Here is a 72089-nt window from a genome sequence, read left to right on the forward strand (position 1 = left end):
CTTTATCTCTGACCAAGATATTGATTTGTTATATTGATATGTGAGTTGGTTATCGGAACATATTTAATCATTCAATATTTCATGTTACGATCCAAAGGATTTGAGAGCAAAAGTCTTCACAACGGCCGAAGGAGCGAACTCTGTCTGGGGATTCATGTGTATAGACTAGATTGGTTGTAGGCGCAAGAATACTGAAAGAACTGAGAAACTAGCGGTAGGTTACTTGGTTTCAAGTATGCGAAGTTGTGGTAGTCAATTTGTACAACAACTCAGTTCTGAGTATTCAAAACTGGATTAGGTCCTAGGATTTTTATGCCAGGAAATTTTTCTCGTTAAAAAAGTCTTGTATGCCGTGTTGTTTACTTTATTTCCTCACTATTTTTTTATAGTGATAATAAAATAGAGCCAAAATATGTGCACCACTCTAAAACCAGGGTGCACGTTACGGCCCATTCCATTCATCCAAATTACTCTTATCTAGTTTTAGTTTACTCTTTCTTTCGTTATATTTTTTTTCTTCTAAAATTAGTCAATATTTACTAACCCTCGATTACCACTTCTTTCTTCTTTCTCTGGAAACACTCCATAAATTCATCAAGCATGGTCAGGTAATGGAAATCTGGTTTAGAAATTAGAATCAGAAGATAGGATAACAATTTCGAATTTGGTGTTAAAAGAGATTATGATTATTGATTTAGATCAGTGGTTATAAATCAAGATATATTCTCTCCAACTGTTTCAGTTTTGATGAAAAGAAACTGAAAGCAACTTATTCAAAAGGTTATGATCGATAACCAGAATTAAAGAACCATGCATAATTAAAGATTGGGATCAGTAAAAGGAAGATCTATCTTTCTCTGCTCTTTTTGAAATAGCTAACACTTAACTAAACTCTGTAGACAAAAAAAAATCAGAAATAATCCTTTTATTGTGTGAAACCAATGATTTGGAAGGGAAATATCAAATTAATGTAAATAACATGAGATATTCAGAAAATTTACTGAAGAATGCTAAGAAGGAATTAGAAAAACCAGCATAACAAAAACCGAATTCATCATCATAATTATCAGTAGTATAATATTATTACCATTATAAAAATTACGACAACTACAATTATGAGATTGATTTGGTTTTATTATGACTTTCGTCAATAAAAATACTGAACCATTTTTGCTAAACATATAGAATTCGGTTCCATGACTCCATTAAAGTTGCATTTATAGAAAAATATTTGTTACTTTTGTCATGATGATGATTTGAACCTATACTTCACTACTAGGTTTTCTAGTTCAGTCCTAACCGATGTCGTTGCCACTTCCTTTGATGCCGATGATGATTCTTTAGCTACTGTAGACAAGCAAATATACAAGAAGTTCCAGAAAAAATAGTTCCCTTTATATCTCCATCCCAAAAAAGAAAAGAAAAACAAAGAAAATTTTAAGTTACTGCGATTGAAGCTGGATTATCGTGTTTGATTGCACTATGTCGATATCCATAAGAATCGGAATGCAGAACACGGAAAACAAAAAACTGACAAAGATGATACAAGTATTAATGGAGATTTAGTTATTTGTGCGCCTTTGATATTTTTTACTTTTCAACGTAATTTCCGGAAAGAAGTGTTAGAGCACTGCTCGGTCGAGCTCGCAAGCGTTGATATCTCAAGCTTGTTGTCAAGTTTAGTTGCCAAAACTATAAGTATTGATTTCTAGTCTACTTATATCTAAGTCTCGGATTAGGATAGAAAGTGTATTTGAGCATTAGACTTCACGGCGTTCATCGATTGAAGACGAAGAACTACTAAGGGGAGCTTGTGGAACTTCATCAACAAAAGGTACGTGGAGACTTGAACTCATCTATCACTCAAAAGTCTATCTACTCTATCTCTTATTTGAGACAAAATTCATATGGTTATATAGACTCAATTATACACATTTGATATTTCGAGTTGAGTTTAACTCGCTTACATATTTCTCGAAATATATGTTGGTAAGCTTTCGCTTCAACCAAAGTTCATCTTATATTCTTGACGAAAGTCAAAAGATGATCATGTGAAAATCGCCTTGTAACATCTTACATGATTTGTGTGAGACAGTCATTTGATGTAGACTCATAATATTTCGTATTGATCATTCGATCACTTGAAAATTTCTTTGAAGCTAATAGTTTATGTGAGACAGCTATTGTCGTCTTCTAAGAATGTTTCAATGATTGAAATGGGAGCTTAGAACACTTAACCATAATTGGATTATAAGCACAGTATGCGTACTTGCATATGTGTTGGTCCAAGACCGGAATGTAGCACGCATACCCGTATGCGTACTGGCGAGGTCAGGTAAAGTCCGGGAGCTAGAGTATGCGTACTTGTACGCGTACTGGCGAAGTCAGTTGAAGTCTGAGTATTATAGTATGCGTACATGTATGCGTACTTGATGTATTGTGGATGTCCCATATCAATATTGAAGCACCATTTATAGTCCATCCTAGAATTACTTTGAATATGCCAAGTATGCCCTTGGTGCTAGTATAAATTAGAAGACATAAGGCTAAAGGAGAAAAGTTTTTGGTTTTAGAATATTGTGTGAAGAATTAGAGGTTCTCTTCTTTCAAACCTAATTGTTATCTCTAGGGGGAATTAGATCATCTAATTCTAGAGTATCAACTAGATGCCTCTCATAATCTTATAGTTTCCAATTTAATTGGGTAGAAATTGTAAGTTATTTGAGAAGAATCTCCATTTTTAGGTTCTTCCTTTATTCAAAGGGTAGAAAAAACAAAATTTGTTGATTAATTATCCTATTAAGTTATCAATTTCAATTTATTTTAATTGTAAGGTTCCGCTTCTCATCATTTGGTATCAAGAGCTTTGGTTTGATTCTCAAGGGGAAAAGGTGTGATTGGTGAAGATATTTGGTTTTGAGGTGAACACTACTAATCTCTTTCTCAAGTATTTTTGGTTTATTATTATGTTCTTTGATAGTGTTTTCAAATTGGGTTTTTGAATCTTATATTGATTTCACTATGGGTTATAAAAGAGAAGTTAATTTGGGTAGGATTCAAAGGATGTGTTAATATCACTACAAAACAGAAGGCCTCTTGGGACGGCCAAAAAACGTCCCAAGAGGACAAAAAACCGTCCCAAGAGGTATTAGGGACGGTTTATGTACCGTCCCCTGTTCCACCGTCACTAATACTATTTGGCCATGTTTTCTTTTTGGGACGGCCATATTTTAGCCTTGATTTAAATATTTTATGACTATTAGGGACGGACAGGCCATCACCGTCCCAAATATCCTTCTTTAGGGACGGTTTTTTCAAAACTGGTCGTCCCTAGAAGCTTTCTTTTTTGTAGTGTATATATTGTACATGAAGTGTTTGATGATATGTATCTAAGAATGGGAGAAATTTGTGAATAATATTATTGGAAACTTGTAAGTCTCCATAACCAAGAAAGGATTCTACTTAATGATTGTGATGATGTAAGTGAACTAGAAGTATCAATTTTGGTTGGTGGATATGAGGATGAACAAATTTCCCACAAAATGTTTGATGAAATGACTCCACCAAAATTTGATAGTTATTTGAGTCATGGGGAAAGTGAAATAGTGGGTAATCTTCCAATTTATAAAGATGGCATGAATGTGGATCAAATCTTTGATTATTTTACTATCATGGATCAAGTTCTATCATGTAAGAATCAAGAGAAAGAAGAATACAATCCTTTGGGTTCAATTTTTGATGAGGTATTTAATGGTAGTGAAGTAAAAGATTTTGGTGTACCAAGGTATGATATTGAATTGGAAAATGCTATGTTAGAAGCATCTCGAGAACAATTTCAAGTATGTGAACCGAAAATTACCGGAAGCAAACCTTCACTCAAGCTACAACAAAATGGAAAGTCAATATATATTATTCCAATTTGGGCTTTCATTAAAGACAAGTTCCATGTATTTTGTTACCGTGCAAGGTTGAGATAAATGCTTGGTGTTTCTTTACTACTTGGAGATGCTTTTAACCATGACCTCAAAATGCTACATTTGGTGAGTAACTATAATGGAAGGTGTAGAGGTAGAATTGTATTCAAGCAAGGAAGAAATTCAAGCACTAATGGAGAATATGCTTTGAAGAATTCGTGGACGAATTTGTTCAAACAAGGGGAGGATGATGTATTACAAACGAAGAAATACTTGGTATGTCATTACTACTTGGGGATGCTCTCTACTATGACAACAAAGTGCTACATTTGGTGAGTAAATACAATGGAAGGTTTAGAGGTAGAATTGTCTTCAAACAATGAAGAAGTTCAAGCACTAATGGAGAATATGATTTGGAGAATTCGTGGACGAATTTGTGTAAACAAGGGGAGGATGATGTATTTACAAATGAAGAAATACTTGATGTGTCTTTACTACTTGGAGATTCTCTCAACGATGACCACAAACGTGCTACATTTGGTGAGTAACTACAATGGAAGGTGTAGAGGTAGAATTGTCTTCAAGCAAGGAAAAAGTTCAAGCACAAATGGAGAATACGCTTTGAAGAATTCGAGGACGAATTTGTTTAAAGAAGGGGAGGATGATGTATTATGGATGTCCCATATCAATATTGAAGCACCATTTATAGTCCATCCTAGAATTACTTTGAATATGCCAAGTATGCCCTTGGTGCTAGTATAAATTAGAAGACATAAGGCTAAAAGAGAAAAAAATTTGGTTTTAGAATATTGTGTGAAGAATGAGAGGTTCTCTTCTTTCAAACCTAATTGTTATCTCTAGGGGGAATTAGATCATCTAATTCTAGAGTATCAACTAGATGTCTCTCATAATCTTATAGTTTTCAATTTAATTGGGTAGAAATTGTAAGTTATTTGAGAAGAATCTCCATTTTTACGTTCTTCCTTTATTCAAGGGCAGAAGAAACTAAATTTGTTGATTAATTATCCTATTAAGTTATCAATTTCAATTTATTTTCATTGTAAGCTTCCGCTTCTCATCATTACTGGATTCAACTGAAGATTGGAAGTGTACGACAATATGCTTGCCCGTTTGCATATTGGTGAACACAGTCCAAGTCGGGCTACTTAGGTATGCGTACCTGTTTGCATAGTTGAGTGGGTTATGTTCTCAAATCGGTTTGTTCATGAACTAATACATTTATATAATAAGGAATGTAATCTTTTGCATAACGTGGCTATAATGTTCATGAATTTATTCGAGTGAATCAAAATCGATTTTTGCTTCAATTGTGTCTTGTATACTTCTATGAGAATATAAACAATTGAACAAATCTAGAACTAGTTTTATTTGAGTCATTTGAACTAGTCATGGTTAAGATGAATAAGGTTGATATGAAAGTGTTCATATGGCTAACTTCGGTTAACTATTTTTGAGCCAACAAAGGTGTACACGTTTAGGTACGGTCACTCATATCTAAATGAAGTCACTTTTCATTTGTGTGTAACAATCTAAGTTCGATATAACGGTTGAAACATATTAGCTTGAGTCTAATCAGGTTTTCATCTAACGGTGAGTATTGAATGCTTTGTTACCACGGTAACATTGATTGCAAACCCTGATTTGAAGACTATATAAAGGAGAACTCTAGAAACTGGAAAAACTAATACCCACACCTCCTGTGTGATACTAGTTGCGACTAGAGTCAATTCTCCTTTAAACTTAGGTTTTTCTAAAACCCAGTAGGTTAACGACTTAAAGACTTCATTGGGATTGTGAAGCCAGACCCAACTATTTTCTCTGTAGTTGCGTGTTCTGATCTTGTTGTTTTTATATCGTGATTGAGTATTATCTTCTCTATGATTTGCTCGAGATTTAATCTCCGATAGGCAAGATAAGAAGTAGTCACAAACATCTCCATCTCATCGTTTGTGATTCCACAATATCTTGTTTCTCTACCATACGATTAAGATTATTGTGAGGTGATTGACATTTCTAGGTTATTCTTGGGAAATATGTAACCTGTGTATCAATTGGTTCATGTTCACCTTGATTTATCAAAAGACAGAACAAAACTCATAGGTATATCTGTGGGAAACAGATTTATCTATTCAATAGACTTTTTTGTGTGAGACAGATTGGTTTATCAAGACTTTGACTTTGGGTTGTATCAACTCTTAGTTGTGGGTGAGATCAGCTAAGGGAATCAAGTGCGCAGAATCCGGCGCGGTTCTAGAGGAGTAAGGAACGCGAGTGTACCTTGATCAGTGTGAGATTGTTTAGGGCTCAACTACATTCTAGTCCGAAGTTAACTTGGAGTAGGCTAGTGTCTGTAGCGGCTTAATACAGTGTGTTGTTCAAATATGAACTAGGTCCCGGGGTTTTTCTATATTTGTGGTTTCCTCGTTAACAAATTTTTTGGTGTCTGTGTTATTTCTTTTCCGCATCATATTTTCTATATAATTGGAATATCACAGGTTGTCCGTAAAATCTTTGAAAAATCTGTTTGAAGATTAAGATTAGCAACAATGTAGACATCAGTTTTTGATTTCTTTCAATTATTGTGTAAGGTCTATTATGAATAAAACTATTTGTTAGTTATGAATAAAATTATTATTTTATAATTTTTCTTGTGATAGTTTTTCGATTACGTATCATGTGCTTAAATGCTTTATATTATTGCTATGTGTATGGGATGTTTGAATTAGGTTTCATAACCCTAATATTCGATCTCATATGATGTGTGTACCCTTATGGTTTGTGTGGATTTTTGATTTAGCGGGATTAAGTTCTAGCCCATGTTGGTAGGCTTTATCAAAGGATCATAAGTTGTTCCGATTAAAACTCATATGTGAAAAAGTCACAATATGTTGAATCGATTTTGGTTTAGCATAAAAGCATATGTGTTTCGGGTTTTCAACTTTTGCTATGCATTAGTTAAAATCAATTCAACCTTTCTCTGGTAAAGGTTTCTTTTGTTGTTGTTCTTTTGTTCTTGCGAGAGGATGACAACATAATGGGGGGAGTTCTAACTTGAACTTGCGCTTAATGATATATCTTTCTGGGGGGAAGAGGATGGGGAATTTAAGGTAACAAATTTGTTAGTTAATCGTTTTCCTGTTTAAGAAAAGCTTGAGTTTGTTGCATGTATTTTCCTTTTGCTTAACGAAATTCGGTACAATTGATGTTTATTCCATTATGTGTGTATGTATGGATGTATGTGTGTGTGATTCAATTGTTTCCGGTTAAGAAAAACTGGTTTGATATCTTCCTTTATTGTTTGGTATCAATTATTTTAGACTTAACGAAATTGCGGTGCAATTGCGGTGCTTTAATGTCTATGTTTATTCCAATTGTTTCCGGTTAAGAATAATAATTGTGCAAGTCAATTTATTTGGTTTGTATGTATTGTTTATGGCTTAACAAATACGGGATGATTTGTTTAGTCCAATTCGATTCTGGATAAGAGAAACTAAATTAATTCTGATCTTAGTTAGACTTATCAAAAGAAAAGGATTCAGTTACTCAAGTCTAATCGAATGCCTTGACAAGAAATATTAGTTAACTAACCTAGTATTTGTCTTGTTCAAAGTAGAAGGTCTAAGTTATTATCTGAATAATTAGTTCCTGATGAGAAAAATAAAGTTAATTCTGATCTTTATTTTGGCCATATCGAAATAAGCGATTGTACTTGTGCAATCGGTTTAGCAAGGGAACTAAGTTTCTTAGTCAATTTGTTAAACTATTAGGGAAATTGCTTCAGGAAATTGTTTCCTTGATAACACATTAAAACCAAATTACTTGTAGTTTTGGTTTTGGTATTGATTATCTGAAGTGGTATGTGAAACCTTCGTGCTTAACTCTTATAGGTTATACGATTCTTTTAGATTGTAAGATCCTTTCGATTTTGGTATTTGCTCGGACCTTTGTCATTTTGTGAAAAAAGGGGGAGAAATATGAAAAAGCGGGGGTCTAACACCACCACCCAATATTTAGCTTAGCAATCTGTATGGACTAACTACGAAATACTTTGATAGAGAATGAACTAGACAGTCAGACTCAATTTAGATAAAAGTATCTCAAGGAGTTAATATCTCTCTCTTGTTTTTGATATTACTCAAGCTAATAGAAATCAGCGATCCCTAATCAAACACAAGGAATACTTGGACGGTACCAAAGACCAATGTCCAAGGATCAATCAGTATCAATCAACAACCAAAGGTTGGATTTCCAATTGATGATCACAAACGCACAACCTGTATTGTTTCAATTATATAACAAATATAATGCGGAAATAGAAATAACACAGACACCAGAATTTTGTTAACGAGGAAACCGCAAATGCAGAAAAACCCCGGGACCTAGTCCAGATTGAATACACATTGTATTAAGCCGCTACAGACACTAGCCTACTCCAGCTAACTTCGGACTGGACTATAGTTGAACCCCAATCAGTCTCACACTAATTCAAGGTACAGTTGTACTCCTACGCCTCTGATCCCAGCAGGACACTGCGCACTTGATTCCCTTAGCTGACTCACCCACAACTAAGAGTTGCTGCAACCCGAAATCGCAGAATTGATAATAAACAAATCTGTCTCACACAGAAAAGTCTATCAAAGGATAAATCTGTCTCCCGCAGAAGAACCCTAGGTTTTTGTTCCGTCTTATGATTTGAAATCAAGGTGAACAAGAACCAATTGATAATCCGGTCTTATATTCCCGAAGAACATCCTAGATTAATCAATCACCTCTCAACAGTCTTACTTGTATAAACAAGAGGACGTCGAGGAATCACAAACAGTGAGACGGAGATGTTTGTGACTTCTTTATCTTGCCTATCGGAGAAATCTCACGATCTCAATCCAATCAATAAGATTGTACTCGTACGATAGAAGATGCAAGATCAGATCACACAACTACGATAGAAGTAGTATCGGTCTGGCTTCACAATCCCAATGAAGTCTTTAAGTCGTTAACCTGGTTTTAGAGAAGAAAATCAAAGGTTAGAGGAGAATCGACTCTAGCGAGCGCAGTAGTATCACACAGATATGTGGGGATTAGTTTTGCCTAATGCTAGATGTCTCCTTTATATAGTCTTCAAATCAGGGTTTTGCCTTAGGTACAAAGCAATCAGTATTCACCGTTAAATGAAAACCTGATTTAGATTCAAGCTAATATTTCTCAACCGTTAGATAAAAAACTTAGCTTGTCACACACATTTGAGATATACGTTTACTGGGTTTATGAAAACCGTGCCGAAACGCGTACGTGTATGTTGGTTCAACATAGTAACCCAAAAGGTTAACCATATGACCATTTCATATTAACCTTGTTCTTCTTCACCATAACTAGTTCAATTAACTCAAATGAACTAGTTATAGAGTTGTTCAATTGCTATGAGATCTTATGTAACTACACAAGACACAATTGAAACAAAGATGATTCGATTTGAATCGGCTCATGAACTTTATAGCCACGGTTTGCATACTGCATTACTTAGTAATTTAAGTTTCATGTTCAGAGCACATCTTTAGATCATAACCCACTCAAGCACGCAAACAAGTTCGCGAACTTAAGGCAACCGGCAGAGTTTTCCAAACTCAACAGAAAATCTCGGCAAAGAGACTTTTGCCAGTTCACGGACTAGGTTCGCGGACTGAGTTCACGGACTAAACACGCAAACGAGTTTTTGGAAATACCAACAGAAATTCTCGGTAAGAGAACTTCCGTCAATTCGCGGACTGAGTTCGCGGATTTGGCAAAACCAATTCCTCCGGTTTCTCTCAATCAACAAAGTTCGCAAACTTCGGATTAAGGAATAGGACTTATGCACATATGTGTTACTACACAATGCTTACATCCATTATTGGTTATATTGACCTAAACTCTCATTCCAACAATTGAAACATTTTTAGAGGACGTTATATAGTTGTTACACTATTTCTCGTCAAAGCGGTTTTCAAAGTGATTGAAACAATATGACTTTCGTCATTAAGTGAAGATAAACCCGATCAAAGCGAAACGCTTTACCAACACATGATTTCGAGATATAGATAAGCGAGATATACTCGGCTCGAAATATCAAATGTGTATGATCCAGTCTATATAGCATACGACTTTTGTCTCATAAGAAGTAGGAGATAGAATAGATAGACTTTTGAGTGATAGATAAGTTCAAGTCTCCACATACATTTTTGTTGATGAAGTTCCACGGTTCCTTGAGTAGATATTCGTCGTTGTATGATGAATCACCATGAAGTCCTTGAGCACAACTACACTTTTCTATCCTAGTCCGAGACTTAGCTATGTAGACTAGAAATCAAAGACTCATAGTTTTGATCACTAACATTGACAAACATGCTTGATATAGCAACGCATGAGAGGTCGACCGAGCTATGCTCTAACAAAATATATGGTGACAAAAAGGGGGATAAATAGATGGAGTGATTTGTAATCACTAAGGAAAGGACAATTGTGCTTAAACGTTATATCTAACGAAAGAGTAAAGCATTGACTAAGGGGGAGAAACATATCTTATGATGATTGTAGTTGTTTGGACTACAAAGAGAAATAACAAAGATGTGCGGATTGAAAATCTCCCTATCTTACCTTTATGGGGAGTATTAACTTTGTTATTTAAATGTCAACAACGACATTTATGGATTGAATATATGCAGGGTATTTGTGTTGTTGAAACTTGGAATCAAGTGTATGTTAATGAATTTTTATAATCTGTTTATCCATATGATTGTAAGAGTATTGTCACTAAAATTGACAAAGGGGGAGATTGTTAGAGCATATCTAGGTTGAACCCACCAAGCGTTGGTATGTCAAGTTTGGTTGTCATATTTTAGTGAATCAAAACTCAATTTAAGAGTCGCTTGATTATGTACTAGATACAACTTTGTATAGGTTAGTCTAGAAAGATTATGATAATGAGACATACAAGTATTACTCGAAGACTTGAAAAATGCGAAGAAGTAACAAGCTACATCGACGACATCATCCTTCCTCTTGAGGTTAGTAATATTTTGACTTGAACTGTTTCATTTCCAACGTATCTTTCAAGTCGTGCTATATTGAAGACATAACTACGAAGTTGTGAATGATTATACTCTAGTAGACATAGTGTTAAGGAATTACAATACGAAGTATAACGACATAATCGTATGAATGGTATTTTGATTATGTGTATGGGTATGGGTGAAGATTTCTTCCTAGGAAACAATGTTTACATTCGTTTAAAGGAAGTACATTCATGAACTTGTTTTATGAATCGAAAGGGAAATCGCTAGGATTATTGGTATTATTATTCATTGGATACCTTTGGATTACCAATATGTGTGAGTTAGTAGAACCCACAACTTGTTATGTATCTTGGTAAAACTAGTCACAATGCCTGACTTATCTATTGGTATGACTTTTATAGTGTAACCGACCATAAGTAATCACCTAAGATGGTATGATCGATATTTGTAATTGGTGTGACCGATCCTAGTAATTGGTGTAACCGATCCTAGTAATTGGTGTAACCGATCACAAAAGAATGTGTAATCGATCCTCGTAATTGGTGTAACCAGTCCTGGTAATTGGTGTAATCAATTCTGGTAACTGGTGTGACCGATCACAAGTAATACCATGAAAATATGGTGACCAGTCCTGGTAATTGACGTGACCAATTTGGTAACTGATGTAACCGGATGAACCAGTTCTAAACTTGTTTGGAAGTGTGGTATAATCGGTTCCAAGATTGTAAATATGAAAGAGGATTTATAAAGAAATAAGATGTCGACATACTTTGAACATGTTCAGTAACTCTTATCTTTTATTGTTCAAAGATATTCCTTAATAACTCAAGGAAATCCCAGACCGAAATAAGTAGAGAATCTTTAAATAAGGTTGTTAATTTTATATGCTTTTAGTTACCACCAATTAAAATGCATATCTCTGGAAAATAAAAAAATTTAATGTGCATTTACTAATTGGAGATTTTCTAGTAGGATTTCAGTTAATATTGGACAGAGCATTTCTAGGAATTATGAAAACCGAATTTGGAAATATATTGCATATTCGGTTTTGGAAATTCCTTGGTGTCCAAAATTCTGTGGTCTATAACTACCCAAGTTTGCATTTCGAGCAAACCATCCTAAGAGCCAGCAAAACTACCTTGTTGTGTTGTTACTGGTGGAGCCGTCTATTCAGAGAGCAAAGTACCCTAATTAGGCGAAATCTCTTACGACCTCTCGTTCAAAGACTTATGTGGGATCAAGAAGCTCTACGAGTACCGTTGGTGGGAAACTAGATAGTTGCAGTATTATTAGTTTTCGATTTGATTTGATTGACTAACGGTTGTTGAACTTTGGTTGCACCTAGTTTGTTTATTCTTGAGAATCTTCTCTTCTGATATAAGATTCACTCAAACTAGGTCGAAGTGTCGACGAGTAGAACTGTTTGTAGATCTAAAGACGTCTTGTGATAATCCATTGTTAACATACTCCGTTCTGTGTGTGATTGATCACAAGAGATTCAAGTTGTGGTGTGCAGGTGTTTATTGAAGATTTAAGAAGATTTGAAGACGAGGAAGATTTCTGATTTGGGTTCATAATCTTTGGTGTGCACAAAACTTGATCATCTGGGATCCAACTATAATAGGTTTATCTTGATAGACTTGATTGATTAGTTGCGTAGATCGGCATCAGTATTTAGCATCTTGATAGATCCTATTACATGATTGCAAAATCTATAATCGGTTTATCTTGATAAACTTGATTGATTAGTTGCGTAGATCGGCATCGGTATTTAGCATCTTGATAGATCCTATTATTGACTGCAAAATCGAAACTCGACTACTTTGGTAGTTGTTGAATAGATAGATCTAAACCGACAAAGGAGTTTATTGGATTAAACAGAAGAGCCTTTGTCTAACTCATATCACTGAGATTGAATAGAGTTGTTACCGAATAGATTTGTTGTTCCTTTACTGTTTGGAATACGAACTAAAGGAATTGTTCCAGTGCGTGCACTTATTGAATGTCGGAAGCGTGGGGATACTGAAGAAACATGGTGAACTATAGATTTAGTTGCTTGGTCTCAACTATACGAAGTTGGTTTGATTTTGTTTAGCGGCCTAATTCTGAGAGTATTCAATTCTGGACTAGGTCCCGGGGTTTTTCTACATTTGCGGTTTCCTCGTTAACAAAATCTTACTATGCCATTTACTTTTGATTTCCTCATTATAATTGTCTTATTATAATTAAAGTAAATTGCACTTTGTACGTTAACAGGGCAATTGATATTGATCATATTGGTTTAGGTTATTACCGTACCTTTTATCAAGTGATCACTTTGTTGTTGTATTGTCTCGATTCCATATCCATAGACAATCACACAAAGTGTATTGATTTTCTCCACTTTCTTTTGATATTTAATTCACGAGTTAGGCCGGTTCGGACTAACCATATATCAAGTGGACACTGTGTTGAAATATTCCTTGAGTGATTGTTTCTCCAAGAGGTTTATACACAGTGGGTGTTGTATAGGTTGTGATCAAAGTAAAAGATTGTGGTATATTTGGGTAGCCTCGTCTTTTCAATTTCTTATATTCAATCGGGCTCGCAAATTCCTATTTGTTTGATTGCAGATTGAATTGAGAAATAGAGATATAACTCTTTGATATAATATTCGTAAGATTGAGTCTGATTGTCTAGCTGATTCTCTTGAAAATATATTGGAGTTAGTCCATACAGATTGCTAAGCGAAATATTGGGTGTGGGTAAAATAAAACCAAAATCACTACAATGATTTAGACGAATGGTATGGGACCGAATGTGCACCCCGATTTTAGAGGGATGCACAAATTTGGAATCAATAAAATAAATACATTTTTACGTTAATTAAGTTAAATATAATTGAAGTAATTTTATGGCCACTATTGTTTTGGTAGAATTACACAAAGTGTGTCTGTATAGGTTGATACGAAAATATTGTGGTGTACTCGGCATCCTCATCGTTTGAGTACTCCTTTCGATTACGCTCGTCGAGTTACTCCTCCAGCTCGCGCCTATTATTTGCCAATGACTAAATCATGATTGTCGTTCTGGTCTCACGATGATGTGATGCCTTTCGTAAAAGGCATTTTCCTTAGATCTTTCGTTGCTACAATACTTTCTTAAGCATCTTGCCTTTCCGATGATCCATATCTCCTATCGCGACAACCTCGTGATGTCGTTCCCTCCAACCTCATGTGAAAATCGTGCATGTCGGTCTGAAGTGACACTTTCTGAGTGTTGGGTATTACTCATTTGTGGTCTCTAATAAAGGGAGGCCCTCAGTATTCCATTTATGTTATTAAAATTATGAGGGTACCCATTTTTTTTGTTTCAACATATAAGTATGATACCAAGTGTGATCGTCTATGGACAAAGTCGAGACGATACAACAACAAAGGTATTCACTTAACAACATTTATGGTACAAGACCGATTGATTATAGGATCAATGTTAAGTGATTAGAGTTTGACGTACAAATGTTATATACTTTATTAGAATATTCCCTCCGTCCCACTATTAGTTGACCTATTTACTTTTAGATTTTGTCCTATAATAGATGACCTATGTCACTAAACAAGGAGATATTTCTAAAATTATCCTTTTAATTGATTATTGTTAGTATAAGAAATATGCATAATTTGATTGGCATGTTTATATTCGTTACATAGGTGTTTTAAAATGTTTTTCAATGGTATGAAGTTTGCGAAAATCCATAGTATAGTTGGAGAGATAAATCATTTTCAAATTTCACTAGTTATTATCCATAAAGGTATAACTGTAAAAAATACTTAAAACACTATTTTCCCTTCCTTACCTTAAGAATTGTACAAACTTGAACTAGGTCATTTAATAGTGTGGAGGGAGTAAAATATTATAATGCGGAAGTAAAGTTGTAGATGGTGGATTTTCAACAAAGGCTAAAATCGTAAACTCATAATTATACGAAGCTCTGATTCAGCAATCAGACGTGAGTATCGAGACACGGGTCTTTCATCGAATTCTCTACGGAGAGTATTTTCTCTTAGAGTACATGTAGATATGTAGTCTCACGACTGGACAACGGCATATCTCATGAATACTGAACACTTTCAGTGATTATTTCTATATAGTATCACGAGATGGACGGCTCCTAGACAGCTTGCTCTGCTAGTATAGAGCGATAACGTCTTCAGGAACAAACAACGAGTTTACCATGACTATATAAAGGATATGACTTACCAACAAGCTCATATCGGGATAATTAATGCTCCTAGACAGCTTGCTCTGCTAGTATAGAGCCACAAAGTTAATTATTCCTAATTACAATTATGTCGAATCCACGACTGGTCCCATGGAATGGCAATAACAATTTTTCTGATTCTATGATCGAATCCACGGATTGATCTCGTAGAATAGCAATAACTATATTATCTCATTACTCCTATTTCATGATCGAATCCACAACTGGTCTCATAAATGGTAATAGATAAATCTTAATTACTCCGATTCTATGTTCGAATCTACAATCCCATGGAATGGTAATGCTCACTTTATTATTCTGAATTCGTAGTCGAATCCTCAGCTGATCCTATGAATTAATAATAAACACCTTATTAGTCAGTTTGTGAATTATTCTCCATTGAATTCCACAATTAGTAATAAATAATCAACAACCGGGCGTCTGAGCTACCTCTAAGTAAGCCCCGATTCAAATGGTGAAAGTGTATTCAACGACGATACACTAACAGTCACCGAACGAACGAGTATTTCAAAATACAACGAAACGATGAACCTATGCAAAACAGGGAAGAAAATAATAAATAATTAAAAATATTGACCAAGGTGCTGGGAACACGGACACAAGACCGACCAACCGTGTCGTGGTCAATCCCACGCCAGTTTTATATATTTAATGCATTTTTATTATTTTCCATGATTTGATGAAAATTCTCTCATTTTATCAAATCTCCTTCGTTTCGAGGAAACTCCTCGATTTCATGGTATTTTCATAAATTCGTAAAAAATAATATAAAATTAAGGAAAGAAGTGTGGGGCGTGGCCGTTGGCCAACCGGCCATGCCTTGGTCATAGCGGGCCCTACACCTCACGGTTCCTCATAATTTTATTATTTTTCTAATTTCATGAAAAACTCATTGATTTCATGGTATTTTTTGCACAAATCATCATATAATAATAAAATAAAATAATTTAATGAAAACTTGTGGGACCGGGCCACTAGCCGGCCGGCCATATCCTATCCGGTCCCACACTCCCTTTGCTTTATTATTTATCCTATTTTTCCTTGAATTCATCAAATTCCTTGATTTTATGGTATTTCTCTCAAATTAGGAAAAATTCCCTCAAATCATCAAAAATACCTAAAAATATTTAAAAATTATGAAAAACTCGTGGGACCGGTCCATAGCCGGCCGGCCACGCCTCCATGGTCCCACACGCCCGTTTTTTTATTATTTTAATATTTTGCTTCCAAGAACTCATGAAAACTCCTTCAATTCATGGAAACTCCCTAAATTCATCAAATTTCTCAAAATTCATGAATTTTTCATAAAATCATCAAAATATTAAAAAATTAAGGAAAAGGCACCACGGGACCGTGGTCACGACCGGCCGACCATGCCTTGACCACGGCGGTCCCACACCTCCTCATTCCTTATTTTATAATTATTTTTCATCATCCCATGGTGTTTTCCTCAGGTTCGTCGAAACCCTAATTTTGGCATATTTTCTCGAATGGATGCTCAATTGCACGCCAGAAAATATCAAAATTCTCAGGACTAAGACGCGGACGCCTTGGGGACACGAGCACGCTATCTTGACTGACCAAGATTGGCTCTTTGGCTCATGGAAGCCGGTTCCATCAATTTTCACAGTTTTGACCTAATTTGCACGATTGCTCGTATTAGGTCCAAAACTCTTCCAAACACTTTGGATTTTCATGAAGTGATCGTCAGGCGGTCACGTGACAACCCAGGGCCGGTTTCATGACTCCATGGTTGGTCCCTCGCCTCGTCATAATTAATTAGGTTTTCTCACCTAAGGCTTAGACGAGCATTTTCGAATAAATGATTAAACCAGCATTTAATCATTCTTTCACCAACAAATCGTCAACTCTACAAGGAGTTCTTCGTATTTGCTCACGTGAGCATATGGACACTACATGGTTGATCCACGGTCCCATGTAGTCGCTCCCTCCTTCGTCCCATGGTTAAACTTCTGACGAACCGTGAATTGATCATCAATTGATCAAATTAGGGTTTCTGAATCCAAGGATCATCATTCCAGATTCCAACCTTAATAATTTTACGACGGCCTCATGGTCATTAATTTTATTAATTATGCTCGGTTCAGCGACCGGTATTCTAATTAATATTTTTGGTACGCTGCCAATAATCCATCAGATGAGCAACACATGCTCAGACGATCAAATATTCAACAATTCATCACATGGGAAACACTTTCTCAGATGATAAATATTTGATCAAACCAAGGAATATTGGTTCAACAATCAATATTCAACGATCCATTGAATGAGCAATACTTGCTCACTTCATCGTAAGAACTATACCTCTGTCTCATGACATGTTTAATTCATGAGTTTCAGAACATCATGTTTAATTTAGAAACTACATGGACTCATCGTCCCATCAAACCACGAAGTCATCAATTGACTAACAAACCACGAGACGTCAATCGTGTCACTTGGGGGATATCACTTAGGGTTTTGGTCTGGCGGTCTGCGGCACGTGTGTTCAAACACACGATGGAATGTGAGCAAGTCGTGCAATCAGTTGAAGGAATTCACGAGGTAGTGGGTGGAAAATTGACTAAGTCTCCACATGTTGAGCAACTGGTTTCAAACACGATCTCCACTTCCCCACTCCTTGATTCCATCAACTGTCACACTTCATGGAGTCATGGTGTCTAAAATTCCAGCAATATAAATAAGTCTCTGATTCATGATTGAATCATCAGCATCATCAGTATCATCAATCTCACGTCTCATCGACAACACGAGATTATCAACTCATCAATTGAGCAACTACTCTTAATTGAGCAATTTCAATCATTCAGAGCTTATCATATTCAGAATTCACACACCCACAATCTTTGATTACCATTGATTCCATGCATTTCTAAGCTTCCCTCCTACAGATCAACCCATCCTCTCTTGTGACCGAATTTACTCTGGAACGGTCATTGTCTTGATTTAGGCCGGAGTACTACAGATTGATCTCTCGAATTTAAAGCACCCCCTTTGCAGCGGTGCATCTGTGTGAGGTTTAACATTTCGCTCGGTTTGAGGAGTCTCCTCCATACGGTCGTCTCCTCAATTCCTTAAAAACCAGCAAATCGTTTTTCCCCATCTACAGATTGGCGACCACAGTGGGAGATTAATCTCTCGGTTGTAATCTAACAATCTCACAAGATGGTTGTTCTTAGGACAATTCAACTAATTCAGATCAGAATATTTCAAACGGCAACATTCCTCATGTTACAGCTGGCGGCATGGAAGGCAGAGGGATCCCGACTTTGGCAGAGTTGGATCAACTCCTAGAGGTCCATACCAGGAACATGGACCTGATGAAGGAGACGATAAACCACATCCTCGACTTTCTCATCAGATTAATATCCGAGTTAGGCGGTATCTCCGCTCCAGAAGCCTCAACACCGGGGACTGAAGCGTCATCTGACCCTCAAATCAACAGCTTCACCACATACGAGAAACCGGTGGAACAGGAGGTCACACATTTGATTGAAAATCTATGTGAACTCCTGCACTTCTCCAGGGATCAGCACACAAACACATTTTCAGCACTCAACAGATATCATCCAGCGTGCAAATAACGCCACCAACACCATCAGTTGAAGAAGTCTCCTTAGTTCCTGGGAATTCGATCGACAACATTTATTTTGGAGAAGAAGATCGCATGACGGATGAAGGACACAACCGAGCATTGTATGTCACTGGTTTCATCAAAGGCACCGAATTTAGAAGAGCTCTTGTCGACACCGGTGCTTCCACCTACATTGTCACTATGAAGACTCTCAGGATGGCCAGATTCCCACAAGGTAAAATCGTTCGCTATACCATCCTAATGACAGGATTTGAAGGAAGTCAAAGCCATACATATGGATATGCATACATAGATTTGAGGGTGGGGCCGATTCGATCGAAAGCAAAGTTTCATGTGATTGAGCAAGAACCTGACTACCACATAATACTGGGACGCCCATGGCTCCATGATAACAAGGTGGTTCCTTAAACATACCATCAATGCATGAAGGCCCTGCTCGACAACAAGATCGTTTTCATTCCGGCTTCATCATCTCCTTATGCTCCCGTCTATGATACTGAGTTCCTTGAATCTCAAAAGGGAGTCCCGGAACCTCCAAGCAGGATTCGCAGTTTCCACTTCCAAGCTGGAAGACTATCGAAAAGGCTGATAACGATCCATCATCCTCAGCTGCTAAAATGATCAAGTCACCTACTACACCGACTAAACGCCATAATGGTCAGGTCTCAACTCCAGGGTCAAACTTCACGACCGATGGAAATGTAGAAGGGAGAGTCATTTATCGCCGACGGAAAGATTAGCAATTAATCGGGGAGAACGATGAAAAGTTTCCCCACCATGAAGAATCGTGTCAGAGTGAGCTATCACTTGAATAAGAAGTCCAGGATGCCCCACGAAAACTACAGGACGGCACTGACTCTACCACTGACGATCTTGAAACAATCAACATTGGGACTGAAGACGATCCAAGCCAATCCTGATCAGTTCAGCACTATCACCAGAGGAGCGGACCGAGCTGATAAAATTGTTGAAAGAATATCAAGATGTCTTCGCCTGGATGTACGAAGAAATGCCGGGTCTAGATGACAAACTCGTCACCCGTCACCTGCACATCGTCCCTGGTTCCAAAGCTGTCAAACAACCTCCCATACAATTTAGACACGAAGTCGAGGAGAAAATCAAGGTCAAAATCCAGAAACTGTTAGCAGCAGGATTCATCAAGCCTATTCTTCATCCAACGTGGCTAGAAAATGTGGTACCTGTTAAGAAGAAAAATGGTCAAATCAGATGTTGTGTCGACTTCATGAACTTGAATAAATGTTGTCCAAAGGATGATTTTCCTCTACCCAACATTGACATGCTCGTTGATGCAACCAGTGGTCACGGTATGTTCTCATCCATGGATGGATATAGTGGGTACAACCAGATCAAGATGTATGAACATGACGCCAACAAGACTGCGTTCCGTACTCCCATTGGGAATTTTCACTACACTGTGATGCCCTTTTGGTTAAAGAATGCTGGTGCCACCTATCAACGAGCCATGACTGCCATCTTCCACGACATGATGCACAAGCAAGTAGAAGACTATGTTTATGATGTGGTGGTAAACTCGAAGACTCGAGCATTTCATCTCGAAGTTCTAAGACATGTGTTAGAAAGATGCAGAGAATACAAATTAAAAATGAATCCTTTAAAGTGCGCATTCGGAGTTTCTTCCGGAAAATTCTTAGGATTCCTGGTCACGGCTGAAGGGATCAAAGTCGACCCAGACAAGGAAAAAGCTATTACCACCATGCCTCCTCCACGAACCGTGAAGGAACTACAGAGGTTCATGGGCAAGGTAAATTATATTCGACGCTTCATTCCTGGATTAGCTCAACTCATTGTTTCGTTCACACCTCTGCTGAAAAAAGGAGCAAGCTTCACCTGGACAGTTGTTCAACAAGAAGATTTCCATAAAATACAACAGATATTATTGTCACCGGCCGTCATGAGGTCTCCAGTACAGGTACGACCTCTGATTATTTACACAGCCTCCAGTGACGTCGCCATCGGCGCACTCCTCGCTCAGGAAGACGACGAAGGCGTCGAACGACCGATTTACTACTTCAGCCGCACAATAAGAGACGCTCAACTCCGATATCCAAAGGCCGAAATGGCATGCCTGGCATTGGTACATGAAATCCAGAAGTTCAGACATTACTTACTATCTAACAGGGTCGTACTCATCTCCAAAGCTGATCCCATAAAGTTCTTGCTATCAAAGCCATCCTTGATAGGGAGACCAGCGAAGTGGCTACTCCAGATGTCAGAATTTGACGTAGCTTGCACGCCACCTAAAGCCATCAAAGGTCAAGCAGTCGCAAACTTGCTCGCTGCTTTTCCAGGGGAAGACGCAACAACACTACATGAAGAAGTTCCCGGCGAATTCCCATACATCTTGGTCATCAAGGAAGAAACATGGATTCTATACTTTGATGGATCTGCCACCCCTAGTAGTGACACCGGAGGAGCGGGCATAGTGCTGGTGTCTCCATCTGGTGAAGTCTTCTCACATTCGTTCAAGTTGGATTTCCACTGCACCAACAACTCAGCGGAATATGAAGCCTTCCTATTAGGATTATCTTTGGCCAAGCAAGCAGGGGCAACACATCTCGAGATAAGGGGAGATTCAAAATTATTGGTCAACCAGATGAATGGAACATATGCTCTCAAAAAATCACACTTGCTCCATTCAGAACCGAAGCTCAGCGACTGTTGACCTATTTTTCTGACGCAGCGATCGTCCATACTGGACGGACTAACAATAGGCATGCTGATTGCCTAGAAACTCTCGCCTCCAAGATGCAATTCGAAGGAGCACAGAAAATGATTACTGTACATAGGCGTACAATATCTTCAACTTGGCTCACTCAGATCGAAGACACTCCAGCGAACGATTGGCGAGCACCCATCATTCATGAATTGAGCAGCTCTATTTCAGAAGGCCAAGTCAGCCTCAAGGAATTGAAGAACTACTTCTTGCTTCATGGATGGCTATACTATCGAAACCCTGATGGATCTCTATCACGATGTCTTTGGAGCGACGAAGCGGAAGAACAGCTCAAGCGCATACATGAGGAAGTCTGTGGGTAAACGTTAGTGGTAACACTTTACAGAAAGCTTCAAAGAATGGGGTACTACTAGCAATCCATGGAGACTCAGTCAAGAGATTTACAAGGATCTTGTCATGATTTCCAAACACCTCCTCATCACTTGGAGGTTTTGACGGTCCACCACACTGGGGATTGGAGGGAGCCTTACATCAAATACCTCCGGGACAACGAACTACCACTGGAAAAGAAGCAAGCAGACAAACTCATTCAGAAAGCTAAGAAATTCGTCTATCTCGATGGGATCTTATACCGCAAAATCTTTGGTGGAAATTTACTGAGGTGCTTAGCCGAACATGAAATCCCTACAATCCTGAAGGAAGTACATGATGGAGAACATCAAGGAAAGAGGAAACTATTTCTTCGAATTCATGAGAAGTATTATTGACCGACCATGGAAGATGATGCAGCCGCATACGTTCAGAGGTGTCACCAATGCCAAACCCATGGTAATCTCATCCACACTCCTTGTCTCCCGTTGAATTCTGTGAATAGTTCGTGGCCTTTCTATAGCTGGGGACTAGATATCATTGGGAAGATCAATCCAGCATCTTCAAAACCACATGAATACATCATCACTGCGACAGAGTACTTCACCAAGTGGGTCGAAGCTATTCCTCTTCGAAACACTACTGGAGTTACGATTGCCGCCTTCATCAAAGGGAACATAATATGCAGATTCGGAGTTCCTAAGCATATCATCACAGATAACGGAACTCCTTTTGCCAATTAAGATGTTGAGAAGCTGCTCAATAAATATGGGATCAAACAAATCTTCTCCACGCCTTACTATCCACAAGGAAATGGTCAAGCAGAAAGTACCAACAAAACTTTGATCAGGATTATCAGTAGGACGATTCATGACAATCCTCGATCATGGCATGAGCAATTACCCATGGCTCTATGGGCTTACAGAACTGCGCCAAGGAGCTCGATCGGTACTTCGCCATATTCCCTTGTCTATGGAGCTGATGCCATACTTCCAGCAGAAATCAAAGTTGCCTCAGCCAGGATTGCAGCATCCAGTGGTGTACAATGGGATGAGGCTGAAATCTCCAGATCGAGAATCGCTGAGCTAGATATGCTTGAATCAAGGAGAACCAAGGTGGAAAAATATGTGGAAGCTTACAAACAGAGGATCTCCAGAGCCTACAACAAAATGGTAAGACCTCGAACATTTCAAGTAGGAGATTTGGTATTAAAGAAGGCAAAACACATTCAACAAGACATGTCTGCTCCTAAGTTCTCTCCTAAATGGGAAGGGCCGTATGTTGTTATCAAAGCAGTGTCTAGCGGATACTACAAAATTTTAGCAATCAACAGAGGAAAGGAAGGAAACATCATCAATGGCAAATGGCTCAAAGCTTATTATGCCTGATCCATGAAACACACTACCTCTTCATCATTTCAAGCATTTTCAAAATGTAATTTCATTCCTCCAAAGAGCATGCGAATACTCCTTTGTTCATTAAACATTTCATAAATGAGCAAAATTCGTTCACACACCAAAACAGCCGTTTTGTTACACAAATAAGTGTGACATCTTATTTATTGTCACACTTATTAGTGTAATAAATATGGTGTTTTTCTTTTGTTACACATTAGTTGTCACACTAATAAGTGTGACTTTAATTAATTAAAATCACACTAAAAAGTATGTCAAATCTCTTACACATATTAGTGTAACAATTATGAAGTAATTAAGAAAAAAATATTTATTTTTATTTCCCCTCCCTGTTTTAGATTCCTGCACCTGCCACCCGCATTGTGGAAAAAGAATAGAAAAAGAATTTCAAAATCTCCATTCATAGACCATTATATTACATTATTGTTCAAGTTACATTTAAAAGGTGCATATGCTACAAATTTACAAGTTGCCAACATTTGAACAAATGATAGTTAAGATTGGTTTGGTCAACAATCACACCGTATCAGTGCAGTTCAAACCATTATTTCGTAACAATAACCTGATTACCAATATAATTAATGAACTAGCCCGCCAGTGAGTATGCTTAGAAAAATGAGTATATCCTTGCCTTGTTATCCTTGCCTTGTTTTCTTTTCCGGCTCAGCAAAGAAGATCAATTATACATCCATATATGATCTAGGATATATGTGGTGCAGCAAGGGGCATAAGAAGCTCTTCCTGCACATAGCATACAAGTATAAGAACGTGAAACATGAATGAGTATAAACTGGAAACACATCGGGTAGCAACAGACGCTAAGATATAGTTCAAGTTCAGTAAATACAAAAGAAATGAGATGGCAGAAACGCACTAACTCTTATAAATTCATCTTCTTCAGAATTAACAACTCCCTCAACAAAATACCAGAGGGTGAACAAGTTCTCTAACACTCGCATGTACCTCTGCTAACTCCCACCCACAAACATCAATAGTGTCTGGCAAGTATGTGCATGGTACCAATAGTAACCAAGAAACAACAACATCAATGAAAATTTCAGTCAGTATCATTTATACAAAATAATTAGTCTGCACTAACAAGCACCGTAATTGTGATGACCATTTTTTCAGATTTTTTGTTTGCCTGATACCCTCGCATTTACAATTAAGTAAAGCAATATAATTTACAAATGTGTTTGAGATCTCTATTACGACATTCTCTTAGATTAGTGACTAAGCAAGGAGCTTTAATTTAAAATGAATAATGACGAGAAAAATCTTTTACAAAGAAACTGATGCTTAATAGTTCACTTACATCTCTTCTTATTCTTCGCTCTTCAGGGCAATCTTTGCTATGACTTGAAATGCTTCTTTTACATTGAGGCCTTCTTAAGATGAATTCTCAAAGGAATGTTTCCTTTGGATGCACACCGTACTCGTTTCCTTTCTCTTTGACACCTGATGAAATCCAAGGAAGTTGCACAATGTTGAAGGAGATGAATAAAAAAACAACCAACACCAAGAATAAAAACACTCAACATAAACCTTGTTACCAAAACAAGAAAGGGAAAGTTGTCGGGGTCTGATGGTTAGAGGCTGAAGAGTCGAAATTTTTTATTATACCGAATGAAACCTTTGTATAATATTCTGTAATGTTCAAACGCATTTTCCTAAGAGAAAGGTGTTTGTGGCAGAATAATAGTTATGTATGCAATCCAAAGAGTTCAAGGTGCTACCTGAATAAGAAATTATTCCCTCTAGTTGTTCAAACTTTCAAAAGACTTTGCAAGGTAACATCGTGTACGAGAACATAACAGTCTGACCACAGTAAAAGGCAACAGCTAGATTTTGGAATCTTTCCTGTCCAGTTGCGTCCAATATCTGCCAAAAAAAAAAAAAAAAGCAGCCAAATATGATGAGTTCATGTTCATCAAACAGATGCATCTGTGAACGATCAAGTCACCAAACGGTATTGTAGTTTAAATTTTATGGGCTTCTGATGTTCTTAGATAGATCAGTTATATTACTGTGAGCACACGAACCACGTGCGTGTCCGAACGCTCACAATCAATCTTTAAATAAATTGTGAGCACACGAACCACGTGCGTGTCCGAACGCTCACAATCAATCTTTAACATCTAAGGAGATTATGATGATGGTACCCTGGTGTTGATTCATTGGCTCAAAACCTTCGGGTTTATCATGGCCTCCTCCAACCACTCCAGGCGTGGCGTTTGTGCATGGGATATAAGTATTAAGGAAAACGAAACACATAAGCAAACACGTGTGGAGCTAAATGAATGTAAAGTGCTGAAATGTAAATAAAACCAAGGTTTACGTGGTTCAGCACTAAGGCCTACATCCACGGGATTTGTTGTTCTATTATGTTCTTCACGGTTACACGAACAGTTGAATGATTTTTGGGGTTTACATGTTTCTCTCCTCTCAGGGATTAACCTACCTTTGCTATTTCTCTCTCTCTCTCTCTCTTTCCTTCCCTTCCTGATGTTTTTCCCCCCCTTTCCTCTTGGTGGAGATTGGGTATTTATAAGGTTAGAACGTGGGTCCCATCTCTGAAGACCGTTGGAACCTTATCTTCTTGTGTCCTTGCGTCCATCGCGCGGAGGTCTGCGTTTCCCCCTTGATCCCGCAGGGGCATCCTCGCTCGTTCCACAGGTTGGTCGACACGTACACTGCTCGGAGTGTTTAATGTGGGTAGTTGAGGGGTCTGCTCGTGTCAGACAAGTGTCTTCTGCCCCTGTCAGTCCGTGTCAGCTAACTTTCTCTCCACCGTTGATCTTGGCTTCTCTTTTGGGGATGAGATAAAGTAACTCCTCGGGGTTTATTTGGTGTTTCGTGACCCATCATGTTTCGATGTTTTTGGCCTGCATGCTTTCCACGTGCCTCTTTATATACATGTGTCTGATAGTGAGATATATGTGTACACAATTTGCCCCTTTTCTTCGGGCTTGAATGACTAATGGGTGCCTTGAAGAAAAACTATCGTCGCATATTCTTCTCACTCCTAATAACTTCTCCTCGATATTTGGGCACGTCTTTTATTCGTGCATTAACTGCTTATGTAACGGGCACGTTTTCCTATTCCTCCCTTAATTTCCTTCTCTTTCTTTCGGGTATTTTAAGGATAGAAGGAAAATTTAATTTCATTCTTCCTAAACACTCTCTCAGTTTTCATTCTTCCTTTAAATTTTCTTTCTGTCTTCATTGAACCTGTGACCTTAAATTTTCTGTCAGTCTTCATTGCACTTGTGATCTTAAATTTTCTGTCAGTCTTCATTGCCCCTGTGATCTTAAATTCTCTCCACCTTAGCATTAACCACGCCCGCTTCTCCTGTTTGTTTCTTCTACTGCTGTTTTTGCCGGTAAGTTTTCCTTTTCTTTATTTCCACCGTTTTATGCTGTGTTGACTTGTGAATTTTCTGCTACTGTTGTTCCTTGTTTGTGATGAAGAACTTCTTCTGATGCTTGTATACTAGTTTTCCCCTGTTCTTCATCTTAAATTAAGGAAGCCATTACTTTGAGGGTGAAATATTGAGCATGTATACCACTTTTAGGGTTGCTATGTTATCGTGGTTGTATTACTATGGATGTGTTTTTTGATTTTGGTGATTTTGGTGATTTTGGTGTGTAACTTGTTCTTGATTTTATTCTTTCCGCAGCCATGTCTGACCGTCCGCGACCTACTTATCAGACTCCGGATTCTGGGTTATCGAGATCTCCTCCGCGTCGAGAGTCTCAAGATGATGTTCGTCGGAGTCGAGTTTCTTCTGGAGCGAAAGCCTCGTCCTCTAGGGAAGATATTCCCCCGATAATTCCGTCTGGTTCTCGAAGAGTCTTTGATCGCTCAGTGGCTCGTCCTCGTGATGATACTAGGAGTACGCAGGCTTCGCCCTGCGCTGTTGCTTTTGACATTCCTCCTCTACGTTCGTTAGTGCCCGAGCATCATCTACGGTCTTCTCCAACTTTTAAAGGGAAGAATACGAAGAGCGTAGCTCCTAGGGTTGAATCTTCAAAGAATCCCCCCGTGAAGAGAAAAGCTTCGGAAGCGTTCGTTAGTTCATCCGGCCCTGCCGAGGAGGATGAGGCTTCTCCCTTGATACGCAGTGTCTCTGTTAGCAGGAAAAAAGTAACTTTTAAGCACATCGATCTTGAAATATTCAAGGAAAAGCATGAGCTTCAAGCCTTCGGGGTTCGTTTCTATGCCCCTGAGGATGATATTACGTATGAGCTTATCTCCAAGTACGAATTCGATGAGTTTCATTTGTTAACGACGGTTGGGGCATTCGAGGCTGGTCTGATGCTGTCGTTGTACAAATCCGGTGATTCCTTCTACTACGACGTGCTGGCTAGTCGTGAGGGTTCTTCCACCAATACTCATAGCCGTTCCGTATCCCAACTATCGGGGAATTATCTCCGCGCCCTGAAGGAATGCTATCTGCGGAGTAAGGGGGAAACGTCGATGACTTGTTACGTTCCCAATCCCATGGAGAAGGAATGGTATACGCCTGAGAATTTCAATAACTCCTTTGGGGATTACGTCAATAGTAGGAATCGCAAGCCGTGGAGTGTCAGCCTTCGGAATCTCCCTGCTCCTCGAGGCGAGATTCGTCTGTTAAATGAGGTCAGCGATGCCAAGCTGAAGTATGTTCCTGGCACGGAGGCGTCCAGTCATCGGAAACTCTTCCCCGCGCGAGAGAGGATCAAGCGCGATCATGATTACGAGTGGCACGCGACCGTTATCGAGATAGTTGGTCCGTGGGCTTACGGTTGGATTCCCGGTCCCCGCGGTTGGCGGCCAACCGAGAATAGTAAGCCGCGCGAATCTCCTCCTGTTTGCTATGGAGATTTCTGCCCCTGGCGTCTGAACTTTGCGGGCATGAATTTTCCTTATGCCCTGGACGTCATAGAGGGAGACGAGGAGGATGGTTCCGGTGCTATACTCCCACCGAAGAATATCTCAGCTGCTCAGGTATGCAGATTCTAGCTGCGCTTCTTTTTTAGAACTTCCATCAGACGGGAAAAATAATTCTTTTTGTGGTGTTGGTTTCAGGTTTTGAAGAAGAAAAAGATTAGGCCGAAGCAGTCTTCTACGACGGTGATGGGCGAGGTTGAGGCCCAAGAAGAAGTTACTAGTCCAGTGAACGAAGAGTTTGCTGAGGACGAGATTACAGATGGGGAGGAACGTACTGGTACTTCCCCTATCAATGTCGGAGAAGAGGTCTTCGCTGGTCACGCTGGTGATGAAGGGAGGAACAAAGTTGTGATGGCTGATGACGTTGTCATTGGGGATGTTTCCGTCCCTGCTGGTGATGTCGCGGATACCCTTCCCACTTCTCAAGAATTTTCTTTTGATCGGATGTATTCCACGGGGGAGTTTTTTGACGAAGCCCTCGATTTTCCCGAGGACTTCTCTTTACTTTCCCCCAATGATGATTGGGATGTTCTTGGTGGTGATGGTAATGGGGATGCTACTGTAGAAGATGTTGGTGCGGAGAAGCCTGCTGTGCATGTAGGCGCGGAGGAGCATGCTGAGGGGGTCGAGTAAGAGAAGGGAAAATCTGTCGTTGACGCGCCCGCCGATAGTCTTCCCCAGTCGCCGACGTCTGAGGGTGAGGACGCCATCATGGATTGGTTTAAGGAAAAGAATCTTCTGTTTGTCTCTCATCCCGCTCCTGTGGTCGCTGGGGAAAAGGAATCCACCGCGTATACCCGTCGCATGATGGAGATGTCTTCAAAGGCGCAGGTGTCTGAAGCCTGGGGAAAAAGGTTGACTGTTCCCGAAGCTACCCTCGTGCCGGAGCCTCCTACTTCCGTTGCCGATATGATGGCCATCGCCGACGGGTATCAATATGGCTTTCCGCAGCAGCGTGTGCTTGAGGTAAATTTTCGTACACACTTCTACGTGACGATCAGACGCTTTGATGAAATAATGTTGTTATCTTGATGTGTAGATGATGAGGAGCGAGCATTGTAACCACGTGATGTATCAGTTCTTCAAAGCGAAATCTCTGAAGCTCGAGGCTAAGCTTCGTCATCGAGAAAAGGAATTATCTGCGGTTGAGGTGGAAATTGAAGAGCTGAAGAAAAGCCTTAAGGAAAAAGAAAAGCTGGGTGAAGCAGAGGCTGATCTTCGGTCAGAACTTGTTGCAGTGCGCGCGGAGTTAGAGCAAACTCGTAGCCAAGTTTCCGCTTTCACAGGTTTGGTTCTTTTCCCTCGCCGTATGTCGTCATTCTTTTATCTCTTAGTTGTTCTGTCTGAGTCTCCCCACCCTATCTCCAGTGGGTGGCGTCCCCGAGCTGATATGGCTTCGAAACGAAAGAGTTCGGCAAAAATCTCGTATTAGAGATTTGGTTGAGAAAATTAAGAGTGAAGCTAAGAAATGGGATGCTCGGGCTGAGGTATGGCGCGCGCGGCATGTTCAGATGGTCGACATGCAAAATCTGTACAACCATGATCGTGCTTTATTTAATGGCACACTGCTGCGGACCTGTGATAGTCTGCGAGAAGCCCGTGAGCGCACTTCCTTGTTGGAATCTAGGATTCAGCGGTTGGAAGAAGAATTACAGACAGCTCGATCCATTCCTCTTTCAGGGGTCCAGGATAATATGCTCTGTCTTGTCAAAGAAAGAGATGACGCTCGTGCTGAAGTCTACGCTCTCAGTAATGCTCTTTCCGCGTCTCGTTCCGACGTAGCTCGTCATGCTGAGTCTGAGAGGAATCTCGAAGTGTGCATGTACAGACTCAGCAAAGGGGTCTCAGAGATAAATAAAGAGGTCGACCACCTTCGTCATGTGGACTCGATGAAGCAGGTAGAATTAGATGCCTGTCAATTTACTCTCACCAACCTTCAACTAGACTATAAGAAATTATCCGCGGAATATGATCATCTTGATGAAGCGCGAGATGCGGTTGTTAATGAGTATGAAGAGGCTTCGGCTTGTGTCGAAGGTATAATCCCATTTCATCGAGTGTGACCTTGTCTTTTTTCTACGCTAACTCCGTGGTGTTGTCTTTTTCAGAGCTCGAGGGACGCCTTCGCGTCACAAATGAAAAACTTGAAAAGGCTCAATCGTCCTTAGCGCAGCAGGAAGAACAGACCAATCACTTCAAGAATTTAGCAGCAACCCGCGAGGAGGCCGTTGGTGCTGCTTCTGGAGAGGTGAATCGGCTATCTTCGTTATTATCCCAAGCCCAACAGCGGACAACAGTTATTAAACACAGGGCTCGTTGTCAATTGGCTGAGGAGACGAACAAGATGCTGGAGAGGATAGAACTTGGCCTAAGGAATGAACATGGTCTCTTGAAGAACTATCCTCGTCGTCCCGTTCCTTCTGCCTTGCCAAGCTCCTCGGGCCCTTCTTCTGGTGGGAGCGTCCCATCAAGTCTTCGGAATAATCCTGCCGATGGGGCCGCCACTTAGATAGAGATCGCAGCGTTTTGTAGGATCCGCGGCATCATTATACTTTTTGTAATCATGTAACAAGGATATTTTTTGCTGATGATCCTGTAAAAGGAATATTTTTGATTGTGTATCCTTGGCTTTGGCTTTTCACTTCTTGTAATCACCCTTTATGAAATGAATCCTCTCTTGATATACCTACAATGTCGTTTTGTTTTTATTTTAAGTATTCGTGAAAAATCAAAACAAAAGTTTTTAAGTGTTTTTGAGTGCGATCCTGAAGGAAGGTACCTTCGTGATCGTCTTGAGACCTGTCACCCCGCTGGCGAATCCTGGGCCAGAGGATTCCCAGACGGTGGGGGCCGGGGAAACGTTCTAGGATATGGGATTAAAATATTTACGCACCCATTCCGTCGACCCGTTGCCTTAATATTGGTTGGGTATCTCTTTCTGCTGGGTGCCTTCCCCCTGGTCTTACACTTATGGACACTGATGGGGGAGCCCTGAGAGATTGTAGATTAACTACTTTCCCCAATATTGTAGGTAGATTCCACTGACTTGATAATTTGAAAGCTTGTTTGATTGATAAGTTGAGGTCTTCCCTCTTCCAGAGATAGAAACATGTGGAGCGGTCAGGCTCCCTTCTTCTTCTGGTACACTCCAAGCAGATTCAAATCTGCGTTGCTTCTATGGGAAGTATGGTTTGAGCCATTTAGCATTCCAAGGATGCCGGAGGACCTCGCCTTTTAGATTACGAAGGTAGTAGGAACCGTTACCCGCAATGTCGTGGATCATAAAAGGTCCTCCCCATGTAGGTGCTAACTTTCCCCATTTCTTTTCTTGCTGATACCGTGGGATTGTTCTCAACACATACTGTCCCTCTACAAAATTCCGTAGCTTTACCTTTTTGTTGTACTCCCTTGCTAGTCTTCGTTGATAATTTTCCATCTTTTGCAATGCTACTTCCCTTCTTCCTTCCAAGTCGTCCAACCTTTCTAACATCATATCTGTTGTGAGGTTTTTCTCCCAAGCTTCGGTCTTCGTGGTTGGCATGAGGATTTCTGTAGGTATGACTGCTTCAGCTCCATAAGTTAGAAGAAACGGGGATTCCCCGGTAGCGGATCTTCGTGTTGTCCTGTATGCCCATAAGACATTGTGCAGTTGTTCGCACCATCTTCCCTTATGCTCGTCTAATTGTTTTTTGAGTATAAGGGCGAGGGTCTTGTTGGTAGCTTCCGCTTGTCCGTTGCTTTGAGGGTATAAGGGGGTGGACTTGTTCTTTCTTATTTTGAAGGTGTCGAAGAGCATGTCTACATTTTTTCCCTGTAATTGCTTACCGTTATCAGATACAATTTCCGCAGGTATACCAAATCTGCAAATGATGTTCTGGAATATGAAAGTGAACACATCCGCGTCTCTGATCCTGGCCAAGGCCTTAGCCTCCACCCATTTACTGAAGTAGTCCGTGGCTACTATCAAAAATCGTCTCTTCCCTGATCCTTCGATGAAAGGCCCGACGATGTCTACGCCCCATTTTGCAAATGGCCACGGGCTATCGACAGAGTTTAACATTGTTGCCGGCGCGTGGATTTTTTTCGCGAAGCGCTGACATTCTTCACATCGTCGGGACATCCTCGCAGCATCTTGTATCAAGGTCGGCCAGTAATATCCTTGCGTTTTTGCCTTGTCAGCCAGTGATCTCATGCCACTATGATTCCCCGCGTCACCATAGTGGATATCATTTAGAATTCGATGCCCCTCTCTCCGGGACAAGCAGCGTAGTAATGGTCCAAGGAAGGATTTTCTATACAGGACCCCCTCCCGAAGATCATATCTTCCCACTTTGGAGAGCATCTTCCTAGCTAGTTTCCGATCCGCAGGTAAGCTTCCTTTTTCGAGAAAGGCTTGTATTGTCACCCTCCAGTCATCTTCGTTGCTGAAGTCTTCGTCTTGATTTGCTCTTGACAGGATGTCTTCTTCATCAAAGTCATTATGGATGTCTTCTCCTACCTGGTCTTCGATATTTTCTTCCATCACATCTTGATTGGTAGCGAAGGAGAATTGAGATGCAATCGAAGGCTCTATACCCTTGCTATTTTAATAGCTTCGGCATTTTTATCCCTCAGCATAGATGATATATATGCCAGGGCATCCGCGTGCCTGAGGTCCCTTCTGCATAAGTGCCGGAACTTAATGTTCGGGATTTGTGATGCCAATGTTTGGACCAAGGCCATGTAAGCTGACAGAGTGTCATCGTACACATTATACTCGAGCCCAATTTTCCGTATGACAAGCTGCGAATCACTTGTCAGCCTTACATCGATTACCCCCATCTCTATTATTATACGTAGGGCATGTACGACAGCTTCGTATTCAACAATGTTATTGGTATGCTCTTTGAATTCCAATCTAAGTGCCTGTATAATCCTTTCTCCAGTTGGGGTGATAATGACAATACCTATTCCTGCTCCTTCCTTATTTTTAGATCCGTCGACAAAGACTTCCCATTGTCTATGACTCGCAGGTTCGAGGATATCCATTGGATCCTTGATTTCTTCCTCGGCTTCTGGTATTCCCTTAATCTCTTCGTCGTTGTCTAGGGGGAGGTCTGCTAAGAAATCTGCCAGCACTTGGGACTTCTGAGAAATGTTGAATTTCATGAATGATGTTGAATTGGTCCAGATGGGTATTCCATTTGGCTATTCGGCCCACTTTTCCCGTACTTTTGAGGACTGCTTCTAATGGTGCTTTGCATGGTACCCTGACGAGGTGAGTTAGGAAGTAGGTTCTCAGTTTTTGGGTAGCCCATACCAGTGCGAGGATGAGTTGTTCAATCTTAGTATAATTTCTTTCCGCGGAATTGAGTGTCTTGCTGACGTAGTAGATAGGCTGTTCTACCTTTGTATTGGTCTTGACTAATACCGCGCTGACTGCGTCCTCTGTTGCTGCTATGTACAGTGCCAAAACTTCATCAGGGTCTGGTTTCTGCAGGATTGGGATTGAAGCTAGATGTTCTTTGATTTTTTGGAATGCTTCCTCGCATTCAACAGTCCATTCGAACCTGCTCCCTTTTTTAAGAATATTGAAGAAATGTTTGCATTTGTCCGAGGACCGTGCAATAAATCTGCCCAACGCTGCTATGGACCCATTGAGCTTCTGCACTTCCTTCAGATTCTTTGGTAACGGCATCTCTACTATGGCTTGAATCTTAGCAGGGTCTACCTCGATGCCCCTTTTCGTCACTAGATACCCGAGGAACTTCCCCGAGGTGACACCGAAAGTACATTTCTCCGGATTCACTTTCATGTGATGCTGTCTCATTGCTTCGAAGATATTCCTCAGGTCCTGGTGGTGATTTTTACGCAGCTTGCTTTTGACGAGCATGTCGTCTACGTAGACTTCTAGGGTTCCTCCAATCCATGGCTTGAAGATAGCATCGACCATCCTTTGGTATGTTGCCCCTGCGTTTCGGAGCCCGAAAGGCATTCTGGTATAGCAATAAAGGCCATGTGGGGTATAGAACGCTGTGTGTGGCTGATCTTCTTCTGCCAGGGCTACTTGGTTGTAACCAGAATATACGTCCATGAATGACAGCTCTTCGTACCCTTCAACTGCTTCAACCAGTTGATCTATGCTCGGCAGGGGATAGCTGTCCTTTGGACATGCCTTGTTGAGATTAGTAAAGTCGATGCATATTCTAAACCCTCCATTTTTCTTAGGAACAATGACCATGTTGGAGATCCAGGTAGGGTATTTGACTTCCTTGATAAATCCTGCATCTAGTAGCTTCCGAAGTTCTGTTTCTACCGCCTTATGATATTCTGGAGCCACTTTTCGTATTTTCTGCCTGAACGGGGGAGTGCCCGGTTTGATGCGTAGTTCATGTTGGATTACTTTTGGGTCAATCCCCGGCATATCTCCTAACTTCCAGGCGAACACATCCGCATATTCCTTAAGTAATTTGGTTAAGGAATGTTCTCTTCCTTCGTTCATGATGGTCCCAATTTTGACCATCTTCGGGTCTTCTTCCGTTCCTATGTTGATTTCCTTTATGGGTTCTACTGGCGTGAACACAGGCTTCGGGTTTCCGAGAACTGGGGCGCTCTTTAATTGTTATTTAGCGTGTTTCTGCTCTTCGCTGGTTGTTGAGGTACTTGTTTCCGAGCCTTGGTCATTACGATCTTTCGTCAAGCCTTTTCCTGTAGTTTCCTTAAGGAATAGGTCTACGGCTTTTTCTTTCGCGGTTTCTTGATTTCTTACTCTTCGGATTTTTCGCTGCTCTTCTTGCTCATTGTTGATATGATCCTGAGTGGCCTGGCATTCTCGCGTAGCGATTCGATCTCCCTTGATCTCCATTATTCCCTCAGGTGTTGGAAATCTGAGGTATTGGTGGTATGTTGCCGCAACTCCTTTGAGCTTGTGTACCCATTGTCGTCCAATAATGGCGTTGTAGGGGGAAGGGGTGTCCACCACACTGAATCGGGTATCCAGTTTCATGGGCCCTGGGTTGACCTGTAACACGATGTCTCCCAAGGGCTTCGTGGTTGCTCCATTGAATCCGTAGATGGTGTGATAAGAGGTCATCAACTGTTCATCCTGGAGCTTCATTCGTTTGAATGCATCATAGAATAGGACATTTACAGAGCTTCCCCCGTCTATGAGGATCTTTTTGAGGTTACATCCAGCTACTGGTAATGTTAGGACCAAGGGATCATTATGGTCTTCCATATCTTCTTCGATATCCTCGGCATCGAAGATGACAGGAGATTCCATCCATTCTTCGTGTTCGTCCACTGCTATCCCATCGACCTTATATAACTCGCAGCGGTCTTCGAATTGCTTCCGTAACCTTTTTCCAATCTGCGCTGTGAGTGAGGGTCCTGTGGCTTCGGAACACGAGATGGTGTTGATTGTTCGGTTTTCTTCCGGAAGTTGGACTGGTTTGGTTCGTTTGGATCTGTCGTCGGTAACCTCCTTTCATATGTAATGTTTGAGCTCTCCCGCATCAATTAATTTCTGGATCATTATTTTAAGGTTCTTGCATTTTTCGGTCTGGTGTCCGTTGAAACAGTGATACTCACAGTAATCTTTAGACTTCTCGGATCTCAGGGGCTGCTTTCCCTTAGACCATGGCCACTCTAAGTTTTCCCTCCCTTTGATTTCTCGTAGGATACGAGCGTAGCTAGCGTTGAGTTTCGTGTAAACTTGATCTTCGAATTTTCGGTCGTCTGTACTTCGTTCATCCCTCCGTTCCTTCCTATCTTCGTGAGGTCTCTCATCTGAGCAACCCCTTTTGGCCCCATTGGTTTGTTCCGCTGAATTGGTGCGGTGAGACCTCTGCGGATATGCCCTCGGGTTTTCCCGTTGAATTTCTTCAAGTCGAGCGTGCTTCTCGATAATTATTCGGAGATCTCCTTCTGTCTTGGGCATGCTCCCGTGAATTTCAACAAATAGGGGACTCATTCGGTCTAAGCCCCATTTATAGCAGTTGATGCTTACCACTGGGTCCACGCTCCCTATGGCTTGGCAGATCTTATGCCATCTATTTGTGTATTCCCTCGTGGTTTCCTTGTAGCCAATTGCTAGTGAAAAGAGCTTATCCATCCCGGTGTTTACAGTCTTGTTGTACATGTATGTTCTTAAGAATTTCTCTGCGAGTTGGTCATATGAGTGGATGGAGTTTGGTGGAAGATTATCAAACCATGATAACGCCGATCCCTTCAAGCTTGACGGGAAGTATCTATAGAGTACGGCGTCGTTCTGACCCCATCTAGCTAAGACACGGTTGTAGTACCGAATATGTGCAGCAGGGTCGCTGGATCCATCATAGCATTCGAACGTCGGGACAGGGCATTTCAGTGGAATAGGGGTGTTGGCCAAGCGATGCGTTAGGGGCGTGGAGTTAGCTTCTCTCATGACCTCCTCTAACCTTCCCGCACCTTGTTTATTTTTTAATTGCCTGATCTCTGCCATCATCTCATCTCGTAGTTCCTCCATTGCGCGTTGGTGCTCTAAATTCTTCCGCTCATCACCGTCTGACTCTCCATCGTCATAATCCGGGTCGGATACGCTACGTCTCCTTGTCACGTCTTCGTTAGCCGCTAGGACGACTCTACAGTCTTGGTTTGGCTCTGGTGCTTTGGAGCTTGCTTCATCAAGTTGTTGGCTGGTCTTCATGCTTAGAGCAATCCGCTCCTTTAAATCTTGATTTTCTCTGGCCAACAGAGCTACAGCTTCTGCGTAAACCTGCTGGTTCTTCCTCAGTTCCTCAAGCTCAGCCATTAGTCGGTGTGATTGGTTGGACCCCTGATTGGGAGTCCCAGCGCGTGCCGCTACAGCCGTGGTACCGCCCTCCTCCATGGTCTGTACTAAAGGTGGCAGGGGCTCAGCTTCGGTTGCTGGTGTTTCCAAATTGGAGTGAGCGCCCCTCTGCGGTGCCAGAGCAGCCGGTATGGTTTGATTCTGATTATTTGTTAGCGGCATTCCAAAGGTTAGCAGGTGCGCGGGTTGGAATGTTCGGGATTCATCCACCCTTTCTCTTGGTTGATTAAGTTGACTCATGGCGAAGGTATTGCTAGCCTCCGCAGCCTTCGGAACTACCGCAGCCTCCCCGTATTTTATCGTTGCTGCTCTGAGAGCCGCCGCTGCAACTGAATTAGCGTTCATGGGTGAAGTGATCTCTGCAGTATCTTGCCTTCGATTGGTCACTTTAGCTTTATCTCCTTTCTGCTTGCTTCGGGTGATGATCGGGGTTGTCCTGGGCGTTTCTTTTGACAAAGCTTTGGATTTTCCTGCTTCCTGCGTCTTTTCCATCACGTGCCCTTTTGTTGATACTGAAATCTCGCGTAAACTTGCCTTCTTTACTCACAACACGTTCTCTCTGCATAAGTTATTTCAAACAACAGAAACGGGAATATCCGCGTGAAGCGGGTTAGTTGGCGAAATACAATTTTTCAAGAGGGAATTAATACCCGCAGGCTATAAACTACGGGTTAGAGTTTTATTAAAAGCGATCCTTAGTATAAAAACTACGAAAATTGTAAATCCGATGGATTAGAACAATAACCCGCTTAGAACAATAACTCTTATCGAAGACCAAAGGTGGGTTTTTGAACATAATACAGTTGACGAATGATCTACACGGTCCGAGCTGATAAAATCAGAGCAATCATATGCCAAATTAAAATGAAATCACAGGACAAGATAAATCTTTTACCGGGACGAAGTCCCTGTTTCTAGCGCCAAATTGTGAGCACACGAACCACGTGCGTGTCCGAACGCTCACAATCAATCTTTAACATCTAAGGAGATTATGATGATGGTACCCTGGTGTTGATTCATTGGCTCAAAACCTTCGGGTTTATCATGGCCTCCTCCAACCACTCCAGGCGTGGCGTTTGTGCATGGGATATAAGTATTAAGGAAAACGAAACACATAAGCAAACACGTGTGGAGCTAAATGAATGTAAAGTGCTGAAATGTAAATAAAACCAAGGTTTACGTGGTTCAGCACTAAGGCCTACATCCACGGGATTTGTTGTTCTATTATGTTCTTCACGGTTACACGAACAGTTGAATGATTTTTGGGGTTTACATGTTTCTCTCCTCTCAGGGATTAACCTACCTTTGCTATTTCTCTCTCTCTCTCTCTTTCCTTCCCTTCCTAATGTTTTCCCCCCCCCTTTCCTCTTGGTGGAGATTGGGTATTTATAAGGTTAGAACGTGGGTCCCATCTCTAAAGACCGTTGGAACCTTATCTTCTTGTGTCCTTGCGTCCATCGCGTGGAGGTCTGCGTTTCCCCCTTGATCCCGCAGGGGCATCCTCGCTCGTTCCACAGGTTGGTCGACACGTACACTGCTCGGAGTGTTTAATGTGGGTAGTTGAGGGGTCTGCTCGTGTCAGACAAGTGTCTTCTGCCCCTGCCAGTCTGTGTCAGCTAACTTTCTCTCCACCGTTGATCTTGGCTTCTCTTTTGGGGATGAGATAAAGTAACTCCTCGGGGTTTATTTGGTGTTTCGTGACCCATCATGTTTCGATGTTTTTGGCCTGCATGCTTTCCACGTGCCTCTTTATATACACGTGTCTGATAGTGAGATATATGTGTACACAATTACAACAACAAATATTTCACTTAACTTATATATCAAAGAAGTGTGGGTGAAGAAGCATAGGCCTAACACTACACCCGTTAAATATAAAACCAAAGATATATTATAGCCTTTCGAACACAGCGAATACATCAGACTTGAGAAGATCTTAAAGTGTCTGAAAGGTGGGCTACTCTCTCTTTAATGGTTGAGACAAGATGCTTAACACGCTCAATTTTCATTTAGAACTTTCCCTGCTGATTAATTTATCACCGTACCGCATGACAGGACATCTAGTAGATTAATAAATTCACTAAAATTTACACTAATCAAATCTGAAGTCCTAATTAATACCATAGGCAAGTTAGTGCAATCTGAATAACGTCAAAAACCAAAGGGAGCAGAACTAAGTCTAATCACACCAAAGGTAACTCCAGGTGATTAAACATAAACAGAAGCAACGTATCATGCAAGATAAACAGATACGCCCCTGCCCCTGCAGTTGTTCTGACTAAGAACACGCCAAAAAGGCTGTCAAGGAACGTGTTAGAAAAAAAATAAAAACAGAAGCAACATATCATGCAAGTGGAAGTATATTACAATAATTTTAACCAACTACAACTTGAGAAGTCCATTTCCATAGATTCTAAAATACAGTTTTACCAGTTAAAAGAATTATGAAGCTACCATTATTAGCCAGTTCTTATGGTACACACCAAATCCAAATTTTTTTACATGTGGAACTTCCTTCAGGAATCCTATTGTAGTAACTACTACACCCTGCAGATGAATCAACAAGATAACTGGTATCATTAGGAAGAGATCAAAGTCCACCCTGACCTGTATATAGCAGTAAACCACTTGCTCCAGGGGCAAAAGTGCTCCTCCAAGAATGTAGTAGGCTTCTTCAAAATTTGCAAATTGATGCGTTGAATCCAATATCCACCTATATCCATGCAAGAAAATTCTACAATGAGATCCCGCATAAATATTGTCAATCTGGAACATTACAAGATACCAAATGCACGCTAGAACTAAGAAGTATAGCTAGTAATTACGATTTACGATGAACATAAAACCGACATGAAGAGTAACACGTGACAAATTATAAGGAAACAAACCCAGCTACGATAAGATCTTCTGAAAAATCTCGGTCTTTGCCTTCAAGTCTTCCACCACTTTCTCAACCGTTGCTGACTCCAGAGCCAGTATCCTCTCCTCATCCAGTAAAGCTGCATTCATGGAAATTGCATCAGCAATCTCTGCTGCCTTATGAACCTTGATTATCTCAAGACGACGACGAAGCCAGCTTACATTGAATCGCAATATCTCACAATTCGAGATCATTTCATCCCATTGGTGCAGTTCATGTTTTTGATGTCTCGCAAGTGCATCTGATTCATTTCCTCGTTGATCGGCAATAACCCCGCTACCGTGGTTAAAAGGGTTGGAAGAAAACCTTTCCACACTTCTGTGGTAGCAATGTGACCATACTTCTTCCAGATCTTGGTGTACAGAGACGCATAACATTTGGGAATCACGAATCCGCCGACCATTTCATTGCCTGGGAAGGTATTAATCAATGGGGCTTCGAATAAAAGTCCAGCGGTTGGGTATTCACGAGCATGGACATTGTCTCCAGTCTCCACGGATCCTGCAGAATCTTCACATGCCTGGTTGCTGCTTTCCTCAACCTCAACCACGGTCACGGACTTTCCACTCTTTCTTCGTCTAGCATCGACGACGACACGGACATCCGCCTATGGTGAAACGAAGGAGTGTTAATCCCGGGACTCAGTACAATCTCAAGATTCATAGGTTTACTTATAGACGATCCAGCTTCAGCACGAACTGATCCATACCGGGCAGGAGCTCTAACAGTCCGCTTAGGCCTTGCATTATGAGGAGTAACATTCTTCTTACAGTCCTACGACAAATCATTCTCTTATGATCAACAATCTCGATCGAACAGAGACAAGAAAAGAGAAGAATAAGTGTACAACTTACTGAGATAGACGTTGCTATTTCACGCTTCGACTGAAGATCATCTTGAGAAGAAATGCTATTGCTCGACATGACGGCAAGGAGGTAGGATCAAAACTTCTCTGCACGATGAAACTGACTCAGGAATGGAAGAAATATTTGCGTGGATCATAGATTTGGAGTCTTGAAGATATATATATAGGCGATAGTCATCATGCGAATAGTCAACTCAGTTACGAGTTTCACTGAAACCCTAGGCTTCAAAGATCGATACCGAAGACGCGGAGGAAAATAACACACTGGGGACTGAACATCACGGGTCAAAGGATAGGCCACGCGGCCTTGTACACGTCATGAATTCTCAGGTGTGTTATGTTACTTCTCATGAAAATCGACAAGTCATGATGAATTTGGATATGTGGACATTGGTCCATGTCATGGATTAGAAGAAATCGACGTTAACAAAATGTTCATCATTCAGAAGAAAAGTCTAATTGAAGTAAAGTCGTTTAAACAGTCAAAAGAAAGATATCCACTATGAAGACTAAAAGGGAATGCTCTAACGTAAAGAAGATAGTAAAACTACTCGTCGGACTCATCCGATCAGTCTTCATCGTCTCGTCACTTCCTTCTCGGAATCATCTTCTTCAGAGTCACTGTCAGGATCATTGGTGAAGTCCGGTGGACGGAAGATAACATCATCATCTGAATCCGAGTTCTCTCTGCTTCAATTCAACTTCAATTTTCTTCATCATCCTCTGATGCTCTCTTTCATATCGATCAGGCTTAATGTAACGCTCGGATGGTTCCCATGTGATCTCTCCTTCGAAGCATCAGCATCAGAATCAGAAGGCACCCCATCCAAGAATTGACGCTTCTCCTCAACCCTCTGTCTCTTACGCCGGGTGCGATCTTTTTCACGTTGACGGGCATCCTCCTTTTTGTCTTCAGCTCTTTTCTTTTCGAGTTCAGCAAAAGAGACTCTTCGCTCACCCAAGGAACATTAGGCTTCGCCCTTCCTGGGTAACCCTAGCCTTTGATTTCGCTACAGGAGCGTCGGAATCCTCATCAGAAGAGCCAGAGGAAGAAGAGGAATACCAGTAATCGTAATTGCTGTTATTGTTGGTCGACATTTTCTGGAACCGGAAGATCAAAGATTACTACTATGTAAACAAACCAACATCAGCAAAAAATAACTCTTAACTCTTACCTTTTACTTCCTAATAGTGATAGTTGCTAGAGTTAACACCTCAAAATCGTTCGTCTCTTCGAAAACTGCAAAAACGAACGAAACTTTATTAATTTCCGAAACTGAATTTTCATGAAATTACGGACACAATTTTCATAATGTGAGCATTCACACAACTGACCTATGAAGTTTATACCAATAAAATATTTCATCATAAATATATTGTCTATCTTCGAAGGTTCCTCAAAACACACGTTTTGCTTTTTCAAAACAACAATTAATGCAACATTGCTTACATAAATTCTCAAGAATTTTATCTAATGAAAACAAATTCATGCAAATAAAATATACCATCATATATTACACAATATATGTCACGGCTGCATATATATAAAAAAAAATTATTTTTCCTTCGTATCGTCGTTATTTGTCTTTAAAACGAAGGTTTATTTCAAAAATATTGTGAAAGCTCACATCTCATACATATGATAAAGTTTTGTATTTACATGAAAGCTCATAAGCAAAATTTTATCACTGGACACAAGTTCATCATACATATTTTCCTTCGTGTCGTCGTTATTTGTCTTTAAAACGAAGGATTATTCCGATTTCATGAAAATTCACTTCTTTTATGATGAAACCTTGGTATACATGAAAGATCATACACTAAGTTTTATCATTGTACCTAGGTTCATATTTAAAAAAAAAATCTCTCCTAAATCAGGGATTATAGTTAGTTTTCAAAACTAACGATCGAACGTACATACGTTTTCAAAAAAACGAGGGTTTTTTCATAAAACTCACACTAATATACACACATGTATATAACTTCATCATGATCAAAGCATGAAAAACCCATGATACTCATGGACGTCAGCAAAAAAAAAAAAAAAAAAACGCACCTGGTCGGCCGGAATTTGGCCGGCGGCAACGGCGACGGCGGCGCTGATCGGCGGAGAACTTCTCCTGCTCCTGTTGATGTGAAGGTGGTGGAGGGGTGATGGAAGCACTGGTCGTGGAGTTAAAAAAAAAGGGATTAATCCCTTTTATATCAATTTTTATTTCCAAAACCTAATTTTCTAAGGATTTCCTTATTGGGCCCGACCCGCGAATCCTAACCGACCACGGACTCGTCGTCCAAACCAGCGGTTCAACACCAATTTATGCTCATCAAATGACGCTCCAATCATGACATTGAAGCCTTCATCAAGTCGTGGTTTGCTAATGCTTTCTAAATCCGGTAACGTCTCAACTTACGACTAAGTTCAATTACTGGTATTATTATTTATGGCCGAAAAATCACCATTTAATGCTGACTGAGGAACACAGCTTTCCTCAGTAAGCAGGGGACTTAATGTAGATGGTGGATTTTCGACAATGGCTAAAATCGTAAACTCATAATTATACGAAGCTCTGATTCAGCGATCAGACGTGAGTATCGAGACACGGGTCTCTCATCGAATTCTCAACGGAGAGTATTTTCTCTTAGAGTACATGTAGATATGTAGTCTCACGACTGGACAACAGCATATCTCATGAATACTGAACACTTTCAGTGATTATTTCTATATAGTATCACGAGATGGACGGCTCCTAGACAGCTTGCTCTGCTAGTATAGAGCGATAACGTCTTCAGGAACAAACAACGAGTTTACCCTGACTATATAAAGGATATGACTTACCAACAAGCTCATATGGGGATAATTAATGCTACTAGACAGCTTGCTCTGCTAGTATAGAGCCACAAAGTTAATTATTCCTAATTACAATTGCTCTTATTCCATGGTGGAATCCACGACTGGTCCCATGGAATGGCAATAACAATTGTTCTGATTCTATGATCGAATCCACGGCTTGATCTCATAGAATAGCAATAACTATATTATCTCATTACTCCGATTTCATGATCGAATCCACAACTGGTCTCATAAATGGTAATAGATAAATCTTAATTACTCCGATTCTATGGTCGAATCTACGATCCCATGGAATGGTAATGCTCACTTTATTATTCTAAATTCGTAGTCGAATCCTCAGCTGATCCTATGAATTAATAATAAACACCTTATTACTCAGTTTTGTGAATTATTCTCCACTGAATTCCACAATTAGTAATAAATAATCAACAACCGGGCGTCTGAGCTACCTCTAAGTAAACCCCGATTCAAATGGTAAAAGTGTATTCAACGACGATACACTAACAGTCACCGCACGAACGAGTATTTCAAAATACAACGAAACGATGAACCTATGCAAAATAGGGAAGAAAATAATAAATAATTAAAAATATTGACCACGGTGCTGGGAACACAGACACACGACCGACCGACGGTGTCGTGGTCAATTCCACGCCTGTTTTATATTTTTATTGCATTTTTATTATTTTCCATGATTTGATGAAAATTCTCTCATTTTATCAAATCTCCTTCGTCTCGAGGAAACTCCTCGGTTTCATGGTATTTTCATAAATTCGTAAAAAATAATATAAAATTAAGGAAAGAAGTGTGGGCGTGGCCGTTGGCCAACCGGCCATGCCTTGGTCCTAGCTGGCCCCACACCTCACGGTTCCTCATTATTTTATTATTTTTCTAATTTCATGAAAAACTCCTTGATTTCATGGTATTTTTTGCACAAATCATCATATAATAATAAAATAAAATAATGAAAACTTGTGGGACCGGGCCACTAGCCGGCCGGCCATATCCTAGTCGGTCCCACACTCCCTTTGCTTTATTATTTTATTATTATTTATCCTATTTTTCCTTGAATTCATCAAATTCCTTGATTTTATGGTATTTCTCTCAAATTAGGAAAAATTCCCTCAAATCATCAAAAATACCTAAAAATATTAAAAAATTATGAAAAACTCGTGGGACCGGTCCATAGCCGGCCGTCCATGCCTCCATGGTCCCACACGCCCGTGTTTTTATTATTTTAATATTTTGCTTCCAGGAACTCATGAAAACTCCTTCAATTCATGGAAACTCCCTAAATTCATCAAATTTCTCAAAATTCATGAGTTTTTCATAAAATCATCAAAATATTATAAAATTAAGGAAAAGGCACCACAGGACCGTGGTCACGACCGGCCGACCATGCCTTGACCACGGCGTTCCCACGCCTCCTCATTCCTTATTTTATAATTATTTTTCATCATCCCATGGTGTTTTCCTCAGTTTCGTCGAAATCCTAATTTTGGCATATTTTCTCGAATGGATGCTCAATTGCACGCCAGAAAATATCAAAATTCTCAGGACTGAGATGCGGACGCCTTGGGGACACGAGCACGCTATCTTTACTGACCAAGATTGGCTCTTTGGCTCACGGAAGCCGGTCCCATCAATTTTCACAATTTTGACCTAATTTGCACGATTGCTCGTATTAGGTCCAAAACTCTTCCAAACACTTTGGATTTTCATGAAGTGATCGTCAGGTGGTCACGTGACAACCCAGGGCCGGTTTCATGACTCCATGGTTGGTCCCTCGCCTCGTCATAATTAATTAGGTTTTCTCACCTAAGGCTTAGACGAGTGTTTTTTAATAAATGATTAAACCAGCATTTAATCATTCTTTCACCAACAAATCGTCAACTCTACAAGGACTTCTTCGTATTTGCTCACGTGAGCATATGGACACTACATGGTTGATCCACGGTCCCATGTAGTCGCTCCCTCCTTCGTCCCATGGTTAAACTTCTGACGAACCATGAATTGATCATCAATTGATCAAATTAGGGTTTCTGAATCCAAGGATCATCATTCCAGATTCCAACCTTAATAATTTTACAACGGCCTCATGGTCATTAATTTTATTAATTATACTCGGTTCAGCGACCAGTATTCTAATTAATATTTTTGGTACGCTGCCAATAATCCATCAGATGAGCAAAACATGCTCAGACGATCAAATATTCAACAATTCATCACATGGGAAACACTTGCTCAGATGATAAATATTTGATCAAACCAAGGAATATTGGTTCAACAATCAATATTCAACGATCCATTGAATGATCAATACTTGCTCACTTCATCGTAAGAACTATACCTCTGTCTCATGACATGTTTAATTCATGAGTTTCAGAACATCATGTTCAATTTAGAAACTACATGGACTCATCGTCCCATCAAACCACGAAGTCATCAATTGAATAACAAACCACGAGACGTCAATCGTGTCACTTGGGGGGATATCACTTAGGGTTTTGGTCTGGCGGTCTACGGCACGTGTGTTCAAACACACGATGGAATGTGAGCAAGTCGTGCAATCAGTTGAAGGAATTCACGAGGTAGTGGGTGGAAAATTGACTAAGTCTCCACATGTTGAGCAACTGGTTTCAAACACGATCTCCACTTCCCCACTCCTTGATTTCATCAACTGTCACACTTCATGGAGTCATGGTGTCTAAAATTCCAGCAATATAAATAAGTCTCTGAATCATGATTGAATCATCAACATCATCAGTATCATCAATCTCACGTCTCATCGACAACACGATATTATCAACTCATCAATTGAGCAACTACTCTCAATTGAGCAATTTCAATCATTCAGAGCTTATCATATTCAGAATTCACACACCCACAATCTTTGATTACCATTGATTCCACGCATTTCTCAGCTTCCCTCCTACAGATCAACCCATCCTCTCTTGTGACCGAATTTACTCTGGAACGGTCATTGTCTTGATTTAGTCCAGAGTACTACAGATTGATCACTCGAATATAAAGCACCCCCTTTGCAGCGGTGCATCTGTGTGAGGTTTAACATTTCGCTCGGTTCGAGGAGTCTCCTCCGTATGGTCGTCTCCTCAATTCCTTAAAAACCAACAAATCGTTTTTCCCCATCTACAAAAGTAAATGACACAACAAGAGTTTGTTAATGAGGAAACCATGAATGTAGAAAAATCCCGGAACCTAGTCCATTTTTGAATACTCTCAGAATTATGCCGATATACAAAGAACAAATCCAACTTCGTATATTTGAGACCAAGTAACCTACCCCTAGTTACTTAGTTCCCTCAGTATCCATGCGTCTATGACCGTCTGGTCACCCACGTGAAATATCCCATGACAAAAATCATTATCTTGAGTTGTTTTACCGATGTAAAGTCTTAAGCACTCAACTCCTTTTGACCGTGTTCCAAACAGTAAAGGAACAAAGCTGTTCGGTAACTACTCCAATAATCTTTTAGAAAAAAATTTTGTTGAGTTGTGACAAAGTCTCTTTCGTGAAAATTAGTAAACTTCTTTGTCGGGTAAGATTAATCCAAATTAGTAACTTAGATTCGGATTCAGAACCATCAGATTCAGATATTGAAGAATACCACCAAATGATAGTTGGCGATCAAACCGACTATATCATCAAATCTATCAAAGATAAACCGGATCTAAGTCGGATCCCAGCCGATCAATATATGTGCACAAAATCCCAAGATACAAAACCATGCCAATAACAAAAATTTTCTTATCTTCAATTGCCTTCTTTTGTACCTGCACACCACAATCTTGAATCCACTTATGACCGATCACACACAGAACGGAGTCTGTTAACAATGGATGATCACAAGTTGTGATATAAAAATAATTCTAAAGATCCCATCAATACTTTGATCTAGTTTGAATGACCCTTGTGTCATAAAATAAGGCTCTCAAGAATAATCAAACTAGGAGCAATCAAAGTTTCAACAACAGTTAGTCAATCAAATCAATAATCGAAAATTAAAATAACAATGCTCGCAGAGCTTCTTGATCCCACAGAAGTCTTTAAACGGGAGGTCGTAAGAGATTTTTCCTAATTAGGGTACTTTCCTCTCCGGATAGACGACTCCACCAGAAACAACACGAATGAAGTTTGTCTGACTCTTAGAATAGTTTTCAAGAAATGCAAACTCAACTATTTATAGACCAAGGTTGTTTGCACAACAAGGAAATTCTAAAATCGAAAATAATCTCAAGATATTCAATAAGTACCTAATTTAGGTTTTCATAATTCCAACTAATATCCAACCTGTAATTCTGAAATCTCTCATTAGAAAATCTAATATTAGTTTAGTACTTAACTATTATAACTTTTCGAGAGATATGTTTTGTATTTGCTGGAAAATCAAAAGCATATACAACAGAACCTCTATATAAGAATACTTCATATAGGAATAACCTCCATATAAGAATAAAAATTTTTGGTCCCGACTTGGGCCAGTTATATTTAAGAATAATCTCCATATTGGAATAAGTCATATTTTTTTTCCGGTCCCGACTTAAGGAACTAACCTGAAAAAGTGGGGGTATAAAAACCTCACCCAATAATTCGCTCAGCAATTTGTATGGACTAACTCCAATATACTTTTAACAGAATCAACTAGACAGTCAGACTCAATCTTAATAAAAAGTATATCAAAGAGTTATATCTCACTTTCTCGAGTCAATACATACTCAAGCAAATAGAAAAATGCGAGTCTAATTGAATACAAGAGAAATTAAATTTAACGGTACCAAAGACCAATGTTCAAGGATCAATCAATTTCAATCAACAACCAAAGGTCGGATTTCCAAATTGATCGATTCAACGCACAACCTGTGATATTTCAATTATATAACAAAATATAATGCAGAAAAGAAATAACACAGACGCCATAAGTTTTGTTAACGATGAAACCGCAAATGCAGAAAAACCCCGGGACCTAGTCCAAATTGAACACACACTGTATTAAGCCTCTACAGACACTAGCCTACTACAAACTAACTTCGGTCTGGACCGTAGTTGAACCCAAATCAATCTCACACTGATCCAAGGTACAGTTTCGCTCCTTATGTCTTTGATCCCATTGGGATACTATGCACTTGATTCCCTTAGCTGATCTCACCCACAACTAAGAGTTGCTACGACCCAAAGTCAAAAGACTTTAATAAACAAATTTTTATCACACTGAAAAGTCTACATGAATAAATAATCTGTCTCCCACGGAAATACCTACGAGTTTTGTTCCGTCTTTTAATAAATCAAGGTGAACATAAACCAATTGATATACCGGACTTATATTCCCGAAGAACAACCTAGAAATATCAATCACCTCACAATAATCTTAATCGCCTAGCGAAACAAGATATTGTGGAATCACAAAGAATGAGACGAAGATGTTTGTGATTACTTTTCTATCTTGCATATCAGAGAAATTAATCTCAAGCCAATCTTACGATTGTACTCAAATGCGATAGAAATATCAAGATCAGATCACGCAACTACAGAGAAAATAGTTGGGTCTGGCTTCACAATCCCAATGAAGTCTTCAAGTCGTTAACCTACATGGTCTCGGTAGAAACCTAAGGTGAAAGGAGAATCGACTCAAGCTTATACAACTAGTATCACACAGGAGGTGTGGGGATTAGGTTTCCCAGTTGCTAGAGTTCTCCTTTATATAATCTCCAAATCAGGGTTTGCAATCTAAGTTACCTTGGTAACAAAACATTCAATATTCAACGTTAGATGAAAACCTGATTAGATTCAAGCTAATATCTTTCAATCGTTAGATCGAACTTAGATTTTTATACACAAATGAAATGCTCGTTCATTTAGGTTTGTGTAACCGTACCTAAACGTGTGCACCTAGTTGGTTCAACAGTAGTTAACCAGATGGTTAGCCATATGAGTACTTTCGTATCAACCATATTCATCTTCACCATAACTAGTTCAAATGACTCAAAAAAATTAGTTAGAGGGTTGTTCAATTTCTTAGATCTCATAGAAGTATACAAGACACAATCGAAGAAAAAACGATTTTGATTCACTCGAATCAATTCATGAATATTATATCCACGGTTTGCAAATATGCATTCCTTAGTTTATATATGTCTTTGTTCATGAATAAACGGTTTTTAGAAAATAACCCACTCAAGTATGCACACCGGTACACATACTTAGGTACATGTATTGAGTTTGTTTTAAGTTCACAAACTCCGGCAGTAATTCACGGGACGTGAACTTCCGGCAGTATGCGTACAGGTACGCGGACTCTAGTTCTGGTTATCCTGAGCAGCAAAGTACGCATACTTCGGTTCAAGGATTTTGGACTTACACAAGTATGAGTTCACATACAATGTTTATATGCATTCAAGGTTATATATTCTAAACTCTCATTTCAATCATTGAAACATTCTTAGAGGATGGATGTTATATAGAGGTTATTCACACACTATTTTTCATCAAAGCGATTTTCAAGATTTTGAAATAATCAACATGACTTTCGTTCATTATAAAGATGAACTTGGCCAAAGCGAAAGCTTACCAACATATATTTCGAGAAAAAGATAAGCGAGATGAACTCGACTCGAACAATGTGTATAATTGAAGTCTATATAGCAATACGACTTTTGTCTCAAGATAGGAGATAAAGTAGATAGACTTTTGAGTGATAGATAAGTTCAAGTCTCCACATACCTTTTAGTCGATGAAGTTCCACCAGTTCCTTGAGTAGTTCTTTGTCTTTGTATGATGAACGTCGTGGAGTCTAGAGCTCCACTACACTTTCTATCCTAGTCCGAGACTTAGCTATAAGTAGACCAGAAATCAAGACGTATAGTTTTGGCAACTAAACTTGACAAAGAAGCTTGAGATAGTAACACTTGCGAGTTCGACCGAGCAGTGATCTAACAATCTCCCCTTTTGTCAATACATATGGAATACAAAATAAATAAACTTTGCAGCTTCTCTTCCACGTGCATGATCTCCTTGGTTCTTCAACATTACTCGAAATCTTCGTCACTTCCAAGTACTCCAGTGATTCTAAAGATATCCAGCGCATCATCATCGTTGTTGATGATCCATAGCCATAACAATGAGAAAAGAAAAGCTGTCAATCATTATTACACAATGTCATAGTATTATTACACATCATCAAAATCCAACTGTATCACAACTTCGACAACAATACTATGGTGATATGTATCACTCCCCCTTAGTCAATACTTCATCACACATGAAAACCACTCCCCCTTACATAATGATCCGAAAACCATATGTATTTGTGGTGTGAACTACACATTAATTCTCTCCCTTTTGTCAATAAAATTGGGAAAGGTACGAAAACTAGTGGGATCCTAATGAAATTTCCATAGAAACACTTCATGACCAAAAGAAAGCACTTATCAACCTTTTTAGATGCAATCATATAGCCGAAACTAAATGCATTCATCGAGGAGTTTATAAAGATACAAGATAACCCCTATAATATTCCACAGCCGCACTCTCCATAAAGATTTGGCAATTAAGCTCAAGTTCAATTAAGAACTCTCCCCCATAAAATTTCATTCCCGAAAGAGCAACAAGAGCGACCTTAATTTCACAAGAAAAGAAGGATTTCTTTGGACAACAAAAAAATCACATAAGAATATGAATTTGTATTCAAAAACTCAATTAAATTAACCACAAGAGAATCCATGAGTAATTAAATCGGAAATACTCAATATAAGAGAACTTACGGAGCCACACAGTATATACATAAAAATATGGATCAGGGAAGATCAATACTGCGGAATAAAGAAATATTCATTATATCTTTCATCACTATTTGCACAATGACATACAATAGACTTAATCTTTGTAAACAAAAGCTCATCCTTTCTTCCATCAATATTTGCATAATGACATAAAAGGCTTAACTTTTGTTTGTAAAAAGTTTATTCAATCTTTTACCAATACTTGCATGTGAAAATTCATCACAACCTTATTGAAGATTATGATTCTTGCCCAAGGGAGACAAACAAGAATCATCTCAAACAGAACTACAAAATGTAATTCCTCCAATCCTCAACAGGACTAAGTGATTTCTTTCGAGGGGACGAATTATTTGTTATTCCTTGTTTCTGTTTTTCCTTCAAGAAAGAAGAGTTATTCACATCATTCTCTCCTCTTTTTAGAATTGTTTCGAAAAACTTGGTTGTTGATTTTCGCAACCTATAAATGACTTTGCAAGCCTCTTTAGAAAGTAAAGAGGATTTCAAAGTATATTTCCTTTTTGTCTTCTTAAAACTAGGTTTGACAGAGGGAAAATATTTTGACCTTTAGTGCATACAGTTTCAAGGTTCCTGATTTCTACATAGGGAGACCAAACAGTTCGGTAAGTCCTTATAGAGTTCTATATCATCCTCTTTAGGTTGATTTGAGAGTGATATATAATTAGGAGCAATTTGCTGATAATGCTCGAAAAAATTAATCGAATAAGTTCGACGTTTCTTATTAAGATCACAACTGTGAGTGATAGCAATCTCCTGTCTTAAATAAAACAGTTGACATTCCGGATCTTCAATCTTTTTAATCAAGGTTTCCTTTTCTAGTTGAAACACTTTTAGGGAAATAAGATTGTGCATCGTGGAGTAATCAGGACTATTTGGAGGACATGTGTGATTATCAGCAAAGAGATTAAGAGAACTTTCACAGATATAATCCTCAAGACAATAGTCAAGAGTAGCAATCCATGCTTTAGTTAACTCACTTGACTCCTTATCAGAACTTGTGGAAGAGTCATGGATACTTCTATAGAACTTGGAACAAGTTTTATTATCATAGATTTTCTGAACTTTTCTGTCCTCTTTTTTACTGACTGAGCTTTATTTTGAGACTTTCTTTTCTTTTGTCTAAGAGTTTTCTTTAGCTGTTGTATAAACAGTGACAGAGTTGAATTAAATCAATTATAATCCCTTGTTAAAAGGCGAGGGTACCCAAATATACCTCAAGTTAAAACTTGTCCTACCTATAAGTCCTTTCTCCGAAAGTGATTGTCTATGGACTGAGTCGAGACAATACAACTAATCGGTTCACACTTCGTGTGATCGTCTATGGGTACGAGATCGAGACAATACAACAACGAAGTATGTTTACATGATACAAAGGTTCGTACTTAACCAAACACAATGGGATTTCTTATAAATTAAATAGGAATTAACGTTTGTGTATTTACTTTAATTATAATAAGACAATTATAATGCGGAAAATAAAAGTAAATGACACGGCAAGATTTTGTTAACGAGGAAACCGCAAATGCCGAAAAACCTCGGGACCTTGTCCAGAATTGAATACTCTCAGGATTAAGCCGCTACACAAAATTACACCTAACTTCATATAGTTGAGACCAAGTAACTAACCCAGTTATTGATAGACAGAAGAATCATGGTATCCACTTCCTTGTACTAGAGAAAGCATTACGTATGTATGGTGGAGATCATATTCACTCTGGTACCGTAGTAGGTAAACTGGAAGGGGAAAGAGAAATAACCTTGGGCTTTGTTGATTTACTACGTGATGATTATATTGAAAAAGACCGAATTCGTGGTATTTATTTCACCCAAGATTGGGTATCTCTACCGGGTATTCTTCCTGTGGCTTCAGGTGGTATTCACGTTTGGCATATGCCTACTCTGACCGAGATCTTTGGAGATGACTTTGTACTACAGTTCGGTGGAGGAACTTTAGGACACCCTTGGGGTAATGCACCGGGTGCTGTAGAAAATCGAGTAGCCCTAGAAGCGTGTGTACAAGCGCGTAATGAGAGACGTGATCTTTCTCGTCAAGGTAATGACATTATCCGTGAAGCTTGCAAATGGAGCCCTGAGCTAGCAGTTGCTTGTGAAGTATGGAAGGAAATCAAATTCGAATTTGAAGCAATGGATACTTTATAATCCAGTAATTACTATTCATTCCTTTAATTGAATTGCAATTTAAACTCGGCCCAATCTTTTACTAAAAAAGGATTGAGCCTAATAATGAATAAGGTTCCTATTTTATTTTCCAGGCATATATACATACTGGATTACGGTATACAAAATATTAAATACAAAATATAGTTCACCTAGTTCCGTATTTATTCCCACGCCTCCGACTTATGAATAAGTCACGTACTTGGAACAATTCCTTTGGATCGTATTCCAAACAGTAAAGGAACAACAAATCTGTTTGGTATCAACTCTATTCAACCAAGTGATATGAGTCAGACAGAGGCTCTTCTGTTTATCTTAACATAAACTCCTTCGTCAGGTCCTTAGATCTATCTTATGTTCAATTACCGAAGTAATCGTTTAAGATTAAGCCAACTACACCTTTGATCCGAAGAACCGTGTTGATGTAGATCTACTCAATTAATCAATCCAATCTACCACAAGGATAAACCGATTATAAATTGGATCCTCTTTTACCGAAACAAGTATTGTGCACACCAAAGATTATAAAACCCAAGTCATATCTTCAATATCTTCTTTGTCTTCAATCTTCTTAAATCTTCAATAAAAACCTGCACACAATCACTTGAATCTCTTGTGATCAATCACACACATAACGGAGTATGTTAACAATGTATTATCACAAGATCGTCTTTAGAACTGACAACAGTCTAAAGATCCCTGTCGAAACTCTGAACTAGTTTGAGTGAATCTTATATCAGAAGAGAAGATTCTCAAGAATAAACAAACTAGTTGCAATCAGATTTCAACCACCGTTAGTCAATCAAATCAATCGAAAACAAAAGATAAACCGCAATTATCTAGTTTCCAACCAACGGTACAAGCTAGAGCTTATAAATCCCAAAGAAGACTTTAAACTGAGCAGACTTAAGAGATTTCACCTAATTAGGTTACTCTCCTCTCCGAATAGGCGGCTACACCAGTAACAACAATAAAAGATGAAGTTTGTTGTTACGAAGGATTAGTTTGCTAGAAAGGAAAACTTCAAGTATTTATAGACAAGGAAGTTTGGACACCAAGGAATTTCCAAAAACGAAAATATTCTCAAGATACTCATTAAAGCACAGATTCGGTTTTCATAATTCCTGGAAATGCTCTGTCCAAAAACAACGATCGAAATCTCTCAGAAAATCTAATTAGTAAATGCACATTACTAATTCTGGATTTTCCTACAAAATGAAATTAATAACCTTAATTAAAATATTCTTAACTTACTTATGTTTCGATCCTGGGATTCTCTTCCCTTAGCCGTTAAGGAATATCTTTGAACAATTAAAGAAATAAACATTCATAGCATGTGTTCAAAGTTAGTCGACATCTTTACTTTGTAAGTTCTCTTTCACACTTACAATCTTGAAACCTATTTGCCACACTTCCAGACAAGTTTAAAATTGGTTCATCTGACTTTCAAGAACTATGTGATTGATCAAATCAACATTCAATAAAAATCATGGGTTTAACGGTTCTACCAAAACAAGTTTCGGTTCTACCTCCATGTGAGTACTGTACATAGTCATACTAGCTTTCCAAAATTCGGTTGACTAAGTACTAGGATTGGTTCCCCACATATGTATGATATCTAACTTATATGTGTTGCAGATGTCCATAGGATCGGTTCCCCTTTGCCTAAAAATGTGTGCACATGTCCATAGGATCGGTTCCCGTTTCTGCTATAAACCTTGTTGCACCCCATACAAGGATCGATTCCCCTTGTGATGTACTGCACCCCTTACTAGGATCGGTTCCCCTCTCCCAAAATTGGTCAGACACACAAACCCGATCATACCACATGTGATTACTTAAGATCGGTTTTACTAATAAAAGTTATACCAATACATAAGTCAGGCCTTTGTGAATAGTTCTACCAAGAACACAACAAGTTGTGAGCGGTTATACTCTATCACACATATTGGTTGTTCATAAGATATGCAATGAATAACAAAACCAATAACACCTGGAAATTTCCTTTTCGGTTCACAAACAAGTTTATGAACTTACTTCCTTAGAACACATGTAAACATTGTCTCTAGGATGAAATCCTCACCTCATACCCATACATAATCACAATAGCAATCAAATGATTATGTCGATGTCTTATCTACAAAGTTTAATGGTTAAGCAATAAACCTCGTATTGTATTCCTTAATACTATGTCTATCTAGGGTTCAAATATGCTTTAAAGTTATGTTTTCAATATGCACGACTTGAAAGATACGTTAGGGAATGAAACAATTCAAGTCAAATATCACTAACCTCAAGTGGAAGGATGACTCGTTGTAGCTCCTTGCTTTTTCACATCTTCAAGTCCTCGCAATACTTGTAATGTCTCGTATCCTAATACTTTCAAGCTAACCTACACGAAGTCGACTCTAGTACATAATCAAGTGACTCTTAACATGAGTTTTGATTCACTAAAATATGACAACCAAACTTGACATACCAACGCTTGGTGGGTCTAACCGAGCAATGCTCTAACAATCTCCCCATTTGTAAATTTTAGCGGCAAAACACTTACATCATATGGATAAACAAATTACAAGAATTCATTACAATCCGCTTGACTCCCGATTCAACAGCACAGTAAAACTGCTTACATTCAATCCTTGAAAATGTCGTTGTTGACATTATAATAATAAAGCTAATACTCCCCATAAGGAAGATAGGTATATATTCAATCCGCACGTCTTTGTTATATCACTTTATATGACATGTTACTCCCCCTTAGTCTGTGCTTTCACTCTTTCGTTAGATAAAACATTCAAGTGCCAATGTTCTTTTCCCTAGCGATGCCAATCAATATAAAATCGATGCCAACATCACTTGTTTACTCCATATATTTCTCCCCCTTTTTGTCACAAAAATGACAAAGAAACGAAAAAATAAAGGACAACACGAAAAGAATCTTACAAATCTCATAATAGACTTGCAAACCTGTAGAGTTAGGCACGAGGGTTCCACACATCATGTTCTGATAACCAATATCAAAACCGAAACTACAAGTAGTCTTATTTTGATATGTTACCGAGGAAACAATTGTCCGACACAATTTTTCCAATTTAGTTTAGCAAACCAAAAACAACTAAGCACCTTAGTCCCTTTGCTAAACCGGTTGTTTAAAAACAACCGCTTAATTCGATAAGACCAAAATAAAGATAAACTCCATTTTTCTCATCAGGTTCTAATTATCCATAAACTTAGACCTTTCAATTTTAAACAAGACAAGTACTAGGTTAGTTAACTAGCATTTCTTGTTAAGGCATTCGATTAGACTTGAATAACCGAAACCTCACTTCGATAAGTCTAACCAAGATCAGAATTGACTTAGTTTCTCTTATCCGGAATCAAATTGGATTAAACAACTCATCCCGTACACAATTTATTTCGTTAAGCCATAAATAATTCATACAAAACAAAATAAATTAACTTGCATAATTATTCACCTCAACCGGAAGCAATTGAAATAACATAGGCATTAAAAGCACCGCATTTGCACCGTAATTTTGTAAGCCTAAACAATTGATACCATACAAAAGCAAGATAAAAACAGTTTTTCTTAACCGAAACCAATTGAATCACACACACACATCAATTGTACCGAAAAATTGTAAGCCTAAACAATTGATACCACACAATAAAGCAAGATAACAATAGTTTTTCTTAACAAGAACCAATGGAATCACACATCCATACACACATCATGGAATAAACATCAATTGAACCGAAATTTTGTTAAGCAAAAGCAACAAATATATATAATATAAACTCAGGATTTTCTTAAACAAGAAAACAATTAACTAACAAGATTGTTACCTCAAATTTCGCATCCACTTCTCCAATATGATTGCATCTTCGTCCAGGTGTAGATGGTGGATTTTCGACAAAGGCTAAAATCGTAAACCCATAATTATACGAACTTCTGATCCAACAATCAGACGCGAGTATTGAGACACGGGTCTCTCATCGAACCTCTGACTGAGAATACTGTCTCTTAGAGTACATGCAGATATGTAGTCTCACGGCAAGACAACGACATATCTCATGAATACTGAACACTTCAGTAATTATTTCTATATAGAATCACGAGATTGACGGATCCTAGACAACTTGCTCTGATAGTATAGAGCGATAACGTCTTCAGGATACAAACAACAAGTTTCCATGACTATATAAAGGATATGAAGCTCCAGCAAGCTCATGTCAGAATAATTAATGCACCTAGACAGCTTGCTCTGCTAGTATAGAGCCATAAGTTAATTATTCCTAAATTCTTGGATTCATCCACTCAATTTCCGAAAATGTTCAAATATTTTCGCAATATTTCGTTACTTCAATATATGATTCTTCCCAGCAGAATTCAATGGGTTAGTAATAAATATTTAACGCACGGGCGTCTGAACTACCTCCGTGTAACCCCCGGATCAAAAGGTGCAAGTGTACTCAAGGATGATGCACTAACAACCACCGCACGAACGAGTATTTCAAAATACGACGAAACGATGAACCTATGCAAAATAGGAAAGAAAATAATAAATAATTAAATATTGACCAAGGTGCTGAGGGATTGGGCTCACCGTCCGGCCGGCCGTGTCGTGGCCAATCCCACGCCAGTTTTATATTTTATCATATTTTTTGTTATTTTCCTTGATCTTACGAAAATCCTTTCATTTGAACAAATATCATTCGTTTTGAGGAAACTCCTCAGTTTCATGGTGTTTCCTTCGCACCAAGGAAATAATATAAAATTGGGAAAACATTGTGGGGTCGTGATTATTGGCCAACAGGCCATGCCTTGATCCCGGCCGGCCCCACACCTCATGGTTCCTCATTATTTTATTATTATTTCCCTAATCTCATGAAAACTCCTTAATATCATGGTATTTTCACAAAACCATGAAAATATAATATAAAATTAGGAAAACTCGTGGGACCGGCCCAGCCATCCGGCCATGCCTCAGACGGTCCCACACGCCCCTTATTTTTTTATTATTATTTTAAGGTTTCCTTGATCCCATGAAATTCCTTGATTTCATGGTATTTCTTTCAAATTATGAAAATTCCTTCAAATGATGGAAAATAATACATAAAAATTAGGGAAACTTGTGGGACCTGGCCCAAGCCGGTCGGCCATGCCCTGGCCGGCCCCACACGCCCTTATTTTATTATTTTAATATTATTTGCTTCCTTGATCCCATGGAAACTCTTTCACTTTAAGGAAATTCCTTAATTTCAAGGAAATTCCTTGATTTCATGATATTTTCATAAAATCATAAAAAATATTATAAAATTAGGAAAAGGTACCATGGGACCGTGGTCACTGTCCGGCCGACCATGCATTGGATCCAGCGGTCCCACGCCTCATATTCCTTCATTTTATAATTATTTTCCTTCATCTCATGAAGTTTCCTCAGTTTCAGCAAAACCCTGATTTTGTCATATTTTCTCAAATGGTTGCGCAAACGCACGCCAGAAAATATCAACATTATCAGGACTGAGACACGGACGTGTTGACGATGTGAGCATGATTACCTTGACCGACCAGGGTTGGCTCTTTGGTTCGCACTGAGCCGGTCCCACGTATTTTCATGATTTGACCTAATTTGCGCAATTGCACGTATTAGGTCCAAAACTCTTCCAAATAATTTAGGAATTTCATAGAATGATCGTCATTCGATCCCACGACCGTTCAAGATTGGTTTCATGACCCCTTGGTCGGTCTCTCACCTCTCCATAATTAATTAGGTTTTATCACATAAGGCTCAGACGAGTATTATATGAAAAATGATTGAACCATCATTTGATCATCTTTTCACCAACTCTTCAAGGGGTCTTGGTATTTGCTCATGCGAGCATATGGACGCTAAATGGTCGACCACGGTCTCATGTAGACGGTCCTCCTTCATTCCATGGTTAAATTTTTAATAAACTATCACTCGGTCATCAATTGATCAAATTAGGGTTTCTGAGTCCAATGATCATAATTCCAGATTCGAACGCTAATAATTTTACGACGATCTCATGATCACCATTTTATTATACTCGGTTCAACTACCAGTGTTCTAATTAATGTTTTATTTCGGTCATGCTGCCAATAATTCATCAGACGAGCAACACTTGCTCAGACGAGCAACACTTGCTCAGATGAGCAATATTTTCTCAAACCAAGGAATATTGGTTCAACTATCAATATTCAACAATTCATCGAATGAGCAATACTTGCTCACCTCAACGTGAGAATTCCATCTCTGTCTCAACGGACACGTTCAATTCATGAGTTTCAGAACATTTCGCAGAATCATGTTCAACTCAGCAAATACATGGACTCATCATCCCATGAAGTCAGTAAATGACTAAATACACGTTTTCCCTGCAGACTCCACGTTCACGAGACATCAATCGTGTCACTTGGGGGATATCAACTAGGGTTTTGGTCTGACGGTCTACGGCACGTGTGTTCATACACACGATGGAATGTGAGCAAGTTGTGCAATCAGTTGAAGGAGTTAACAAAGTAGTGGATGGAAAATCGACCAAGTCTCCGCATGATGAGCAACTGGTTTCAAATACGATTTCCACTATTTGATTTCATCAACTGTCACACTTCATGGGATCATGGTGTCTACAATTCCAGCAATATAAATAAGTCTCTGAATCATGATTGAGAAAAGAACAAGAATCTCACGTCTCACAGACAACACGAGATCAACACCTCATCAATTGAGCAATTACTCTCAACTGAGAAACTTCAATCATTCAGAACTTATCTTATTCAGAATACATAACACACCCACAATCTTTGATTACCATTGATTCCACACATTTCTCAGCTTCCCTCCTATAGATCAACCCATCCTCTCTTGTGACTGAATTTACTCTGGAACGACCATTGTCTTGGTTTAGGACGGAGTACTACAGATTGATCTCTCGAATTCAAAGCACTCCCTTCTTGCAGTGCATTTGTGTGAGGTTGAACATTTCGCTCGGTTCAAGGAGTCTCCTCCGTACGGTCGTCTCCTCAATCCCGTGAAAACCATCAAATCATTTTTCCCCATATACAAATTAGCGACCACAGTGGGAGATCATTCTCTTGGTTACAACCTCAATTCTCATAAATATGGTCGATCTTAGGTATTCCAATCTGGGTTAACACCCGACCCTAGCATCGCAAGTTCTAGTGGTATTGCTAACACTACTGCTACGGCCTGCCACTACTAATCCTCCAAGCACTGGTGCTCCAGTGATCACCCCTACAAGTGACGGCATTGGCGCCATCAACAATCCACTCTTCGGTTGATCTCCTGAAGAAACCATAGGAAATCAGCCTACCATAGTTGATCTCATGAAGGTTCAGACTGACGTGGCTGCATCACAGAAAGAGTTGTATGGTTATCTCAAAACTCTCACAAACAAGCTTGCGTCTGAACGAACTCAGCCTCAGCGCGAGAAAGGAAAAGCTAAAGAAACATCTTCAACTGCTGATCCTAAAATCTCTCCAATCCATGTTGTACATGATCAAGAATTCCGCAAAGCTGCAGATGACTCTCCAGCAATGGAACCTGCAAGTTTCATCACTCGTGAAGACCTGGAGCACTTTTTTGAGGATCGAGGAAAAGACAAGACATCATATGTCCATCTTCACCAACCTTCATATCCTGCTTCCATACAGAGGATTCCTCTTCCAAAAGGTTATACCGCTCCACCATTCATTCTTTATGATGGAACATGCAATAATCAAAAACATATTTCTCGGTTTCTGGAATTATTGGGCGAACACGAGCACAACCATGTCGTCCGTCTGAAGGAATTTTCAAAGTCTCTGACAGGCAGAACATACACCTGGTACAACAACATTGCACCGGGAAGTATCACCGATTGGGGAGAGATGATTAATGCTTTATACAGAAAATACTTCTTCGTGTCGGAGCAAGTCACTCTCTCTGATCTAGGAAGGATGTTTCGAAAGAGCAGCGAACATCCTGATGATTATGTGAAAAGGTTCAGAATTCAAGCCTTGGATTGCCACGACCCAAACGTCACATAGCAACAACTTGTAGACTTATGCGTCAACAAAATGATCCCGGTTTACAGAGCCTTGCTGGAAAACCTCCGGTTCCGCACTTTCTCAAAACTTCATGAAACAGCCAAAACGATCAGCGACTACTACACCTGATTTACTGAGCAAAGTATACAAGGTCGAGGAACCTCGGAGCAGCCGATGCCTGATCAACAAACAGTACGATGTCCAACCTTCCATGAACGTTGTTGCTCAAGGAATAAAAAGGAACGCTTCTGCTCAAACATGCGACATCCAACACCTCTTCCTACAAAAGCATCACGGAAGGATAACCAATCTTGCACAAACCTCGACCTGGCATCAACGAACGGGAAAATGATCGGACAGACTCAAACTTCTCATGAAGGAGTGATCGAGTTACTGGAAGTCTAGGTTCAAGACGGTGCAATCAAACTGTTTCTCATCATAGAGAGCCAACATGAAGAATCTAAGGTACTGTCACCTTCATAGATTTATCAATCATTCGACAAGTAACTGCAATATTTTGAAGCATGTCACCAAAGAGAAGGTTGATCCACAATAGCTTCAACTAGGCACTAGAGGAGTTCACAAGAATCCTCTCCCAATCATAACCTTTACACTCTCTGAACAACCTATCAAAGAGGAAGTTCAATCCTTGGTCGAACGTGAATTGCTCTATCTATCGAAGGCACAAAAGAGAGACATGTTCACAGCACTGAACTACATCGTGTCAAGAAGTCCATTCCGGAAATACTTCTTGAGCCTCCATCCACAAACCAAGAGATGTATGACTGGGGACTGCTTACCACAGTCGAAGAAACGAATTTGGAAGAACATTGATCGATGCCGGTACCGCCATCAACATCATTCTACTGAGAGCCGCGGGCATCAGTCGACAAGATCTACTCATGCTCCCATCTCAATCAGAGACCTTGAAGGATCGCCTAGAATACTGATGGCTACATCGCTCTCAAAGTGAATATAAGTTCAACACTGGACAGAAACCAAGTTTCACATAATCAGGAAGATCTAGGATATGACATGTCCTTCAGACGAGCGTGGATCCACGCTGAAAAGATGGATACTTACAAAGCGCCTTTGGTTATACGTCTCTCCAATGAAGAAAGTTCTGATCTAGAAGATTTGACGGACATTCCATCATCAGAGTACTTGAAGGAATTTCAAACTTTGACAAGGTTGAAGAAAGAACCTGCAAAAGATGCATATACATCCATCAAGAGGTTCCGCACTCAGGCAAGTCTCATCCCATGTCCATGTCATTTATTTCCTCACATGCTATCCTAGCATGGGGACTCAATTCTGCTAGCAACTCTGCAAGACGTTATGAATGGTAGATTCACCACATTAGTATTTTACCAAGTGGTTGAATCTGACGCTCCTCCGAATCAAGCACTGAAACATTCATTACCGAGATGATGTCCAAACATGGCAAAGAACACTTTGGGTGTTTCTCCTGCAAGTCTATGTGTTCCACAAAATCAGAAATCTCTGATGTCTGCACAAGTGTCGAATCCCACTACCGCAACGAAAGGGATGATCAATCAATGGAAGATACTCCAGGGCCGAGATGATCAAACATTCGATGCTTAAGGAATATACGCTTCAACGCTCAAGCATCTAAGAAGCCATCAAATTGTACTCCCAATCAAAGAGTACAGCTTCAGCACAAATATCTCGACGATGACACATTGATTCAACACCAGCACGATCAAAGTGTAACTAAACTACGATCGATAAGTCTTCATTATCCCATGATAAGACTTCCGAAGCAGATGCAACATCATTCATACATGGATGGCACTAACTCCTTCAACATTCACTGGGCAACCTGAGGTGATTCCGCGAAACTTCATCAACTGGATTTTTCCACATCATAAGCCCCTGCATGATTGAGGAACTTCCTCTCTTCACCAATCACATTCAGTATGAAAACTGCTGATGCTATCTACCACAACAATGTCGACTCACTGACAAAGCCAGTTCATGGTAAAGTTATGCTTTCAGGAGCATTCAGGTTGAACTCTCAGTACACCTTCATCTTAGGGACGCTCAACTCATCAACTAGTTCGTAAAAGGCTCACTGTATGGAGGAGCAAAGATTATATCTATAATCATGGTCCTAGCCTTTTCGGTCTTTGGAGCAACTTCAACCATGGTATCAACATCAACAATAATCTCTAGAGGAACACCATCCCTAATTTCAGCATAGATAAGGATCTCTGGAGCATAATCATTCATGGTCTCAGCACCAACAACAGTCTCAAAAGCAACATCCTCAGGGCTTCATCAACTAATCATTCTCTGAAGTGTTACACATGAAGCGGACTTCTCTAAGAACCAATGATTCATATCAATATATGTATACATGATAACATGAACATCTTCCCAAAGCTTGCACGACGGACGGGTACAAGTCAAAGTCTTCTACAAGATGTTCTCATCGCCTCTACAAATGAGATACGACATGCTCTAGGCCATGGGTTTACAAAAACGTACCAATGGGTGAGGATTGGGACAATACTTCCTCAACAAAAGATGTTCGTCTATGTTTCTTCTATAACATACCAAAAGGGCGCATTAATCGGACATACGATCTGAAAGATATGGCTTTTACCGTCAGGTCTACGGAATCTGAAAAAATTTGTACGGGATTACAAATTACAAATGCGCACGCTTCGTTGGCTGACCTATATAACTCCAAATTGAGTGATTCTTTTCTCATGTGATAAATCAGCGTATTAGCTTCGAAATTTGGGGTCAAGCATCGAATTCCGACCTTGTATGAGGTCCCTACAACTTCCAGAGCGAACAACATGCAAGCAGCAATTCTTAGACGGGATTCATGACTTCCACAGTCTATCGGTGTTCACCAGGTATTTCCACTAAGTACTTCATCAAGGTACCTCCAACTTCGACCACCTAGGTCTTTACATAAATTTTTCGACCTGGGTCCTCTATCCAAGTCTTGCCAGAAGAAGAGAAGACAAAAAGGAGAGATCTAACAAAATACTGGGGGACTGACGACCCACTGATCATGACGACCAGTTTCACAGTCCAAGACTCGTGGCACCGGACTCTCATGTGCTAATCATTCATCATAAAAGTAATGCTACCACCGGGACATGAAACCATGGTTAGTACATCATCCCCTCTAGAGAGGAACCTCAGCTATGGTCCCGTGACCAGGGTTTCAGAAGTGATGTTTCTACGACTGACAGAAGCAAGACGGCGCTGCAAGCACCATGCTCATGTATCAATCAAGGGGTCCTGATTTCAAACGAATCAATGACATTAAAATCCTTCACCAACCGTTCAAGACACAAGTGAATGGTCTAAAAACACAACATGAGTTTTTTACAGCAAGCTCGTCTGAGATGATTTTGCACTGTCCTGTACAAACCGACGATCTGGGAGAAATTGGTGAACAATATAGGGATGGTTCATATACCAATCTCTTCGTATGAATGTCCTCTACAACATATCCAAAATTCAAAGCAATTGAAGAAACGAGCAAGGAGATGTGGCCAAAACATTGGACAACATACAATCTGAAAAAGTTCTGAAAGTCTCCTGGAAGTTTACCGTCTCGCCTTTTTCAAGCGCTAAACATGTTCAAAACTCGAAGAGCTTTTATGTTAAAGCTGAGAAGTTTTCTGGGCACGAAGATACATATGCAGACCGCGAAAATCCGACATCGGACGAAGATTCTACAACGTTTTTACTGAAAGACCAACTTCTGAATTTTCTGATGACGAATTATGGTGAAGTTCTTCGTTCATCCACATCTGAATCAGGATCTACACCATCAACGCAAATCCTTAATTCATCGTCAGCCGATAGTCTCATTTGCTGAAGTCGGCGGTGCTTCTGCAAATAAGGGACGACTCAAAGATGATCGAGAGACATACAAAGTACCAGCTTTCCAGCATCTCTGAAAGGTTGATTCATCCCAGGATGAACATCTGCAAAAGTCTTCATGTTTGAATTGATATTTCTGGGGCATTCGCCGGAAGATCCAGAAGGGTGGTTGTAACTAAAAGTCACCACTATCTGAGGAGAAATACATGGAGTCGTGGATATACCAACAACAAGCACGCGCTGAAACGGTATCAATCCAACTATTGCCTATTTACAATTTCACTAGATGTAGTGATTATAACGTCAAAATTTTGAAAACTTTCTCGTTCCTTCAAACTTGCAAAGATGAGCAAAATTCATTATTCAAAATCATGACTTGATTTTCATCAAACCGTGAACAACCCATGTGAATTTTAACATCCACTGGTTTTTCAAAAATTGGACAGACGCCCATTTTACAATTGTGAAAACTCACATACAGACATTATTTCACCATATATAATTGTCTAATTTCAACAGTTGTTCAAAATCAAAACATGATTTTACAAAATATATAAATATTTAACGTGAAACTCACGTAAATTTGAAAAGATGTCTATATATTTTGCTCTCTCGCACGAGCATCTGTCTTTGAAGCGAGAGCATATTTTCAAAGATTTCTGAAAGCTCGAAGATAAAAAATTTCATGAAAGCTCATAAACAAAATTTTATTACTAACAGACGCAAGTCTATTAAAAAAAAAAAAAAAACTTTTCCCTCGTACGAGCATTCACCTTTGAAACGAGAGTTTATTCCACTTTGTGAAATCTCACATTTTTAAAAAATAAAATTTTGTTTTTCGTGAAAGCTCATAGACAAAATTTTATCATTAGACTCAGGTCTATTTTGTTTGTTTCTTAAACTAACGAACGAACGTCCGCGGATTCCCTTTCTTGGACCCGAACCCGCGAATCCTAAATCGACCAAGGTTCCACCATCGAATCAGCGGTTCTACACTAATTTATGCTCACCGGATGACGCTCTATTATGCCACTGGGGTTTTCGCTCAAACCATGGTTCGCTCATTCGGTCGAAATCCGGCAATGTCTTTATCTTATGACCAAGTTCAATTACTTATTTTTCGTCTGTACCTGGAAAATCACCATTCAATGCTGACTGAGGAACACGACTGTTCCTCACTAAGTAGGGGACTTAATGTAGATGGTGGATTTTCGACAAAGGCTAAAATCGTAAACCCATAATTATACGAACTTCTGATCCAACAATCAGACGCGAGTATTGAGACACGGGTCTCTCATCGAACCTCTGACTGAGAATACTATCTCTCAGAGTACATGCAGATATGTAGTCTCACGGCTAGAAAACGGCATATCTCATGAATACTGAACAGTTCAGTAATTATTTCTATATAGAATCACGAGATTGACGGCTCCTAGAAATCTTGCTCTGCTAGTATAGAGCGATAACGTCTTCAGTATACAAACAACAAGTTTCCCTGACTATATAAAGGATACGAAGCTCCAGCAAGATCACGTCAGAATAATTAATGCTCCTAAACAGCTTGCTCTGCTAGTATAGAGCCATAAGTTAATTATTCCTAAATTCTTGGATTCATCCACTGAATTTCCAAAAATATTCAAATATTTTCGCAATATTTCGTTACTTCAATCTATGGTTCTTCCCAGCAGAATTCCATGGGTTAATAATAAATATTCAATGCACGGGCGTCTGAGCTACCTCCGAGTAAGCCCCGGCTCAAAAGGTGCAAGTGTACTCAACGATGATGCACTAACAATCACCGCACGAACGAGTATTTCAAAATACGACGAAACGATGAACCTATGCAAAATAAGAAGGAAAATAATAAATAATTAAATATTGACCAAGGTGCTGAGGGATTGGGCTCACCGGTCGGCCGGCCGTGTCGTGGCCAATCCCACACCATTTTTATATTTTATCATATTTTTTGTTATTTTCCTTGATCTTATGAAAATCCTTTCATTTGAACAAATATCCTTCGTTTTGAGGAAACTCCTCAGTTTCATGGTATTTCCTTCGCACCAAGGAAATAATATAAAATTGGAAAAAACATTGTGGGTCAGTGATTATTGGCCAACCGGCCATGCCTTGATCCCGACCGGCCCCACACCTCATGGTTCCTCATTATTTTATTATTATTTCCCTAATCTCATGAAAACTCCTTAATCTCATGGTATTTTCACAAAACCATGAAAATGTAATATAAAATTAGGGAAACTCGTGGGACCGGGCCCATCCGGCCGGCCATGCCTCATCCGGTCCCACACGCCCCTTATTTTATTATTATTATTTTAAGGTTTCCTTGATCCCATGAAATTCCTTGATTTCATGGTATTTCTTTCAAATTATGAAAATTCCTTCAAATCATGGAAAACAATACACAAAAATTAGGGAACTTGTGGGACCTGGCCCAAGCCGGCCGACCATGCCCTAGTCGGCCCCACACGCCCTTATTTTATTATTTTAATATTATTTGCTTCCTTGATCCCATGGAAACTCTTTCACTTTAAGTAAACTCTTTAATTTCAACGAAATTCCTTGATTTCATGATATTTTCATAAAATCATAAAGAATATTAGGAAATTAGGAAAAGGCACCATGGAACCGTGGTCACTGGCCGGCCGACGATGCATTGGCTCCAGCGGTCCCACGCCTCATATTCCTTCATTTTATAATTATTTTTCTTCATCTCATGAAGTTTCCTCAGTTTCAGCAAAACCCTGATTTTGTCATATTTTCTCAAATGGTTGCGCAAACGCACGCCAGAAAATATCAAGATTCTCAGGACTGAGACACGGACGTGTTGACGATGTGAGCATGATTACCTTGACCGACCAGGGTTGGATCTTTGGCTCGCAATGAGCCGGTCCCACGTATTTTCATGATTTGACCTAATTTGCACAATTGCACGTATTAGGTCCAAAACTCTTCCAAATAATTTTGGAATTTCATAGAATGATCATCATTCAATCCCACGACCGTTCAGGGTTAGTTTCATGACCCCTTGGTTGGTCTCTCACCTCTCCATAATTAATTAGGTTTTATCACCTAAGGCTCAGACGAGCATTATATGAGAATGATTGAACCAACATTTGATCATATTTTCACCAACTCTTTAAGAGGTCTTGGTATTTGCTCATGCGAGCATATGGACGCTACATGGTCGACCCACAGTCTCATGTAGCCGGTCCTCCTTCATTCCATGGTTAAATTTTCAATAAACTATCACTCAGTCATCAATTGATCAAATTAGGGTTTCTGAGTCCAAGGATCATAATTCCAGATTCGATCGCTAATAATTTTACGACGATCTAATGATCACCATTTTATTATACTCGGTTTAACTACCAATATTCTAATTAATGTTTTATTTCGGCACGCTGCCAATAATTCATTAGACGAGCAACACTTGCTCAGATGAGCAATATTTGCTCAAACCAAGGAATATTGGTTCAACTATCAATATTCAACAATTCATCGAATGAGCAATATTTGCTCACCTCAACGTGAGAATTATACCTCTGTCTCAACGGACACGTTCAATTCATGAGTTTCAGAATATTTCGCAGAATCATGTTCAACTCAGCAAATACATGGACTCATCGTCCCATGAAGTCAGCAACTGACTAAATACACGTCTTCCCTGCAGAACGAGACATCAATCGTGTCACTTGGGGATATCAACTAGGGTTTTGGTCTGGCGGTCTACGACACGTGTATTCATACACACGATGGAATGTGAGCAATTCGTGCAATCAGTTGAAGGAGTTAACAAAGTAGTGGATGGAAAATCGACCAAGTCTCCGCACGATGAGCAACTGGTTTCAAATATGATTTCCACTCTTTGATTCCATCAACTGTCACACTTCATGGTATCATGGTGTCTATAATTCCAGCAATATAAATAAGTCTCTGAATCATGATTGAGAAAAAAACAAGAATCTCACGTCTCACAGATAACACGATATCAACACCTCATCAATTGAGCTATTACTCTCAACTGAGCAACTTCAATCATTCTGAACTTATCTTATTCAGAATACTTAACACACCCACAATCTTTGATTACCATTGATTCCACACATTTTTAAGCTTCCCTCCTACAGATCAACCCATCCTCTCTTGTGACCGAATTTACTCTGGAACGACCATTGTCTTGGTTTAGGACGGAGTACTACAGATTGATCTTTAGAATTCAAAGCATTCCCTTATTGCAGTGCATCTGTGTGAGGTTAAACATTTCGCTCGGTTCAAGGATTCTCCTCCATACGGTCGTCTCCTCAATCCCGTGAAAACCAGCAAATCGTTTTGCCCCATCTACACCACGGAGAATTGATATCGAAATATCACCACGTTGTCATCCTTATGCATAAACAAAATAATAACAACAAACCTCAACCTTTACCAAAGAAAGGTTGAAAACCGGTTTTAACAATTGCAAGCAAAAGTTGAAAACCTTCGAAACACATATGCTTTTATGCTAAACCAAAACCGATTCAACATATTGTGGCTTTTCACATATTGTTTCTATTAGAACCCCTCATGATCCTTTGATAAAGCCTACCAACATGGGCTAGAACTTAATCCTGCTAAATCAAAAGGTCACCCAAACCATAAGGGTACACAATATATGAGATCGAATATTAAGGTAGTAAAACCGAAATCAAACATCCCATAAACATACATTGCAATAAGGTAAAAGCAATTAAGAACATGTTATGTAAACCGGAAACTATCACAAGAAAAATTACCAATCAAATAATTTTATTGATAATAGTTTTATTCATAATAGACCAATACAATCAATGAAAGAAATAAAAAATTGATGTCTATTATTCTAGGATTTTAGAATCCTTCAGAATCTTGAGATCTCTTGCGCTTGATGGGAATGATTCTCCTGATCCCCTGAAGCGACCCTTGATTGAAGACTAATTCCTCAACCTTGTGGAAGTTGGATTCCTCCCCGTTTACTCTTTTGGAGAGTGGAGAGTAAATCTAGCTGCTTGAGAGTTTGAGCTTGAACTAGTAAAGAGCTTTCAAGACTACGTTTTAACTTCAGAACTTCCAACTTAGTTTCGGCACAAGTTTGAGCCAACTTGTAGAATTCTTTTTCATAATCAATCATACAAGATGAAGGATTCATATTCATATAGGAAGCGTATCCGTTTCCATTGAAATTTATGTGACGGAAAGAGTCACTAGCCAATTTTTCAGCATACCTTTTTGAAACTTTTGAAGAAAGCTTTGCATACAAATCTGATTTTTCCATGTTTCCAGGTTTCAGACAGAATACCGAAACACATACATAAAACCGAACCTTATATAAATCAATAGTTACTAAAAGCTTGTTCATTGATTATGGAAAACAAATATTCTCCCTTAATAAAAAAAAATCGAAAACTTTAGTATTAAGGTTTTTTAGGAAAGTGCGATCCTGTGAATATTTTTCATAAATCTCCCAAGACTTTTGAACTATTCCAAAGATATACTGAACTCATCAAACTTAGTTTGAGCACTCTATGAGTCAGTGCATTTTTTTTAGGATACTAAATATCTAATCGGGACAGATAAAGTTTTCCATGGTTATCAGAAAAATTCTTCTTGTCAGATTTGTTAAGGATCCTAACTCCTTTTGACGGTAAAGCAAATGTATCGTAGAAATTACTATCATCAAGATATTTAGGAATTACCTTTGAACCGGAGACTTGATCAACCTCTTCCTTTAGCAGTTTCATGATCTTCTTTGGTATCCACTTCATGGAGTTTGTACATTTCTGATCCTCCTTTCTTTTGTGATGAACTGTTGATAATTTTTTGATCTGAGATGATCATGTTTGTGTGTGGATTCTTTAAATGAAGTTCTCGTATTAAGACTTATGTTAGAGCATGGCTCGGTTGAACCCACCAAGCGTTGGTATGTCAAGTTTGGTTGTCATATTTTAGTGAATCAAAAATCATGTTAAAAGTCGCTTGATTGTGTACTAGAGTCAACTTCGTATAGGTTAGCTTGAAAGTATTAGGATATGAGACATTACAAGTATTGCGAAGACTTAAAGATGTGAAGAAGCAAGGAGCTACAACGACAACAATCATCCTTCCACTTGAGGTTAGTGATATTTTACTTGAACTGTTTCATTACCTAACGTATCTTTCAAGTCGTGCATATTGAAAACGTAACTGCGAAGCATATTTGAACTCTAGATAGACATAGTATTAAGGAATACAATACGATGTTTATTGCTTAACCATTAAACTTTGTAGATAAGACATCACCATAATCATTTGAATACTATTGTGATTATGTATGGGTATGAGGTGAGGATTTCATCCTAGGGAACAATGTTTACATGTGTTCTAAGGAAGTAAGT

The 72089-nt window shown here is 39.4% G+C and overlaps 1 protein-coding gene and 1 long non-coding RNA gene across 2 annotated transcripts; one reads left to right on the forward strand and one right to left on the reverse strand.

Annotated features, from left to right (window-relative positions):
- Positions 1 to 23735: 23735 nt before the first annotated feature.
- On the reverse strand, positions 23736 to 39805 carry LOC113293458. Its single transcript, XR_003332317.1, has 5 exons — positions 39711 to 39805; positions 25098 to 25242; positions 24677 to 24819; positions 24240 to 24359; positions 23736 to 24102 (listed from the first exon to the last, which is right to left on the reverse strand). It is a non-coding gene; the product is annotated as an uncharacterized LOC113293458 (long non-coding RNA).
- Positions 39806 to 52562: 12757 nt separating this feature from the next.
- LOC113295805 (ribulose bisphosphate carboxylase large chain-like) lies at positions 52563 to 53714 on the forward strand. Its single transcript, XM_026544132.1, has 2 exons — positions 52563 to 52590; positions 53185 to 53714. The coding sequence occupies exons 1-2, from the start codon at positions 52563 to 52565 to the stop codon at positions 53712 to 53714; spliced, it is 558 nt and encodes a 185-aa protein (XP_026399917.1).
- The last annotated feature ends 18375 nt before the right edge of the window (positions 53715 to 72089 follow it).

This window comes from Papaver somniferum, chromosome 7 (assembly GCF_003573695.1).
Source record: "Papaver somniferum cultivar HN1 chromosome 7, ASM357369v1, whole genome shotgun sequence".
In the NCBI taxonomy this organism is placed as follows: Eukaryota; Viridiplantae; Streptophyta; class Magnoliopsida; order Ranunculales; family Papaveraceae; genus Papaver; species Papaver somniferum.

Coding starts and splice junctions, on each gene's coding strand:
- LOC113295805 (XM_026544132.1), top strand. CDS start 52,563: ATGGATACTTCTATAGAACTTGGAACAA. Junction 52,591..53,184: donor TTCTATAGAACTTGGAACAA/GTTTTATTATCA, acceptor TAACTAACCCAG/TTATTGATAGACAGAAGAAT.